The sequence below is a fragment of the Amborella trichopoda genome, chromosome 10, assembly GCF_054954075.1.
Source record: "Amborella trichopoda isolate Santa Cruz 75 chromosome 10, AtrichopodaSantaCruz75HAP2 v2.0, whole genome shotgun sequence".
Classification (NCBI taxonomy): Eukaryota; Viridiplantae; Streptophyta; class Magnoliopsida; order Amborellales; family Amborellaceae; genus Amborella; species Amborella trichopoda.
The window spans coordinates 2,305,230-2,362,242 of NC_142345.1; the positions used below are offsets into that span (position 1 = coordinate 2,305,230).

Below are 57,013 nucleotides of genomic sequence, written 5' to 3' on the forward strand. Positions count from 1 at the left end.
TCTTGGGCATAATTTCAATCTTCACTTTTCCCTGTCATATATTTCGCCGAATTCTAGCGAATTGCAGCTTTCTTAATCCCATTGCCACCGTTATGTCGCCCGAAATTTCGCTTGTATCGGCCGAAATGACTATTGTTTCAGCTCTGAAAAACGTTAGGCTGGCTCAGTCATTTTTACTTAAGATGAGGGTATTATCGTCATTTTACGTCGTTTAAAGCCCTAGTTTCAATTGGAGGCTTCACTCGGGTGTGAAAATGCAGGCCTTATTTCCCGCCTCAATTTCCCTCTTTTTTTTTATATAATGAGCACCCAATTATAGGAATCATTGTGTTATATATGAACCCTAATGCAAGAATTCCAGTAATTTAGAGGTATTTGTGTAAATTTCATCATTCTGTTTTCGTAAAATGGTTTTATTTTTATAGAAACCCCTTTTTATTTTGGTAAAATCTCAGACTCATGCTTAAATGCACGGATTTAAGCAATAAGTAAATGCATCATTTATTTTTAATTTTTTCTTAAAAAAACCCAATTACTTTTTCTGTATAATTTATCACAATCTATCCCTGACGTGATAAGATTCAACAAGACCAGCATTTTAGCTTAAGACCCGATCAATTTATTGGAAAAACCCAGTTTTTTAAATGAATATACAGTTGGTTGTATCCTCTGAAGTTCTCAATTCATATATATTTAATTATTTAATGTCCTTTTTTTTTTTTTTTACTGATTTTTGGGTTTATGGAAAATTTTCCAGAGACTAGATCATTGATCACCTGGTAATGGCAAATGATGGAGCAGATGGGGATGATCAGGGTTCTGGCTGGTTTGAAGTCAAGAAGGTTTTTTTTTCCATTCATTTGCTTGTAGTTTATTAATAAATTATTTAACGGATGCTTCTTCCCTCTACAATTTTTTGTTAATTTCATTTGCATTTGCATAATGAGTATCTATACATTCATCTTGAGTGTTGGGTGGTGGATCATGATATTGGGTTTTAGTTTTTGAACAATGGGGTTTAGTGTTTTTTATTACTTTTATTGATTTTCTTCTGCTGGGTATCCATTATAGTATCATTTATTCATAATGTTGTGAGAGCATTATGGTATCGATTTGAGGTTATTTTTTACTTTTTTGTTTAGTTAGAAAAGATTTGCAATGTGCTCACCGTTGTGTTTCATTTGCTTTTTCCCTTAGTATTTTAGAGGTATTTTTGTTTCAGAAACACTAAGAAGTGTGAAATTATGTGGTTGCTGTTGTTTTACTTGGCATAATTTTCTTTAGTTGTCTTTAATTGTTTTTTCTCAATGCTTTTTAGCTTGCCTCAGGCCCAGGACTTGGCCCTGGCTCCAGGCAAGTAACTCAGCCAAGTCGGCTGAGGACATGGCACGAACGGCCCTTTAAAAAAAAGTATAAAACTAAAATAAAAATTGTAAGAGCGAACAAAACACAAGTCAACAGAGAAAGTCCAAAAAATCTGAAAAAGTTATAAAACCCAGATTTAGAAGGAAAATGATTTATGGTTGGAGACATTTTGGAAAAATTCCAAAGAAAGAGGAAAATACAAAAATAGGCCATATGACAAGGAAAGCTCACAAATCATTGTAAAAAACATCCAATTAGATATATAAATTTTATATATGGATTCCACAATTTTATGTGTTTTTAACTTTTTTTTAAATTTTTTTTTAAAGTGACCCAATTGTACTTGGCTCAGCAAGGTGCGGAGTCTGAGTAACTTAGTCGGCTCAGCTCACCGTTGTGTTTCATTTACTTGTGGTAGTTTTCCCTTAATATTTTAGAGTTATTTTTGTTTCAGAAACACTAAAAAGCTCAAAATTTTGTGGTTGCTGTTGTTTTCTTGCCATGATTTTCTTTAGTCGTCTTTAATTATTATTTCTCAATGCTTTTTAGCTTGCCTCGGGCCCAGGACTTGGCCTTGGCTCGAGGCAAGTAACCCGGTCATGTTGGCCGAGAACATGGCACAAAAGGCCCTTAAAAAAAATAAAAAATAAAATGTACAAAACTAAAATAAAAATTGTAAGAGTGAAACAAAACTCAAGGCAACAGAAAATGTCCAAAAATGTTGAAAAACTAATAAAACATAGATTTAGAAGAAAAATGATTTATGGTTGGAGACATTTTTGGAAAAATTCCAAAGAGGAAAATACAAAAATAGGCCATATGACAAGAAAAAATCTCTCAAATCGTTGTAGATAACATCCAAATTACATATATACATTTTATACATGGATTCCATAATTTTATATATTTTTAACTTTTTTTTTAATTGTTTAAAGTGGCCCAAGTGTACTCCGTTCAGCAAGGTGCTGAGTCTGAGTAACTCTGCTGAATCTGAGTACTTGGACTCTGCCAAGTTTTCAATCATTGGTTTTTATTTTCTTATCTCTTCATATGTACCTGTCTAGTGTTGTTTGCAGTTACTTGATTTACATTCACTTCTTTTAGGATCCCATAGTATAATGAATTTTTATCACTATTTTTTTTCATAGGTATTTAGCAGCATAGACCAGTTAGTATCCTTCATTTATTACCTTCAATGCAATTAGACATGAGATAGTGTTAAACCTTTAATATTTTTTCATAATTTAGACTTTATTGCATCACATCTGCTATATATATATATATATATATATATATATATATATATATATATATATATCCTATTACTCCTTTACTGATTTTTGTGATATATTTGTTTTGTTGTCTCTGGACTGTTGTTTAGAGACATCGAACTAGCTCGAAGTTTCTGGTGCATAATGGAGCTGGAGCACCTACAGAGAAAACCCGCAATCAGAATGCAAATGCACGCAATATGCATCGGCAACAACCCTCAAAAGACCACCGGCGCATGGCAAACCCAAATATATCCCGTAAAGAATCAGGAAAAGACTTGGCTTGCCTTGAAAAGGCAGTGTTGAATCACAAAAATGAGCAATTTGGGCCTGTTTCTGGCCAAACTGAGGTCCTTAACGGCCAGCCTGACACGGCAAGTGCATTCTGTAAAGAACCAGGAAAGAAGGATTTGGCTTGTGTTGAAAAGACAGTGGTGAACCACAATAATGAGCAATTTGGGCCTGAACCCGGTATTGGCTCATGTAGCAAACTATCTAGCACTTCAATAGTCGCAGTTAATCGGGATCAAATTAAGACAGTGGAAGAAGCTCCTCATAAGGATAACTTAAACACTTTGGAATCTAAGGTTAATGATGTTTATAGAATTAAGTGGGGGAATCTCGATAGTGATGTTATTCCTCCATGTAAGAATCTGGGGAATTCCATTGAAACAGTTGCAAAGACTATTGATGTATCTGGGGATTCCATAAGGTGTTTTAATGTTTCAAATTCTTCTTTGGAGGGTAATACCTCACATTCCATTGAAAATTCTTCTGAAAAGATGATCATAACCAATGCAAATGGCCCAAAGAAGATTGATGATGCTGCTCCTTTAAGTGCTTCTAGGAAGTGTTGCATTTCTGATTTTGAGCATGTTGAATCCATCAGTAGCAAAGTTCCAGATGGTTTTGACATTCTACCAGTTGAAAGTTCTTATTCATTTGCCATTGGTAAATCGGTAGTCATGTCTGAAGCTATTACTTGTATTGCTGGAAAGACCCAAGAAGCAAGACCCAAAGAAGAAGCTATTATTAGTATTTCTGGAGAGATTCAAGAAGAAACACCCAAAGAAGCCATTATTGTTATTTCTGAAGAGACCCAAGGAGGAAAACATAAAGAAAAAGCCATTACTACTACATTTGGAGAGACCCAAGAAGAAAAACTCAAAGAAGAAGCTATTACTTGTAGGTTCGGCGAGACCCAAGACAAAAAACCGAAAGAAGAAGCCTCGACTAGCATTTATGGAGAAACCCAAAAAGAAAAACCCAAAGCATCTATTAGTAGTATATCTGGAAAGAGCCAAGAAGAAAAACCTAAAGAGGAAGCTCTTACTAGCATTTCTGCAAGGACCCATAAAGAAGAAAATAATAATATTCATGAGGATATTGCTGTGGATGTTACTGAGAAATTAGAAGTTTCTGAGGATGGTGTTGTAGATGTCAAGAAATTAGAAACGATGAATCCCGAATCTGTTAGTAATGTTTTTAAGCTTACCCAAAAGGATAATAATTGTAGCATTCGAGAAGATGCTTCCATGGAAATTCCTGATGTAGAAGTGAGTAAGGACTCCAAACAACTTGCTAGTGATGTCAATGAAGTAGAAGATGCTTCAGTTTGTGTTGAAAATCAAAGACCTAAGGAATTGTTGGACACACAAATGATGGATGGTCTTGGTGATGGTGAAGCTGGTGAAAGCAAAGAAAGGTTTAGGCAACGGCTTTGGTGCTTTCTCTTCGAGAATCTGAACAGAGCGGTTGATGAACTTTATCTTTTATGTGAGCTAGAATGTGATAAGGAGCAAATGGCAGAGGCTATACTTGTTCTAGAAGAAGCTTCATCTGATTTTAGAGAATTGAAGTCTCGGGTGGAAGTGTTTGAGAGCTCAAAGAAGATCCCTTCTCAGTCTTCATCTCGCGGGCCTCCTGCAAATGTGAAGGCTGATCACCGAAGACCTCATGCCCTTTCTTGGGAGGTTAGCATCTTTAGTCATAAATGCATGTGCACAACACACAGACTGAAGTGCGGAGACGTACTGAAGCGGCGGGGGGGTGGGTGTGTGTGTGTGTGTGTGTGTGTGTGTGTGAGAGAGAGAGAGAGAGAGAGAGAGAGAGAGAGAGTTGCATGCGCACACACAAACCTCTCTATTGTCCATCATATTTCTCAAACTCTTATGCTGCTTAAATATGAAATTGTGATACATGGCAAATGTTGGAATAATTTTGGTACTTAAGACACTTGGTAGACAAGAAAGTGATGGAATCTATGAGAACACCAAGTGCCTTTGATGCTTGTCTTGTGTTTTGGTTTCTATATTAATATTGTTCCCATATGATTTTATATTAACTGTCATGAAGTACAGGTGCGCAGAATGTCTAACTCACCTCAAAGGGCAGAAATACTGTCTTCATCTCTTGAGGCCTTCAAAAAGATTCAAGAGGAAAGAGCCAGAAGGCCACCAACACATGATGGAAAAGGGATTCAGTCTAAGGATCCAAACCTTTTGCAAGTCAATAAGGATCCTCAGAGGAATTATCCTGAAAAAAGCGACACAATGCCAAGTGCGAGAGAAGTAAGGTTGAGAAAACAGTCCTCTGTTCCTTCAGATTATGTGCAAGGAAGTTCAGTGGGAGAGAAACGGCTCTCTAAATCATCCCATATTCGAAATGCTGGATTGCCACCCCCAAACGCGTCCTCCTCTTATTCTGAAATTTCGCTGTTACCTGTGAAGGATGGCCCCTTAGCTCTTGATGCTAGCAAAAGCAAGCAGGAATCTACTGGGTCGGTTCCTGAAATGGAGAAGTTGGTTCCTAAGAGGGATAAAGCATCGATTGACAATCGAGTTGACAAAGGCTCCAAACCTGTTGATTCACTGAAGAGGCAGGTAACTGACAAAGAAAAGGAGAAGGAAAAGAAGTCCCCAACACCATGGAAATCAATGGATGCATGGAAGGAACAAAGGAACTGGCAAGATATTTTGTCTTCTCCTATGAGTAGCACTGCTAGGGTTTCATATTCCCCTGGCCTCGGAAGAAGAAGTGCTGATGCTCGTGCTAAGGTTTTGCACAATAAATTGATGTCTCCCGAGAGGAAGAAGAGGAGTGCTTTGGACATGAAGAGAGAAGCAGAGGAAAAGCATACCCGTGCAATGAGAATTAGAGCAGAGTTAGAGAATGAGAGAGTCCAAAGACTTCAACGAACGTCTGAGAAATTGAATCGAGTCAATGAGTGGCAGGCGGTGCGAAGCACCAAACTAAGAGAAGGAATGCATGCTAGACATCAACGTAGCGAATCTCGACATGAAGCCTATCTCGCCCAAGTTGTGAGAAGAGCCGGCGATGAAAGCAGTAAGGTTAATGAGGTTCGATTCATTACTTCACTTAATGAGGAGAACAAAAAACTTATGCTTCGCCAAAAGCTTCAAGACTCGGAAATGAGGAGAGCCGAGAAGCTTCAGATTATTAAGACCAAGCAAAAAGAAGACATGGCAAGAGAGGAGGCTGTGTTGGAAAGGAGAAAACTTCTTGAGGCTGAGAAGCTGCAGCGTATTGCCGAAACCCAACGTAAAAAAGAGGAGGCGCAAGTGAGGAGGGAGGAGGAACGAAGGGCCACAAGTGCGGCTCGTGAAGCAAGGACAGTGGAGCAACTTAGGAGGAAGGAAGTTAGGGCAAAAGCCCAACAAGAGGAAGCGGAACTTTTAGCTCAAAAATTGGAGGAAAGACTTAGAGAGAGTGAGCTGCGTCGAAAATTTTACTTCGAGCAGATTAGAGAGAGAGCCTCTATGGATTATAGAGACCAATCTCCTTCACTTAGGCGTTCTTCCATTAAGGAGGGACAAAGCAGATCGAATGGAGCTGGGGAAGATTATCCAGTGAACTGTGTTGGTTCTACACTTGGGTTTGGTAATGCATCACAGCAGCAGCCTTTGAGGAGAAGGATTAAAAAGATTAGGCAAAGGCTTATGGCTCTGAAGTCTGAATTTGTTGAACCCCCAGTAGGTGTTGAGAGTGGAGGAATTGGCTCTAGAGCTCAAGCAGGATCTGCAAGAGCAAAGATTGGGAGATGGCTTCAGGACCTTCAAAGGCTTCGACAAGCAAGAAAAGAAGGGACAGCAAGCATCGGATTGATTGTGGGAGATATGATTAAGGTATTGACATGTTATTTCCACAGATATAATAACCTGATAGCCTTAGTGCTGATGAACTGTAATCTGAGGCTTCATTTTCATTGAATAAATGGACTATGATGTACTCAGCCCATTTGAGTCATCGCGTAAAAAAAAGGCTAGGTTAGCTTGTTTGAGCTTTTTGCGACAAAGTTCAAGGGTTCTAACCCTTGACCTCCCTCATCCAAATCAATATCTTTTCTACTACGTTGAAGCCTAAGGAACAGCACATTGGAGTCATGACCTTGCAATGAATGATGCATGGTGATGGAAAGAGAGTGGACCAACCCCCATAAGGGGACATGACCCCATTGCTAGGTCCCAATCTCTCCGTTACTACCCATCATTTTATCAGACAATGATGACGACCTTGGTTTAATATGGTCGTTTGAATTGTAATAATTTTTACTTGTCATAACTTCATATTAAATTCAGATTTGATCCTTTTTACTGTGGAACAGTTCTTGGAGAACAAAGAACCGGAGCTTCATGCGTGTCGCCAATCTGGATTGCTGGATTTTATAGCTGCTGCGTTGCCTGCTTCGCACACTTCAAAGCCTGAAGCAGGCCAGGTGACTTTATATCTTTTGCAACTTCTAAAAGTGGTTTTATCTTTGTCAGCAAATCGAGGTTATTTTCTCTCTCAAAATCTTTTGCCCCCAATTATTCCTATGCTTTCTACCGCTCTTGAAAACTACATCAAGATCACAGCATCTTCTAATTCTAATGGGAGCATGGCAAACTCACTTGGAAGCAAAACTTCAGCTGAGAATTTGGATTCTGTTGCTGTTGTATTGGATGGGTTCTTATGGTCGGTTACAATCATTATGGAGCATGCATTTTCTGATGAAAACCATCTTCAGATGCGGGATGGTTTGATGGAACTGATAATTTCCTACCAAGTCGTTCATCGTCTCCGTGATCTGTTCTCCCTTTTTGATAGGCCCCAAGTTGAAGGATCCCCATTTCCTTATCCCATACTTTCGAGCTTGAACTTGTTGGCAATTTTGACAACCAGGTCAAGAACCATTTCTTCTATCAATTGGGAAGCTTATTCGTTGAAAATAATAACAGCAGATCAGGTACATGAAACTAATGTTGCACAAAGCTCAGAGCCAAATTCGGGGTCTTCCTCCTCTGAAATGAAAAGTTATGTTGAAGACTTACCAGGCTATTTGCCTCCCACAATTGTAAAAGAACAGCCAAATGAATGTGAAAATTTGTCACCCAAAAATGTCACTTCACTTGTTGAGCCCGCCGTTAAAGAAGATAGATTTGGGGAAATTCCAACTGATATTCAGAGTAACTTGCAAGCTGATGTGGAAGTGTTGCCTATGGCTTCAACGGTTGCAGACGTCGGGGATACGACCCATAATTTAGTAAAGGAAGAATATTCAGGGCCCAACATTCCTCAGAAGAATGAGAAGAATACTGTATGTTTTGCTGGAGAGCCTGATGACCATTCTCAACAAACTAACAATAATGGACAAGAAGCAAGCTTGAAGCAGCCAACTGAATATCTTGTCTCTGTGTTCGCTGAAACAGGCCTTGTCAGCCTTCTTTCACTGTTAACTGGTGTTCTATTGCAGGCTAACAATAAGCAATCATCTGAACAGGTAAATATGAGTCTCTTACAGTACACATGATGATACATTCTGCATACCGTTTTTCTTCTTAATGATTATACATCTTACCACCTTTCGGAGAAAGCATTCATCTTACTACTTCTTTAATTATTACATGGCTGTCACAAGGAATGAGAGCATGTTCGACCATGTTATGCTTTTGATGAGTTATTATTTAAACTATACGTTAACAAAAAATGAAATGCTCTCTACAAAGAATGAAAATTCTATTTATTCTTTAAGTGGATCAATGTATTTTTGTATGGAAAATTGTTTCATGCAGGCTGGACTGCATGACTACATATGCGGTCCAAAAAATGTAATGCATCCAAACACAATGGAAACTAACGTTCCAAATGTTTTCTTACTAGAATTATTATTTCTAGTTTTTAAAATTTACATATTTTTTCATATTCATGATCTCCTTGTTAGAGATTAGATATCCTTAAAAATTAAGTCCCAAAATCCATCTCAAAAATATATTTATTAATGGGCTCGCATTTCTACATATGCGGGCTTGGCCTCATAGAAACCGATCCTTTTTGTATTGTCATGTGCATATGTACCAGGTTATCCCCATTTTTTGTATAGGACCACCACTCTGTTTTTGGACTAGAACCCCTGTCTAGTGGGTGGTCTCTACCCTCCCCCTTTTTTATGTAAACTTCTCTTATTTAATATAGTACAGATAACAGCTTCAAAAAATAAAATAAAATCTTGTATACCAGTCCCATTCTGAGATAGACCTTCTAAACTAGTTTGGTTTGTGATTGAGCAAACACCTCATTTACCTGATTTAATTAATATTCCTTTCTTCAATTTGATTTTCATGTGGTACCGTGACTAAGGCTAATGCAGTACAGATTTCATTTCATTTAAATTTTCTTTATTGGTTTTCTCCAGCTTTGTGTATCATGATTATTAGTCAATGCTGTATTCTGTTGCAATTTTTTTATGAGAAGGCCTGATCACAATTAACATAGAATTTAACTAGCACTTGATTTCCAGGCAGCATACACCCTTCCATTGAATTTTGAAGAGACAGCAATTGGGGTATTGAGGGTGTTGAATAACTTGGCTCTCTTGGATTTGCCTCTTCTGCAGAAGATGCTTGTAAGCTTTGATTTTCTAATAATTTTATGTGTAGCTGGAGTGTTTGATAGTCTTCCTAAATTTGATATTTGGGCAAATGATATTTAATGTAACTACTCTTATGGCTTCTCGCTAACTTGTTTGTTATCATGTTTTTATTGGTTACAGGCTCGGCCAGATTTGCAGATGGAGTTCTTCCACCTGATGAGTTTCCTTCTTTCTCACTGTGCAAGCAAGTGGAAAGGATCCACTGATGAGGTGAGTTTCTGTGATTTTTCTGTCGGAGAGCAGAAAGTTTATACGGAGTGAAATTGTGAAATTTTATTTATGGTGGCCTGTATGAAAAAGTTATGCATTATGTGCTCTGTGACTGGTTTAGTCTGGCTCAATGTTAAAAAACTCTGCTCCGGCTCAGGACTCGGCCCCTGCCCGAGCTGATAACTTGGACAAGTCTGATTTGACTCACTGGAGACCTGCACAACCCCAAAATGGCTCAAAAATTACCAAGAAATTATACAAAAAATTGTTAAAAATAATAAAAATTCAATAAAAAGCAAAGAAGTTATAAACATCATTAAAAGTCTATGAGAGATGGAAAAAGTATACAGAATATGGATCACTAAAAATTGATTTTTATATTGAAGAGACAATTTAAAAAAATCCATATAAAGGAAAGAAAAGGAAATTTGGAGCATATAAATGATTAGACAGAAACATATTTACATATCATTAATTATTTAGTTAATGATTTAGTAACATTTTTTTTTTTTTTTAAAATTTTATTTAACAAACCCAATAGTCCTAAAAATGCACCTCAGCAGGCTGCCAAGGCCTAGTCTGAATCGATTCGGTCGTGTTTTGAAACCATGATCTGGCTTGAATATACTTAAATTGGTATATGAACGCATGTATGTCTATTAATTTTCATATATGGTTATAGCTGCATGGGCATGGAGACAAGTTTTGTTCTTGGTTTTTTGAGAGAAGCCAAAATAGCAAGAGAATTATGAGGATTGAAAAATAAACAAAAAAATAAAAAATTACATATCTTAAGGGAAAATCTCAGATGTTTGGAGAATATCTTGGCAAATTATTATAAGGAACTAAGTTTCAGATAAGCCAAAAGATTTCCTACTCCTGCGGGAGTATACTATCCATCTATTCCCTTGGGCAAAACTTACACTAGAGATATCTTTTAGATCCCAAATTTTGGAGATGGGATCTCTAGGACCTGACAACCAACCTCAAAGACAATAATAATAATAATAATAATAATAATAATAAAATCTATATACTAAGGAAAAGACATCGAGATTGCACTGAAAACCATCAAATTTTGGGGTTAATGATCTAGATGTTGAAGATCTCAAAATCAAAATTTTTTCTTTGAAAATAATCATCTAGCTATAATTAGATGGATACCCAGAATTTCAAATCAAAAAAGTTCTCACAAGCATGTGTTTTGGCCGAGGAAGTAAATGTAAAGTATGCTCCTAAGGGAGCATAGTATAAGTTCTCTTCAGATAAACCTCCTGTGATTTTGAAAATATCATGATAATGTTCTCATAAAGAATTGCGAAAGTTGAAAGATTCTTGAAAAAAAAAGCAGATATTTGTGACTATAGAACTTGTCTTTATGTGTGTGCGTGTGTGTACGTGCACATGTGGGGTGCATGCATTATGGTTGAAAATTTTCACCATGGGCAATTGACATATCTTAGGTTGGTTTGCTTCTTCTTCAAACCTTGTCACTCTTGGGTTACTTTGCGATATTTCACCCTGGCAATCAAGCAGTTCTCCGCTGGGGCAAGAGACCAACTATCCTTCACAAGGTTAGATAAATTATTTGTTTTCTTTGCTTTCAAGATATTTCTCAACCAATTAATAAACATGTATGTGACTGCATGTGAACTTCATTAGCCTACTCCAAGGTTGGATGCTTGATGCCCTTTCTACGTAACGTATGAAATGTCTGATAAGGGGGCACTTTATGGCATTTGTCAGTGGTGGAATGGATATTATTGGAAGCATTAGATGTCTTATCTGGGTAATAGTAGATTTCCTGATAGTTTTCAAATACCAGGACCTCTTGACCTTCACCAGCTTCCAATCTATCACTGTCAAATGATGTACTGCACAGCAAAAATGTTTTGCACCAAGAGGAAAGGGTGTCAAGTGTCCAAAAATGTCAAGTAGGTTAAAGAAGCTCTCCATGTAGTAAATGAATAAATTCTGACAATTTTTAATGGTGGGAACCTAGGTGTGTGATCTGCCATTCGTGTTCTTCAGTGACCCCGGCCTGATTCCCATATTGGGTGGCACACTAGTGGCTGCTTGCTATGGTTGTGAGCAAAACAGGGGTTTGATACAACTGGAACTCAGTACAGATATGTTGCTTTCCTTGCTCAAATCTTGTAAAAGTTATTTATCTTCTTTAGAGAATGCAACAACTGATGAGCCTTTGGTTGATAATAGTAATATTGCTCCAGCTATAGAACCCAAGAAAATTTCTAGTGATCTTCCTGTTAAATCAAGCCGACATAATCCTATGAATTCACGGGCGATGGTGGGTAAGAGTAGTGTTTTAGGACGGACAGGCAAATATGGAAAGGTGAAAAGTTGCACCAGTCATAGAGATGCAAAGGGTATGAAAGTTTGTGAAGAATGGCCCCCTAAGCGTAGTCTTCCTGTATCAGAGGTTTCCTCTTCTCTTATGCTGCATAGTAGGTTTCCAAGCAGCTTTCTGGATAGAGCAGAAGAGTTCTTTGCATCCTGTGAGTATTGAGTAAGAAAGTCAAACGAGTGAGAGGAAGGAAAATTTTTGCATATGGGACTGACATGGGAAGAAAACTTTGCAGATGGATTCTTTGATATGTGAATATATACCAGAATGTCCTTTGATGTGAGCTATATGGGTTGCCTGGTGTTTCTGCACATATTTTGGGTATGTAAATACAGATCTGATGTGTTGCCACTGATTTTGTGAGAGTTCTGATGGGTTGCGGGTTGTCACTGATTTAGAGAGAGAGAGAGAGAGAGAGAGAGAGAGAGAGAGAGAGAGACCTTTGCCTAATTATTATTTTTCAAACTTCTGAGGATGTGCAAGCAGTTTCGGAAGGGAGTGAAATGCTCAAAGAAATTTCGTGTTAGTTGTTTACCAAGAAAGAAGAGTTGTAATTTTTTTCATCATGAACAACAGGAGAAGTGAGAGAATACTGTACAGAGGATAGAAGCACAAGAGCTTTATACAGTGGTATTCAATTAGTGAGAGAATATGACTTCATATGATGTGGGGGATACAAGCAAGTTATGAATTGCCATTCTGCAGCTATCATGTTCTCATGCTTATTAGCAGCTGTCTGATGTTGGGTATGTGAAATTAATACTGGCAAAATAATTCACTAATTCATGTATCAGAAAGAAGCCTGCATATTCTTGGAATCTGCTGCATGTGTTTGCATTCTACATAGCATAAATTATTGTGAAGGAATGTGAACAGGTGGTGGTCCTTATGTTTTTATTATTTGGATTTTTGAAGGTTTCTTTTATTTTTCTTTGTTTTATTGATATATGGTCTATCATGATGGCTATGCCATGGCATGGATGACTCGTAAACTTGTGTCAACTCCCTCTCTCTCTCTCTCTCTCTCTCTCTCTCTCTCTCTCTCCTCAGAGACTTAGATAAGTTGGTGCAAATTTTCCTCGAGTATCATGCTTTTGTCTTAGTTATCCTAGCTTTCTCTTTTACACTTCGATGTTTATTCTTTAGCCTTATATTAAGTTCTTTTGTTGCTTTGCATTTCTTCTAATTTGTAAATTGCAAGTGCCCTGGACTTCCTTTTGTTTAATCTCTTTGACCCATGGGAAAGGTCGCTTATTGTTTTGCTTTGCTGTGCTGGTTAGTCCCCTCTAGGATCATCACTCCATGAAATGTTTTTTTGTTCTTTTCTAATTTGCCTCAAGGTTTTAAGAGAAGAACTGGGTATGCCATAAATGTGACGAGTGCACAAGGGCCTGGTAACTTATCCTACTGAATTTTACAATGCTTGTAGTATTGGAGTGGAAGTCTTTTGCACATTACTGATCCTTGACAATGAGATGGGATAATTGTGGTTGAGTAGTTGTAATGTTCTTGACAGAATTGCCCAATGACCATCTCAGTAATGTAGAGAGAGAGAGAGAGAGAGAGAGAGAGAGCCACTTGTGCAAGTGGTCCATTTGAGGTCAGGAGTTCAATTCTTGGCCTATTTTACCCAAGTTTCGAGAGAGAGAGAGAGAGAGAGAGAGAGAGAGAGAGAGAGAGCCACTTGTGCAAGTGGTCCATTTGAGGTCAGGAGTTCAATATTTTTACCCAAGTTTCGAGAGAGATAGAGAGAGCGAGAGCCACTTGTACAAGTGGTCTATTTGAGGTCAGGAGGTTCAATTCTTGGCCTATTTTTGCCCAAGTTTCATGCCTGCCTTTTATCGCACCTACCACATAAAAAAAATAGTAAAGAACAAGGGAAAAAGGGCAAAGGGAACCACATGATTTTAATTGTATAATTGTATTCTTTTGACAATGTTATGAGTACTCATAAGCAAGCTCTCAAAGAAGTGGCCAAAATCACTGAATATTCCCATGATCGTGAATACCAACAAACTTGGAAGACACCCACTTGTAAATGGGGCCCATTTTCCGGGGACAATGTCAACCATTTTACCAGCTGCGTTTACTTTTGTTGAATGGGGTTGTCTCCAATTTTGTCATATGTGGGGTGGATTTCCTAATTATTGGGTATTTTTGCTGTTTTAAAGAGAAAAGCAGAAAATAGGTAAATCAGCTTTGACTTTGTAACCACCGCACTCCGTGGATACAGACCCTCAAACTCTTAGTCAAGTTGAGCTCACCAGATCCTTATTTTTATCTTTTATTTTTACAGCAATAGTCAACTGTTGTCAGAGCAGGTTCCTGTGAAAAGAACTACTGATCTCACATATGACCAAGTGAAAAATAACAAGAAATAATGTTTGGGTTTTCTTTTATATTTCAAGAAAATCTTTAAGGAGTGGAAGCCCCTGGAAGAGAACTTGAAGCTAGGGTCATTTCCAAATAGACAGTGGGCATTTGGGTCATACAAGAAACATCAGTATGCAAAGTCAAAAAAGGTGGAGACATGGGGTCATTCACAAATAAGAAATTATGGGTCTTGTGACATTTCCCCACTTCATTTTAGTAGTGGGTTGGTGGTTTATCTACTTATTATGCGGCCACATTTTTCTGTTTTGAGTCTGGCTATAAATCCTCTGCATTTGGGTAATGTGGAGGCAATGAAAGATGGTAAAGTTTTCACAAACACGGGGAGATTTATAGGAGGTAACAAAAGGGACCTCATGGGAATCTACAAAGATAGGTCAGCTGACAAGGTTCAGCTGAATATAGAGGAAGAAATAGAGGAGGAAATACAGGGGCTTATGAGAGTTCACAAAGGTGGGTTAGTTGAGAGACTCTCACCCTTATTCATAGAAGTTCCCCCTGATCTAGATGACCCCCTAGTGGTCTCCAAAGATGTCGGCATAAACCAAGAGAAGGGCACTTGGGCTCGAGTTTATCTCCCAAAGCACCACGCAAGGAGAGAAAAGCTCCCAATTCTAGTCTACTTTCATGGAGGTGGGTTTTGCTTGGGAAGTGCAGCTTGGTCGATTTATCACTCCTTTATCTCTCACCTGGCCCGTGAGATAGGTTGCCTAGTGGTCTCTGTTAGCTACCGACTGGCACCGGAGTGCAAAATTCCTTCTCAATATGAAGACGGAATTGAAGCCTTGGAGTGGGTTTCCCACCAGAAAGATGCTTGGCTAGTGAACCACGGAAATTTGCGGCGAATTTTTATTGGTGGTGATAGTGCTGGTGCAAACATAGCCCATCATGTGAGTTTAAGCGCTCGTGTTGCTCTCAGTGGGTGCCTTCTCATGCAACCATTCTTTGGTGGTGAGGATGTATTAAGATGGGAAGAAGAGATTGAAGACCCTGCTCTGCCCCACAAATGGGTTGATACCTTTTGGAAGTGGGCCTTGCCCGAGGGTGCCACGAAAGACCATCCGGCTTGTAACCCTTTGCTAGAATCACCAAAGTCTTGGCCTGAGGGACTTCCTATTCTTGTTCTGGTGGCTGAGAGGGACTTAATGAGAGAGAGAGGAGTGATATATGCAAATGCCATGACTCGTGCAGGAAAGCCAGTTCGATTGGTGGTCTCTGAGGGAGTTGGGCATGGGTTTCAAGTCTTTCAGCCTAATTCAGATGCTATACCCAAATTGTTGAGACATCTTGGTGAGTTTGTGAAGGAGAACTCGAAGGGGGGTCGAGGGCATGGGCCTGTTTCCTCGTTGCACTTTGGTGCTCGGCCTGCTAATGGTATACATGTTCTTAGAATATAATATGTAGCAAGCATTAGTTGCCGTTAGCTGCCGAGCAGCTGAAGCCGTGGTTGCCTGAGTTGGGTATCTGTAAAGAGCCATTGTTGGCTTTGCCTTTTCTCAGTGGCTACCAGTAAGGAGCGTGGCACCATGGTTGTGCGTTCTACACTTAGGTTAGGTGTACCCTCCCCCCCTCCCCCTTCAAAAAAAAAAAAAAAAAATTTAGAATTATAAACTTGGTCTCTGAATTTTTAGGATCTCTATTAGTTATTAGAGATTTGGTCGAGTTGTACTGAATTTGGATATGTAAATCAGTATAAATATAAGTAATGATCTTACAAGCATGCGATGATAAAATATCAGACTTGACTAGAAAGGATCCAGGAACACAATTTCTCATTGATGCCTTTTCCTTTAAAATTTCTGGAGTTTCAAAGAAAAGCTTTTAGACGAAGCATTTTGGAAGTCTTATGATCAATAATCTTCTTATCTGGGGAGAGCTGAGGTTTGCTTCAATTTGGGTGTCACGCACATTTATTTGGTTGCTGTTTTAAGGGTATTTTGGTTATTATGAAAAAGATGTGGGCCGATTGTGGGTGATCAAATTGTTCAAGAAATCTATACTTAAGCATGTTTATGCAAGATGGGTGACCTAGGTAACCATAGTTGCACTTACCAATAATAATAATAATAATAATAAGACAGTAAAGGAAAAAATACGTTATGTACCATGGGATTTTTTTTTTCCAAGAAAAAAGATGACATGGGAATGACTATAAGATACAATTAGGGTCATATTTGTTTAATCAGCTAACTTTTTTGTTGTTTCAAAATCTCTTGGGGCACATTGGGATCTTGAGGGTGTAGGATCCATCACAAATAAAAAGTATGAGAGGAAGAAACTTCAACACCCCTAACATTTTCTTAATGACACCAGTTATTTTCCAGAGCTGCCCCAAGTTTTCTGAAACTGGTTTTCTCTGCTTTATATCAAGTCATCTTCATTCTTGAGCAACATGATCAGACCAACCTTTGTTTTGATGAATGCTGGTGACGGCTCAATTTGCATTGTTTGTTTGGTGTGAGACTGATATGGATGCTGATGATGAGGAAGAGGTAGAAATTGGAACATGAATATCATTGATTCGTCGATCCTTACAAAAAGAAATAAGCAAGACTCCATTGTTGAGTGACAAATAGAAATTTCATGAAAAATTGGAATCCCACCACGTAATAGTGCACCTATACATCTTCATCGACGTTGTTTTTCGACCGGAAGATCTAGAGCTAACTATGGAGACTTTGAGCTATCCGGACATGTACTCCGCGAGATGGTTCATACATGCTTGTTGCCGAGGGCAACAAGATTGAGCTGGTAAAGAAAAAAAAAAAAAAATCTTTCAAATTTCTATGAATCTCTATGATCATAGAAGGGCCGAGTCTTTTTACCATTATGTATAAAAGAGCTATACTATTTATATAGATATGGGAGGAGGCACATCCAATCCCTGTTCGTACATTAGTAGTACCCAGTTTTTTTGCCCTGGATAGAGCAGTTTGGTAGCTCGCAAGGCTCATAACCTTTGAATCGTGAGTTCAAATCCTATCTCCGCAAGAATTTTTTTTTTTTTTTTTTTTTTTGTAAAAAATTCCTTTTTGGATATTACTTTGTCACCTAAAATTTGACACCTAGTAATTAATCGGAAGATGTGAAAAACACAATATGTGCCCCAGCCATATTGTTCCTCTTTTAAATTCCCTCCATTATTGCCTTCGCTATTGATGGATGGTCTCTCTCTCTCGCTCTCCATTTTCTGTTCTAATTCATTGTTACAATCAGGGCATGTTTGATTTTTGGAAGTCTTAAAAAGTGGGAGTTGAACGTCACAAAAATCCTACTTCCATGTTTGATCTCACCGTGTGGATTCTGCTGCATGGAAGTGTGGCCTTCTACATGGCAGTTTTTTTAATGTCAAATTGAGGCCCGTTTTGGAAGAACGCCCTTCCATCAAACATGATGGAAGTGCCGTCTTCCATAATTTGTAGGAGATTTCATCCTACTTCCAGAATATTTGTGCAACAAACGTGCTCTTAGTGTTTATTCGTCATAGTTCTGATTCTTGTTTCTTTCATCTCTCACATGCAGACACATTCTCTCTCACCTGCGGTCACATACAGACATGCATACACATTTTGTTATTATTCATTATTATTACATGCGTTTATAGTAGGAGGTTTGTATACTCATTATAATTATATGTGTTTATAGTAGGAGGTTTGTATACTATGAGACCATTTTCTTTCTTTTTTAGAAAGAGGTCCCACTTACTCCTAGTTATTAGATATCAAGTTGAATGATTTGGGGTGTATCATGAAGTTCGAGAAAAATATGTTTGAATTTTGAGCCTAATCAATGACAAGATTATCATCCAATTTGAAATTTAAAGGACAAGAATAATTGTGACCTCTTTATGCTAAAAGTAAATAGGCTCTTTGAATATTTTCGACATTGTCCACTTTCTTGCTATTTTCATCTCTCTCTACAGGGGGGGACCCTTGTTCAGCTTCTTAATGGAAATTCAGTTAGTGCTGGGTTGGAACCCATCATGTTGACTTGCATGAGGACTTTGAGTGGTTAAATTGGTGGGTGCCTTTTGATGATGCAATGTTCTTTTTCTTTATGCTTGCTTCAAGCACACAATGGAAGAATTTTAGTGGCCCTTTTCTACACCTACAATTAAACCTTTTATTCCTCTCTCTCTCTCTCTCTCTCTCTCTCTCTCTAAACCAGCATGCTGAATATGTATAGCTTGTTATCAAACTACCTCAAAATAAGCACGACCTTTAAATTCAAAATCCAAATCATGAATATTGATTCAATTGAAGAAAATAAATCCATTATTCACAGTGAGATATTATGTTTGAGTATCTGTTGGTAGGGGCCTGAAATTTTATCTTTTGTTTTTTGGAGGATAAGAATGGCATCACAATATCAACATAAACATGTATAGAGGCTAGGGGACAGCAGAGCTACCTGTGAAGTTGAAATGGGGATCAATAATATTTCCTATGTCTCTTTGAAGCATAGGGATATGCCTCCTAGTCCTTGACACTTGTTGCTGATATGTGAGCAATGGGTCCCAGTTTAGTGCAGGGTTGTTTTCTCTAGAGAAACAGAGGTGTTGGTGGTGGAAAAAGGTCTTCAATTAACAAAAGAGAACTTTACTGGGGATAAAAGTAGATAATGAAATTGTATGGAGGTCCCCCAGTTGAGAGAGAGAGAGAGAGAGAGAGAGAGAGATTTCTATTTAAGTGCTCTTATGTTATTTTCAATTGATTTAGGTGTATATTGAGGTTATGGGAGAGAGAGACCACCTCACCGAGCTATGTTGAATGAGAGAGTATCCTATTTACGTGCCCCGTCTCTCTCTAGTTGGCCTTCCCCCCTCACCTATCTATATAAAGTCTTTGTTTGATAGTATTTTCAGATATTGAACTTAGGATCTGGTATGGTCCAGTTAAAATTGGTCCAACGGTTGATTGAACTTATTGGATTGAATTTTATTTTATTTTTTAAAAAAGTAATTTAAAATATAAAATATATTAAAAAATTTGCATAACTTAATTTAATTAATCCAACCAGTCAAAACAATATAGTTTGACTAACAAAAAATGGTTAAATATTAGTATTGACCGGTTTTCTAGCATATCCGATTTTTGCTTTCAATCAAACCAGTTTAGTCATTACTCCAACCGATCAAACCGGCAGGTTGGATCCAGTCTTGGTAACTATGATATAAACTCCAAGGAGCAGGGTACATTAGAAACCAAGGTATTAATACTTGGCTTGGTCTTCGGACGTGGGCCCTGCCCCAGTTAAGTAACTCTGATGAATCTCGCCTGAGTAGTTACAGGCCCTGAAAAAGGGCTACAACTTTGAAAAAATGAAAAACATTTGTGAAAATAAAAAACAAAAAACTATACTATAAAAAAAAATTTCAAATAACCCTAGTTTGTATCAAATGGGGGCTCGGCAAGGGGCTGAGTCGAGTTATTCTGCCAAGTCCACTCAGACTCGGGCGAGTTTTCGAATGCTGTTGGAAGCCAAACATAATCTCTCTCTCTCTCTCTTTCTCTCTCTCTCTCTGCGTGGCACCCCTTAGGAGGATTTATCTGATGCAAAATATCCATGATTCGGTAGATGTGAGGTCATTTAGATCACTTAAAGATGTAAAATGTTGAAGGGAAGATTGATTAAAGATGAGAATCACAGCTCCAAGACCATTGCAAGCCATTTGATATGGATTTCAAAAGTAAATGTATCATAACCACGCCAAAAAAAAAAAGAAGTAAATATTTCCTTCTACAGTATATACATATGGAATTGAAATAATATACAAAGGTATTATATCTCTCTTATGACTTTGTATATCTTCCTTTCATATTTTTCATGACTCATTTAGTGGAGTTTAAATCACATAATTGGCATGGCTTTCAAAATCTGAAAGCCCAGTTGAAGTTTGAGTTTTACATCATCATCATCAACATCATCGTAGCTTTTTTTCAATTAATTGGGGTCGACTACACAAATCTTGGTTCACCATTATGCTCTATTTAAGGCCATACCCTCAGCGAGGCCATAAGTCCCCATATCTTTCGAACTACTTCCAACCTCATCCTTTTGGACCTACTTCTTGCCCTTTTTAATTCTTCCACTTGAACTAACTCGCACGTCCTACCAGGTATTGTACTGGGTTGACTCCACACATGGTCAACCCACCGAAGTCTACTATCTCTCATCTTATCTCCCATTGGTACCACACCTAAACTTTCCCAAGTGGATTCATTTCGGATTCTATCCCTTTTGGTCTTGCCACTCATCCATCTCAACATCCTCATCTCCGCTACACTCACTTTATGGGTATATTGTTATTTGTCTGCCCAACATTCTACGCCGTAAAGCAAAGCTGGTCTCGCAGCTGCCCTATAGAACTTACTCTTCAGCTTCATTGGTATGCGGCGATCACATAAAATTCCAGTTGCACATCTTCACTTCACCCACCCAGCTCTAATTCTCTGTGCAACATCTTACTCAATCTCTCAATTTTCCTAAATTACCGACCCAAAAGGTATCGAAAGTGCGGTCTTTTTTATTTCCTGGCCATCAATTTTAACTACTTCCTCATCTCTACTCCTATTACTACTAAATTAGCGTTCCATATACTCTTAGTCTGGCTAATTTTAAAACTTTCGGATTCTAGAGCATCCCTCCAAGGTTCTAACTTTGTGTTAACGTTGTTTCTAGTCTTATCAATCAAAACTATGTCATCTGCGAATAACATGCACTACGGTACCTCATCCTACAGGTGCCTAGTTAAGTTGTTTATAACTAAGACAAAGAAGTATGAGCTCAATGCTGACCCTTGATGTAGACCTATCGCCACTGAAAACTCACTCGTCTTTCGCACACTAGTTAGCGCTCCATCGTACATATCTTTCACTAAGTCGATGTAGTGTTTAGAGACTCCTTTCTTTTCCATCACCCTCCTAATCAAATCTCGAGGTACTCTATCAAAGCTTTCTCTAGGTCAATAAAGACCAAATACCATGTGGAGGTCTTTTTCCTCCGCCCTAAACTTTTCAATCAGTTGCCTGAGTAGGAAAATAGCCTCGGTTGTTGGCCTTCTTGATATAAAACGAAATTGGTTTTTTGATACACTCGTGCCTTAATCGTTGCTCAATCACTCTCTCCCAGAGCATCATCGTATGGCTCACAAGCTTGATCCCTCGATAGTTCACACAATTCTGCATGTCTCCTTTATTCATGTAAATAGGTACCATAATATTTTTCCTCCATTCGTCTGCCGTTTTCTTTGTTCTTAGCACTTTGTCGAATAGTTTTGTCAACCAGTCAATGTCAATCTCCCCCATGTACTTTCGAACCTCTATCCAGATACTATATGGTCTTAAAGCCTTTCCTATCTTCATCATTTTCAAAGTTTCTTTCACTTCTAACATCCTAATCCTATGAATGTATCTATGACCTCCGCCCTCACTTATACCAACAGTTCCTTCTATCGCTATGTTCCCATTGATTTTTACAAATATGAACATGTAAATCTATATGGTACACTAGCTCAATTTTTATAGTTAGTTGCCCTTTCAAAAAACATTATACTTTTCAGTTAGAAGTTGATATACAACATATCAACCTAACATAAATTTGTGAATACAAAATCACCCGATTTATATGCAAATGCACATCAAAACCCTGTGTAGTACCAAAGTTATTCTTTCCTTTTTGGCATTTTCAATCTACAATTTTATGGCACTGATATACACTAGTAGATGAGGATTATCATTGAACATGATGAGAATGATACCTGATGTACTCCTTAACGGAATCTGATGGTAAGTGTTGAAGCATCAAGGCTCTTGTTCGACCATCAGGGTTGAGCCCATACGCACGCATCCTTGAGTACATCATTTTTGCTGATGTGATCTTTCCTTGTGAGCACAAATCATAAATGAGTGCATTATAGAGTGACGCATTTGGTTGGATACGCTGTCAAATAGAGAGGAAAACCATTTTTAAATAACATAAACCATCAGCTTTGAACACAAATATGCATATTAAAGAGCCATAGCAAACTCTATTTTCCTTGTTTGGAAAGCATGTTTGGAAAGCATGAGGGTTTTTGGGCATATGCAACAATCCAGAGACAGAGCAAAGCCTAGAAGATCAAATAATATACATATCAAGGATAAATCACTAAGAAGAGTACTCATCTACAGAGAGCACTTGTGTAAAACTAATTGGAGGACCTCTAGTACAAGGTCGGCACTCATGTAGATGTCTGCATGTCATATTTAACAATCAACAACAGGAAAATAATTAGGGAAATGAAATTCAAGTGAGTATCTTCCCATAAAATGACAAGAAAATACATGTCAAAGGCAACTTATAGATTTATTTTAACAAGTCGAGTGAACTGATATGTAGTGTGATAGGAAACTTCAGTACCATGTTATTTTACTACAAGAATTCCTTTGATAGTAAATATATTGTCACAGTCATTTAACAAAAAGGAAAAAAATGTCCTAAAAGTCCATTGGTTACAATGAAATGATGTTCGGCGATCAAAAGGGACCCTCCCAAACAAGACATGATTGCAATGGTGATTCCACTCTCTTCCATCACTGTCCATCATTTCAGCAGATGGTAATGACCCTATGGACTATAGTTTTGCATGGTTCATTGTAGAAATCAGTGTTTAAGGACATGGGCTCAGGCTGGGACTCACTAGGGTCCCCCAAGTCACCCAGTCTGAATTGGGTGAATCCCACATCTGACATTTGATTTTAGACAAAAAAGAAAATTGCTAATTTCTTTAAAAAAAATCGCTCACTTAGAGCAAGTTCTAAGGGCTTATCTTTGGACCTGCAGGTCCCCCAATGCTAGCCGACTTAAGCGAGTCCTGAGCAGACTCAATGATTTTCTAAATAGTGATAAAAATTTACTTTAAAAATACTTAGCAAAGTAAGCAATGAACATGGTGAAATTTTGAAACTTACATTTAAGATTTCCATCACTTCATCCCAAAGAGCTCCGACCACACATGCTCTAATAAGCAATACATAAGTAAATGTGTCCGGTGTACACTTCGTCATAAGCATATGTTCATAGACTTGCAGAGCAACTTTTGGCTTCCTTGCAACTTCACAAGCACCAATAACATGATTGTAAGATAGAGTTGAAGGCATAGTCTCATTAGCCTCCATCTTCCACAGCAACTGCAAGGATTGTTTCCAAAGGCCTAGCCGTTTACATGACATCAAAGCCAAGTTATATATATGAATGTTCAACTGTGAACTGTCAATTCTTTCGAACAGCAAAAGAGCATCATCATATTGACCTGCAATATATAGTGCACTGAGTAATGCATTCCATGTATATGTGTCGGGTTTATTTTCCGATGCCTTCATATGGTTGTAGATTTTAATAGCGAGTTTAACCTCTCCAACTTTTCCCAAGCAATTGATCAGTGTATTATATGCAATAGCATTTGGGTGCAATCCATCTTTCAACATTTGCCTAAATATGCTTAGAGCCAAAGCCCACTGCCCCTCCTGTGCACAGGCTGAAACCATAGCTTTCAAGACATCTTCTCTGGGTTTACACCCATTTTCTATCATTTCATGATATGCATCAATGGCTAGTTCAGGCCTCCCATTTCTTACAAAAATACTCACTAACAATGAGTAAGTAACCATAGTTCCTTTGTGACCATCTTGCTTAAGACCTCTCCAAAGAAGCTGTACTTGGTCCCATTGATTCTCTTTTCCACATATAGAGATCAAAGTATTATAGACTACTATATCAAAATCATTTGTCTTCAGTTCATTGAACATTTTCAAAGCTCTCTCCCAACCTTGACAAAAGGAAATTGCCTTAAATATCAAGCTGTATGTATGGCCTGAAACCACTCTCTTCTTCTTCATTGTATCAAACATCTTTAGAGCATCATCAAGCCTATTATTTCTCAAAAGACAAGATATAAGAGAGTTACAAGAATGCAAGTTTGGTTGAAGAGATGACATCTCCATTGACATATACAATTCTAAAGCACTGTTGATCTTGTTTGATCTGCTTAGTACCAAGATCCTTTTCGACAAACTTTCTTCATTTGTTTCCTCTAAGAAATGCATCTTTAACTCATTCTGTTGCACTTTTGAATCAGAACTTGAAGTGGGTTTGCTCATGTCAGGATGAGGCCTCTTTGAATCATGATTAGACCCAAAAACTGAAGTAGAATCAACATTTTTGTCTTCAGTGATGAATTTAACACCCCAAGGTGGTATTTTTGCTTTTGATTCTATTGAGTTTAGCTCGGATGATTCGATATAAATAGCCCTTATTGAATAATTCACAGGAGCAAAACTACACTGAGAAACCCACCCATTGAATTCCTTAAAACTGGTGAATTTTGTGACTCTAACTTCATCCACAAAAATTATTCTTTTTTGGGATCCGCCCATACCTCTGTTTCCAAGAAAACCCACTTTACATCCGCGAAAATATGGAGGAATTCTCAATTTATGGCTTGTAGAGAGAGAATAGAGATGGGAAAATGATGAATTTACACCATTTCTGAAGCCGCTATTCAATATCTCAGCCATTCTGAACAAAATTACATTGCCTGGAAATGAAACCTTTATCCGAAGCGATCAAAATAAGTCTAATATTGCATACAAATCTTCCATTTTTCTTATAGTCCGAAGTCCGAGCTCTCTCTATGTTATATACATATGAGAAGAGAAATTTGTGACGTGGAGAAAGTTGGGCTTTTGTTATCATGGAAGAAAACCCACATTGGTGTGGAATTTTTGTAAAAGAGGCCCAAATCTCTCTCTAGACTTCTTCACTATCTGCAACTCTTCTTCTCTCTCTACCACCTCCCTGTCTTTGTTGGATTAGTATTTAGATGAGTAATCACAAATTCTCTCTCTCTCTCTCTCTTTCTCTCTCTCTCTCTCTCTTTCTCTCTCTCTCTCTCTCTCTCTCTCTCTCTCTCTCTCTCTCTCTGTTGCTGAAGTAATCACAATCTCTCTCAGTCGCTCTCTCTCTCCCCCCACCCCCCTCTTCTCGGTTAAGGCATTATAAAATCTCTCTCTAAACTTCTGCTCAGGGGACCATCTTTCTCTATCCTCGCCATTTTCGGGTTGTTTATCCTCCTTTCTCTCTATAATCTTTACTGTTCAATTCTTCAATGAACGGTTTGTTTACGACCTGTGTTAGAAGACAGTATAGTCTTTTCTTGCTTCTGTTTTGTACAGTCCATTTTATAAACGAAAGGTGGATATCCTGTCAGTGCATGTTTTAGAATACATACAAAATTCACAATAAATAGCAGTACCAAAAGTAAATGGTCTCGTTGTATGCCTTTCCTTTCCATATTTGGGGTTCTTCACAGAGCGCCAGAGATGGGATGGGACTAGAGAGAGAGAGAGAGAGAGAGAGAGAGAGAGATCGCAAAGGAGATGGAAGGAATCGCATCGATAGCCCTCCTGCCCTCTGGTTCAATCTCTGGCCATTTTATCACTTCTCACTCTGTTTGCTATGGGCTCCATGGCGTTGGTACTCTCTCTCTATTAGAGCTGGTTTTCTTGAAGTAAATCTTTTCGAGTTGGGTTTCTGAAAATACTTGCGTACATTGTTCTATGCTGTTCTATCTCATTCTACGAGTTGGGTTTCTTAAATAAATGTTATCGAGTTGGGTGTCTTAAAGTAATTGAATGCATTGTTCTATGTTCTATCTCATTCTAGAGAGAGAGAGACTTTCACAACTTTGAATCTAATGCTGCTTTACCATTTTTGCTGTGTAATATATGGTTGTCCTTAAGATATCTTTGTTATTACAGGGAATTGATACTGCAAAATGCTAATTTTTTCATGTGGGTTTCTTTTCTCGTCATTTCTATATGGAAATTAGGACTATTGATGGTGATCTCTTGACTAAACCAGTGCATTTGTTTAATTTACTTTTGTTACCTTGGATGAATAGATATGGAATTGGTTGATAGCAACACAAAAATGACATGTCGCATTAGGTTTTATGAGCAAGCCCAACGCAAGGAAACTGAGTGCGTATTGGAAAATTGAATGTTTATAGCTGAAATTCATAGTGGTTTCATTTACTGAAATATGTGACTTGTTACACCATGTTTGCTTTTAGAGGAAAATGCTTGATCCATACTGTTTTTTGAGATTCTTCACCCATGTAACATACATCCTGAAAATGAAGACCCACTTTTGGACCCTTTTTTTTCAGAAAAAAAAACAAAAAAAGAACAACCAATGTTGGAGATGGTTTCTTGTTAGAAGCTTGCTCAAACATCGCTAACATCTTTGTAGAACATATAGTTAGAATCCTATCAACCGCAAACATGGTTAGATTTCTATTAGTGTTTGGAATAGAGATTTAGGGAATTACAATACTAGAGAACATGGACTTCATTTGTCAACTTAGTTACCTAACAACACACATGCAATGTGCATCTGGGAGAGTCTGACACACAAAAACACTAGACAAGCACCATGACACACGTACAAATACAGGAACTCCAAGTCTTAGTTTCTTTTTCTTTTTGGATTTGCAAATGCCGTGTCTGGCTGTGTGGACGTGCCAGTCCGCGGTGGATTAGGCAAACAATACATGCTTGTCCATTCTCTAAGAAAAGCATATCCACATTGTAAGATGTGTGTATGTTCACACAATTGGGCGCACGTCCATGATTTGGACATGTCTTTGATTTGGACCCCCATGTTTATTGTTTACATATAAATATACTGGGCACACGTGTCATACCGGACTTGGCAAAATATTAGTAGGTGAGATCTGAGTTGGACAAAGATTCTCATAGCCTCATCCTTGTAACATAGTCATTCAATAATACATAGAAGCTGCGGCACTAGCCTTATCTCCACCCTTTCTATGCCCAGGACCTGAATTCTTTCCTTAGGCTTCTTGTTAGAAGGGACTCCTTAGATACTTTGAGAGAAGCTCAAATCCAACTCCCTCAATTGTCCATTTTTAGTTCCAATCCATATCATTGAGTTCACACTTTTGGGAGTGGCCCCAAATCATGTTACAGTTAACTCCTGGTTTTGAACCCAATCACAATAGTGTATCGTTTTTGTACTGAAGATGTCATTAACTTATCTCCTTAACTTATGATAAAAGAGAAAATGAAAACGTTATTAAAATAGTCAAACTACCTCAAAAAATAACTAAGGTGTTCAAATCAACCATTTATCAACCAAGTGATTATGTTAATGTCATTTTACTCCATAATTTCCTCAAATGTGTTGTTAGAAATGCCCGAAGTGCCCTTGTTCAGGATTTGGAATCCGACACAAGAAGGGGTATTTTGTTGAATTGACCCATAACACAAGTGGGGCCAAATTACCTAATGGCCCCATTTGCTCTGGAATCTCATACTGAATAAGAGATTTTAATGAGAAAAGTAAATACTAACTCGCAACAAGCAGGGCAATTTATTTCATTTGGCTTGGGCAACTTAAGTTGACACCAAAATACCTCGCTCATTCAAGATCCCGGATGGGATTTTTTACTTTTTTTTTTAGTTTGAAGTTTTGTTTTTTAGTTCAAGTCTTGAAGAGTTGTTGAGTGAGAGGATCGTTTTAAAACAACGACTTTGTTGATAAGCATGGTAATTTGACCAGCTCAATGTTTTTTGAGGTGGTTTATTTTTAAAGAAATTTACAAAGTTTTTCTCTTAATGACGGGAGTGTTTCAATTTCTTGAATAAATCAAAGCAAGCTTTGAAGCGAAATTTGACTCATTTTTGGTAGATGACTCATAAGGAGCATTGTTATTTAATATTTTACTCAATGAAAACAAAAATCCCACATGGAGCATCTGGTTTATGTTAATGTTTCAGTAAGTTGTGTCGTCCCTATTCTTCTTGTTCTTGTTCTTCTTCTTGTTAAACATCCTGTTCTTGATCTTCTTATTTTGACTTTTATAGAATTGGCATGCGAAAGGGAGTGCAGCAGAGGCGAGGATTATCGCTTAATCAAGCTTACATTCTCTGATTACCTTGTAAGCTTTGTAAAGCTTCTTCTAAAGAAAAATCACGAAATTTCCAACAATATTAAAATAAATTACTGGATTTCTGATGATCTCAATGCTAGCTTTTTTATTGTCCATCCACTTTTTCATGACTCCATATTGGTATGGTTTCCCAATTCCATGTTGTGGCAGTCCGTCTTCTTAGTTTACTTAGATTATTGGATTAAGGTTAATTATAAAACAAAAACAGTGGACTATTGGTTTTTTTTTTTCAGACCAAGAAAGAGAAAGAGGTTATAGTAGAGTGCCGAGGGCATGATGCTGCTCGTTTCCGTAATGTTGATCACGCGCACGGGTGATTCTTCTTCCTGTAACCATGAATTTTTGCAATATCTGACCTTTTTGACTTTGTAAACTTGTCTCGATACTTTTAAAGGTAAAAGTCAGAGGTTTTCCTAGTCAAGCAAATGCTATACTAGAGATTTGATTGGCTTTCTGACTTATTTGTTGAGATAGAGCGTGAGAGAGAGAGAGTAGTAATCATTTTCTTGCTGTAGTTGGGAAGAGAATGTGATTGGTATGGTAGAGGAGAAACAAGAGAAAAAAGATGAGATTTTTGTTGACTTTTTTGTTGAGAGAGGGAGAGAGAGTAGAAAAATTATTTTTCTTGTTTGTGGTTGGGAAGAGTATGTGATTGGTATAGGAGTAGATGAGATTTTGGTTCACTCCTTTGTTGTTGGGGAGAGACAGAGTGACAAATCCTTTTCTTGTTTGTAGTTGGGAAGAGGATGTGATTGGTATAGTTGAGAAGAAAGAAGAGAAAGATGAGATTTCAGTATATTTCGACTGTGAAACATTGAAGTCTGATGAGGCAGCGGAGGATCATATCAAAAAGTTTATGCCCAAGTTGGTTGGACTTGATGCTGTTGGTAAGGTCTCAATTCCCTTGATGCGTGTGTGAGAGAGTATTTCTGTTTGTATATGTGTGAGACAGAGAGGGAGATATTGAGTGTGTGTGTGTGAGAGAGAGAGAGTCATGTACAAATATTGGAGGTCTTTTTCTTCTTGTGGCTAATCCTTGACTCTAACATGTCATAATTTCAGTGAACATTGGCACAATGAGAATTGAAGGCCTAGATTTCAAGTTGGTAGAAGAAGAATCCTCTGACAAGAGTAATGCACAATCCTGAAGACTGCGATAGGGCTTGAAAATGGAGTGAAAGTTGTTTTGCCTTGAATTAGAGGAGCCTTATTGGGAATATAGAAAAACTAGTATATAGGCAATATGTTTATCCAATGTTTAAATTGAGCATAGCTTTACATGAAGGATGCACCTGTATATAGAAGGGCATTGTATTCTATGAGATCATGGGACAATTAAGGGTGTATTCGGATTACAGTTATTCTTCTCAGAAGTAGACCATTTTATTTGAAATTAATGTACATCGTATAAAGTTATTTCGTTCACTCTTTGGTACATGCGTTGTATTGTATATAGTGTTATTTATTTATCTTTTTGCAGATCTTCGGCTATGTTTAATTCTCTAGCTAAAACATGTTATTTTTAACAAATTATTTTAAATACAGTAAAACATGCCTTTCATAAAGATGAACTTAAGATGCAAAACTGCTCATAAATTTATATCACATGATTTTGTGAGGGACACTACCAAGAAACATATTTATGAGTGTATAGTTCGCCTGTGGGAGTATACTATGCATTTGAACATTCTTTTGTTATTTGAAATGTTGAGATCCATTGAAATATAAATTTTCAAAGAAAAAAATTGGATGGTTTTAATGCAATCTTGGGATTCCATTTTTTAGGCACTTAAATTTTTTTTAGGTTAAATCCTCAAAAATTTTCCCCAGGAAAATATAGTATAATCCTGTAGGAGTAGAAAATCTTTCAGCAAAATATATTATCAGGACTAATTTTATTGAAATAGTGAATTACTGTGATAACAAGTACGTGCAAACGAAGCCCTAAGGTCAGTTTCTAATATGAAAACTTTTTGTGTAAGGCCTCTTTTTGTTATTAGTGGAGTGGAATAGGTGTTGATAAAAGAATGAAATTGTATTTTTACTATTTGTTGAAAATCATTGTGGTAAATAATCTTTTCTCCAATAAAGATTTTTACTTTAGCCTTGATTAATAACCCGAGATACTATTAACCATTTCCATATTAAAGTTAATATCAATAGACAATAAACATCTTAATATGCATATATTTTTGTATAATACAAAAAGTCCATAATGTACAAATTCCATTTTGTTGAAAACTCAAAAAAAAATGCTTACAATATTTTTATATCTTTTTTAAAAAAACAAGGCCAAATCCAGCCGTTTCATCAATCCAAAATGTCAATTTGCAGATCGGAACTGATTTTCAAGATGGGCGATCTGGATCACCAATTCGCTTTTTAAACGTTGCTATTAACTTACTACGGGTCCAAAACTATTGGATAGAATGCAATAAGCCGCTGAACAAAACCCATCTAAAATTAGAAATTTATATGCACATGTATATTTTCTTCATGCGCACATCTACATAAGTTTCAGAGGTTCAAATAACCCAATACCACGCACACCATGCGATTAAACCTCAAGGGAGGTGAATTCCCACGCTGTAACATGAAAATGTATATTTTCCAAAAAGAATTTCTTGGCCTTTGTTAATGTTTATGAAAGCCATAATAACCCACTTGTTACACATACATTAAGGACCTCCTGTCAAAAAATAATAACAATAATACACTTGAATCAAGAGGCTGCATTCAAAATTGAGAAGAAGCACTTAAATCAAGAGGCTGCATTTAAAATTACACTACCCTATAACCCCCTACTTCTTACCCCCACCCCCCTCCCCTACTCGGAATAGGGGACCAAAAAAAAAGAAAAGAGGAAAATAAGAGGGGAGCAGGGAGCTTTACCCCTCTTATATTGGCCTCCATTATAGCCGAGAAAAGATTTTCCATATCAAAAAATATATTTTAGGCGGGGTATTTTCATGTGACATCTGTATCATGCTTTGTTGTTATGGAATATGAGCTCCCAGGAACATCAACCAACAGCTCATCATCTTCACAATTTTGCTCCTCCAATAGCACTCTTTCCTGCATAACAAATACTCATGATCACTACCTAAACTATCGGCCACATATACCACACTCCCATGGGAGCACAATGTACACTTACTCCGTTGGGCACAAGAGCTACTTTGGAGGATTTTCCAACCCGAAACTTTGAGATCACTTTAGAATCACCAAATGAGTATTTTCAATAATAAAAACAATATTGAGTTCGTAAAACAGTTAGATATGATTGTCCAAAAGAGTATCTTGAGACGTATTATTTTATAGGCACATAGTGTGCATAGAATTTCTTTTTTTAAGTGTGCATAGGTTGAGGAGGTTACATACCCAAAATTTAGGATCCCAAAATCACTCTTGGATAGGGCTTTAGCCAAGAGAGTCATTGGACGATATGCCCCCGCAGGAGCATATATCTTTTGACAAATGTTTCATGTTTTCCAAGAGAGAGAACAAAGAATTTCTTTGTATTATTTTTTTCTTCCTTGTCCTAATTAAATTTCACTATGTTTTTTAAGGGAAACAGACGAGCATTCGTTCCACGAAATTGGTGGTTCCAGTTAAAGTTTATATAGCAGGCAAATGGAGAACACAGTAACCTTTTTCGTGCAGTACGAGTATGATTTAACTTGGTGCAAGAACTAAAATTACCATTAACTTGAGTGGCTCCTCGTTGGCTCCATCTTTAAGCTCCAGTATTAAGACCCTGAGTTGCTCTTTAGCCTTGGTTCTCAACATGCATCTTTCATCTCTTTGAGCAGCTGTAACTTCAGAATGGCAAGCAACACATAATGTCCTCATGTTCTCTAAGGTGCATTCCCCTGAATGATAGTCAGGTAAGAGTTAACAATTAAGTAGAATTAGAGCTAGGTCTTCAAGTTGTTTCTTATTGACAAGTAACATGGATCTCGTAAAGATTTTTTTCTTTTCATTTTATTATTCTGATGCACCACAATTTTATTAAACAGTAATACAGACATCAAACCCCAAAGGGGGCGACATGTACATAAAAGGAGAGATAGAAAGAGAGAGACAGAGCTAAAATAAAGAAATAGGGAGGGAGGCATGTCCCAAAAAACGAACATTAGTTCCATCTAATGTAACTTAGGTTTCGAATAAGTTCTCATAAAAATAACTCAGATTGTGAACTAGTCAAGATCCATACGGGATGTGCTCACAAACTCACCACCCCCTTTGTAGACTGGAACAATATGGTCTGCATGCCATGCATTGCCTTCTACGGGTTCATGGATGAGCTTGTCCAACCTGCATAAAAACATAGGACCGTCGTGAAAAGCCTCTGTTGGTGAGGTCTATACAAAACAGCACAACAAACATATAATAGCAGAAACAAACTATCATTTTACAGTCTCTCTCTCTCTCTCTCTCTCTCTCTCTCTCTCTCTCTCTCAATATACACACCCCATACATAATTTATGTCTTTAGAAGGCCCAAAACTGTCCTATCTTCATCATATATCATACAGTTGGGAGTAAGCCAACAATAATAACGTATTAATTGCACCCTTTAATGGAAAGTTGTAGCAGCCACCAACCATTCTCCTCATCTCCCTCGCTCGCTTCTCAAACCTGGTCTCTTCTATTCCTTCAAAGATTTAATTATTCAGCTGGATTGCCACGTTCGAAAGAGCCCCCGCTGCTGACCTGCTACAAAAGAGGGGTATGCCGATCCCAAACAGGTGTGATGCAAATCAGAGGAAAATCAAGCAAACACCTACTCCTACATAGCTATCCAGTTTGGGGCTTGTGGAGGTTCTTGCTACAGTAATTCAACTGGACATAGCTGACTCCCTACTCTGTCCACATCTCATCCTTTTCATTAAATGTCCACCATGTTTGAGGTTGGGCATCTCCCTTTGGCATGCAAGAGTGGATGCCACCCTTTGGGATCTCGACCAAGAGGAACAACAGGATCTTCAATGGGAAGCACTGGCCATTTTTTGGCCGAGGAACAACAAAATGTTCAGTCATCACACCAACTAGGCTTTTTTCCAAGATTGACATGTCCTGAAAGACCTTAGACCACTACAAATCCCTCGCTCCTCTCTTTGGAGACCATTGAAACAGGGCCAAACCAAGGTAAATTTCGTCGGCTGCTCCCTTGGCAACTGGGTCCCATGGGCAATGGGAGCACTTTCAGAGACAATTATGGTAATATCCTACTGTCCTTTTTCATTCTAAAAAAAATGGGAAATTTACATACGGATGTATTTCTACCGTTATAGGGATGGCCCAAAAATAGGCTGTTATTACCTGGAAAGACAGATTCCTGAATTTTTTAATTTTTTCAAGTTTGCCCTCAATCCGATGTTTGCAACATTGGACTGCTCGGTAACCTCGATATTTTTACCAAATTTACAAAATATGAGGGAGGGGAGGCGTTAGATACAATAAGGGAGAGAGGGTAGAAGCCGCGACGGATGGGATGGGATAAGAAAATGTTGGAAGGATTTCTGTGTCCATTCCTCCTCGATGACCTCTCCTCTCGGGTTTTGTGTGGAATCTTTTCTTCCCCGCCTCCTAAAATCACCCTTGCCATCACCAACAGTCAAGAAAGTTTTGCACCAAAAAAAAGGAAAAGGGGGAGAAGATCCCTCAAGACATAGTCCATGCCTTGCTCCACTACTCCACCTCCAACTTGACAGGGGCATGACAGTGCGCAAGATGAGGGCCATAGCCGACATCTTCGTACGTAGATGCCCCTGCAATCTTTTGGTGTTCGATCTCGGCCACGAGAGCTTGGTCTGAAGGGCCCTAAACCATGGAGGCCAAACAGGGTTCTCGGATGAGTGAGTACTGGATTGCCCATATTGAGAAGAGGCACCCTGGGATCAAGGCCTACGACATCCAATACACCACCAAGGTCAAAAGGAGGATATGGTGAGGGTTGCAAAGGAGTAGGTGGGTGGAGACTATAGACCTGTTTAGAACTTGCTTTTTCTCAGAATGCCCCTCGCCCTAAATGACCTCTTCCTCCCTCATATTTGCAAACTTGGGGTTACCAAGCAGTCCAATGTTGCAAACATCGGACCGAGGGCAAACTTTAAAAAAAATAATAATAATTCGGGATTCCATCCTTCTAGGTAATAAGGGCCTATTTTTGGGTCATTCCATTATAACGGTAGAAAAACCCAGTCCGTACGTAAATATTTCAAAAAAAATATCCTACTGCCCTTTTGCAAGATTTAATGGCCATGTCGACTCCTCGATGGCTGAGGTTCTCGCCCTTCTTGAGGGCCTCAGAAGGTTTAACCAAGATTGGAACCCTATTTTGATAGTCAAGGGAGACCAAAAATGTCATTTAGTGGGCCTCAAGTGTCTCCCCATGTCCATGGAAATTAAAACACATTCTGACAAAATCTTCGATATATGCAGGCCTATGCAAATCTTTTGGCGAGATACGCAGCACAAGGCAAACTAGGAAGGAGCTTGTTCAGGAAGTACAACTGGGACCTTTTTCCACCCTTTGAGTGCCTGGACCTCCTTGACCTCTCTCCTCCCGCACTCAATAAAGACTGTACCGGTGTATTTCGCATGTACAAAAATTTTCAGAAGAATACCGTATGGTTTTGCTTTGTATAGAGAACCCAATTTGGCTGCCACACTCCTTTTTGTAGCAAATACGAATAGTAAACTCCCTCACAAAAGAAAACAAAGGCATTCATTTGTGACTTTTTGCGGCTTGCTGAGAGCAGTTTGATCAAGAATGGATGGCTAATGGTTCCTAGACACATAGAATATGTGTTGGGAACCATAAAAAGGCTTCACACACACACAATCAAATTTGTATAAGTTGCAACCTTAAACAATCAAATTTTATCATAAATATAGTTTTGGTGTAAAAATACTTAGTATGGCTTGAGAATCTATTTTCATCTCTAATTATAAAATCTTAAACTCTAAAGATGTTCAAATCAAGTAGTAGATCTATAAACACTTGAAAATCTTGAAAATGGACGGTCCAGATAATGTGTTGCAAGAAACACTATTTTTAGGACTCGAAATCTTTTTTTCTTTTCATATACATACATCTTGATGTCGCGATGACCAATTAGAGGGTTTTCCAATATGATGGATTTTTGAGGTGCACCGTATTTCTACATTTTAAGGATGCAACCATTTATAAACTTTCTATATATATATGTATGCATATATATATAGGGTGCGGTTTATATAGAGCCTAGGCTCTAAACAATCAAATTAGAGCCTACCTTCAAATAGTGTTGAGAAATGTGGTTTCAATATTGTAAATCTTTGTGATAGACTTAAAATATATTTTTATATTTATTTATAAATTTTAAAGCTTCAAAAATAGTGGAGATCGATCAATCTATGAAAACTTGAAAATCTTGAAAATTGACAGTCCAAAAATGCATTACAAAATACACTATTTCCAAAACTTGAAATCCATTGTTTTTCATGTGCCAACATCTTGATGTCGAGATGATCAATTTGACGATATTTGGGCGTCAAAACAACCTCTTCTAGTGAAATGTTTGTGGTAGGCTCAAATTTGATTGTTTAGAGCCTTAACTCTATATAAACGTTTCCCATATATATATATATATATATATATATATATATATATATATATATATATATATATATAGCCTTAGCTCTATATAAACTTTTCCCATATATATATATATATATATATATATATATATATATATGGAAAAGGCTTCAATACAAGTTTGGAGCCATAGTGCCATAGTAACTTTGGTCTAGCTCCCAACTGTCCAATCTCCATCAAAGCAATAGTGCTATAGTACACGAATTTTATCTTTTTCTTGCATAGATCGGATTTGAGCTTAAATTTTGAGGTGTGCACCATCACAAACCTAAGAAAAATAGCAAAAATAATTCTTAAAAATAAAATAACCAAAATGTCCTGAAAAATACACGGACGCTTTGGTGATTTTATTTTTCGAGAATTACTTCTTTTTTTTTAGGTTTGTGAAGTTGAAGTGCACACACCCTTAAAATTTCAGCTCAGTCCGTTTTTTTGAAATAAATAAAATTCATATAGTTTTGGACAACCGCAACAATCAAAATTCATTTGGACAGTTGGGAGCCAGACCAAAGCTACTGTAGCGCTTCTGTCCAGACTACATACACACTTGTGCATGCGCACGGACACGGACGGAAATCCTGACACATTCAAGGGTGCGTGCTATGAATGACATGAACCTCCCATTAAGAGACAAAAGATTAAATTTCTTATTTAAGCAACTGAAAAAAAAGAAAGCCAAAGTACCAGAGTAAAGGACAGAAACTTACAAGCTCTTATGCTTGGCAACATTGGGAGCAGCCTTTTGAACATAGTCTCTTCGAGTATTAACAGATAAGGGCTTTATACATTTAACAAGCTTATGGCAATCTAACTTGCAGTTAGTACAAACACCCTGCTCAATCTGGAAAAGTGCCTGAATTACAAGCAAAAGTCCGTGAAAACCAGTATATAGCATCAAAGGGAAAGGCATAAATGAAAATTAAGTATGGTCTATCAAATTTCCCATGGAATCTTAGCAAAACAACTGCATAAAACAACTGCATCCCCCCACTCTCCTTTGCCCTTTACCCCATCTTTTTGTCTGCAAGAATGAAGAGCACTAAAACAAATGTTCTCATGTTGTTTCATTTCAAGCACATATAAGTGATATTATGTAATGAGCCAGCAAATAGTGGAATAGCAGGTCAAGTTTAATGATCCTCACCTCTCTTAGTGCTTGTTGGCTAGTTCTTATCCTGTATTCCTCATAGCAGCATAAATTACAAAAGAGATCCTCAAAAAACTCTGGTTCCTTTGAGAGGTGGCCACTGCACCAAAAACATATTCAGTGATCAGTAAAGTTCAGATACAACTGCTTAATTCCAATAAAAACAAAGATACAACCATAGATGCAAGCAGCCCAGTGGGGCTGGAGATTCCCCCTTGGGATCTCGCTCCGATGATCCTGGAGCCGTCGACAGACTGGAGCTCGCTCCTCTCATCAAGGGAGCCCAAGCCCATCTCATAAAGTTCTCAATCACAAATTAGAAGGAATCTTGATTCCCTTGGAAGGGGATCATGACCCCACTAAAAATAGGCCATGATCATGATTTGGAGGGATCTCAATTCTAGAGGAAGTTTCAAATATTTTGAAAATTGAACCTGATAGCTTTGATTTTGCACTTTCTTTTTTTTTTGGCTTTTTGTCAATTTTCTAGCTAACAACCACCTATATACAATTTTGCTTTCCGTTTTCGATGTATGTGGTTACCTAAGTGGCAAACAGACTTCGAGTCACCTGAGTCGGGTTAGACCTAGGGGGGTCCCCAGTCCCGGATAGCCCTGAAGAGGAAGAAATGCCAAGGTTTTCTAGAACAAATGGTTCTCACCGAAAGAAGTAACTATGGAATTCGAAGGAGTCAAATAAATTATTTTCTCCTTTTCTTTTATTAATGGATCTAAATTCCACTTACAAGTGCCACAATACATTGTTATAATAAGAAATAAAACCCTAAATACAATCTAGGATCTTTGTTATTACTACCAAATAAAATAGACACAATCCAGGAATGAAAAACAAGCTTCTATTAACAATTTTAATACAAATATTTTTCCTGGAAATGAAAATAAATAAGTGAATAATGGCTGAAAACAAAACCAAACAGCTGAGTTACTCAAATTTGCCTAGGTTCACCACCATACGACTTAATACACCCTACACTCGATTTCCTAACTGATGGAGCACTTTGATCCTATTGGCCTCGCTGAATTTTCTGTGCCAGAAAGCTTCCTTAGGCAATACCTCACAAATCTAGGTGAGCATAGGTTAGATTTATGTAACCCTCTAGAACTCTTAGGGAATATGCCACAAGGCACCTCCCTTTTTCTTAGGACTGGGCATTCCTCCCTTTTCAAGCACTAGGTGGTGTGCAGTGTGCATCACCCCCTTCGGGTTTCTAGGGTGGTGCATGTGACCCACTCTAGAGAGAGAGAGAGAGAAAAGAGAGGAGTCAGAGTATGTGTGGCATGGAGGAGAGAATGAAGATATAAAGATGCTAAGGAAAATTGTGTAGAGAATGAGGGAAGGTTCCCTCCTTATTTAGGACTCAAAGACCTTAAGTATGCTTATTAAAATTGCGACTCATCATGACTAATAGGACTTTAGAAAATCAGTTAGGTGAGATAGACTTAACTTTGAGCCATCTATCCAATGAATCAGCCAACATTATTTAGGGAGGAACTGTAGGATCCTTATCCCATGAATCTTTGACCTATATCCACTTCTAGTCAAACTATGATAAAACTAAGCTATAGCTAATCTTCTAGAACTCTCAAGATTGTAGGAAATCAAAAAGATAAAAGATATTGTTATTTTATATATAAAGATGGTATACAATGAAGACCAATTCACCCTTGATACAATTACGTATGAAATTGGTTTGCTACATTTAATGGTCAATATTAATTGTCACCACCTTGTATCAAAGGTCAATGTTCTCATTGTATACTTTTCCACATACACACACACACAATACATATATATATATATATATATATATGCACGAGGGGGGCGTCCCACCTTGTGTACGGTGTGGGCCCCCATGGGCTCTACACCCCACCTATGTGGAGTGGCACACATGTGGAGCTGGATCCAATTGTAAAAATTCTGAAAAAATTGTAAAATTCACAGAAAAATTATTAAACTGAAACAAAAAATATCTAGAAGTGGACTACTACCAATGGATCAAGATAAGTGACTATCAAGGCAGTCCACCTGATCCAATAACCATGACCCTCAACTATCTTTTCAAAACAACCCAACGTGACCCATGACCCACAATCTCATGCAGGGGCTCATGATTAGCTCTTCAAAATTCGCCAAGAAATTATTGAACCATAGTCTTGGAATGTGGATTACAATCCTTCCCCCCCCCCCCCCCCCCCCTCCCTCTGAAGAGCAAGTCAGATGCACATATCACTATAGTACAAGGGGGGCTCCCTCTAAGCACATGTACACCTATTCCTTTTTAGGGTTGCTTTCTACAATATTGTTGTCATGTGTACATGTCGTGTGAAAGTTTGTTGAGGATTTAGATCTCGTTCTCACAAGCCTACATCCGCACACCAAAGACCACTAAGTTACTAACCATCCCTAGGTATCTCTCTAAACCTCAATAAGGAATGACCTACTGAAAAACATTTTTGGTAGCGCCACATGCCAAGGGTTAAGGATTTTGGAAATGATCATAGCCATAAACTGCCCAAACCTTAGGTCAGTCAACTAACGCACACACTCCCATTAAAGTGTATAATTCACTATAATTTATATTTGCATGCTCAACTTTCCTTGTCTCATCTGTTTAGGGACTCTAGGCTATTCCTAAATTCAACCATTATCATGGCCCTCCAATCTCATTTTTCTCTATTTTTGATGCGACTTTTAGGTTGTAGAATTCTCATTATGCATGTGCAGATAATGCTAAAAAGTAGATTATACATTTCTCAATTAATTAAATAACTTTAACACACACACACACACATTCTCTCCCAGAAGCTCCTATGGGATGGAGCCTCAACTTTATGTCAATCCTAGACATCCACTCCCACTCCAGCCCCCACTCGCGCTCCCGCTCCCAACAACTGTGGATACAACTGTTTTATTTCCTAACCTTTGGCTCAATTGCCAGGTTACTAATTTTGTCCGAGGAGAACCCAGGATCCCTCATTCTGAACTTTCAATCACCCAAATTAAATAGAGAATTGTGTTATGCATGCGTACTTACGTGCAAAGTTTTTGACAGAGTTTACAAAGTGGCTCATCCGCTATGGTCCAGGCCTGCATGTATTCTTTCTCCTTATTGGGATGGCCGCTACTAAGGGTGATCTTTTTCCACATTGCATTCTCAGGCAGAGCACAACTTAGCTCATTTAGAGGAGTAAAACGCCTTCTACTTTTGCCTTTCAACAGTCCCTGTTACAATAAATGTTTATTAGCCATGACACCAACAAACATTACTCGAATTCAGAGGGTACAACATGAGCTAAAACAAAACTATAGAAGTAGATATTGTAGAATATTAAACGCAGAGTTTAAAGATATCCATTTGCACTTTTTTCTCTTGGTAAGTTAAATGAATGAGTGGGAATCAAACTCGTTACAAGAGCTTGAGGAAGTCCTTTCCATCTGGAGCTAGCCTGAACCAAGACGATATTTTCATTTATTTCATATCATTATCCCGCTGGGAAATAAAAGCCACTTAAGAAGGAATTTCTTTTTATCTGAAATTTTGGAATCAATTTAATAATCTCTAGACCATTAGTTTTAAAGAAAAAAACAAAAAGAAAAAAAAGATGGATTTCGAGATTCTTAAACACTTACATCAGAATGTCCAAAGTCGGAGTCCCTATTCAATCTCAGAATGTTATTTGTCCAAGAACAAGGCAGTTTCAATTTTGGTTTTTTTTTTTTTGGGAGGTTGACTGCTAGTTCAAGAGGTTACATTACCCAAATTTCAGGTCCTAACATTACTCCTACACTGGGCTATTACCCGAGGAAGCAAATGGAGGAAATGTTCCATCGGGATGTCAAATATTTTGGCTTAATTAATGGTATACATGCCCCACAATTGTCCATTTAAAAAAGTAAAATAAATAAATAAATATTAATTTCAAAGTATCACTGATATATCACAAACCATTCCCCATCTCTACTTCTCAATCGGTGCTCTTCTCAACAGCTCTGCAACCCTAACTTGTGTTCTCATCGCTTGGCTTAGATGTGAATTTATCTGATTAATGATACAAGTCTTCATCAAGAAAGAATGACGAAAACTTACTCCAGATCCATGGTTGCGCTCTTCCTTCAAATAGTAGAGCTCAAGATCCAAAGGCAGCTGCAGGGGTTTTCCCAGCAATTTACTCCGCTCAACAGGTCTTAGATTGTTCCATTCCTTTAGGAAAGCAAGCAAAACATCCCTATATATCGGATTCTCCTGTATTGGCATGGCTTCCTTGTTCATAGTACTAGTACATAAACTGTGTGACTCCAGATCCTCTGGCCTAAAGTTTTCAGAAAGAAGCCTTGGTCGTGAATCCTCACCTGGAATGCATATGTGTAAGTGCACCCTTCCGGTATGTCGACTTACCTATCAGAAAACAGATATGAAGGAGAACAGATGATGGAGAACAAAATCCTACTCAAAAGAAGACAATGACAACAAAATAAGCAGCATTTAAGCAGTTCATAACATAATTACTACAGAACGAGAGTAGATTAATATTGTTTCTATAAACGAGAGTAGATTAATATTGTTAAGTATAAAAACCCCTTAAGTACAAAGAAATAAGTAAAACATTTTCTGTTCCATAAGAACCGTCATTCTCTTTAACAAATTATTTCATTGAACTACAATAAATGTTTGGTTATTAGATTCAAACTAAAGTACATTGATGAACAAAAACAAGGTTCCTAACCACTGAAATAGAAATTTAGATTGAAATTCAGTAGCATTCATATACAAGGATAATCATATACAAGGATAACCACTGTCCTTTTTGAAAAAGACGATATGTAAGGATTCATCCTTAAGTAAATCATTAAGTAGCATTACAACACTGGTAACTGTAAGACCCTTGCTCCATCCATCTAATATGGAAATAGAGAAAATGAGAAGACATAGAGCCTTGCCCTAAAGTGCCACCCCAAAATAAGAAATATGGAGTTTAACAAGTTCAAATATCATTAAAATTAATTGAAATATGAAGTTCAACTCTACCTCAAACCGAAGTGAGTTTGGAGAAATGGAGCCAAATCCATCAGCTTCAATCTGTTGTCCAACTCCACTTTTACCGATTATAGATGCTTCACTGGGTGCTTCCTCAGTCTGCATTTTCTCATTTGCTGGAGATAATTGAGAATTTGTTGGCTCGAATTTGGAGAAAGAAGTAGCATCACCCTTGGCCTTGGGCATGCTTTCATCTTCGGCACTGCACTTAACGAACCTACTGACCGAATCCTGATTTAAATAATTTACTTTCATGTTTTCTTTGGTAAAGGCATTCTCATTGGAGGCCCCAAAATCATCCAGAAAATCTAGACTTTGGACTGTGTCAACCTGCCAGTAAGTAGGCAAAAAGATAATAAGCATATGAAGCATAGCATCAGCAATGAATTAGACCTTAATATCAGATACCATTCACGAAACAAGTCATCGACGAGCATATCTACTGTTTTTTACCAGAAAATATCAGCTTCGGAGAGCAAAAGACACTTTAAAACAAGATTTAACAACTTCGAATAAAAATTAGAAAAGTAATGATCATGAATCTATAACATTAGCCACAACTCATCTATTTAGGTTTTACCCCCAAAAATTAAATCTCTCTGGGCTACTGAAACTTAAGGGCGGGACAAGTCACCCCAACACTCCATATAATGAGGACTGCCAGACAACTCACAGTTAATGTTTTCAGAGTTCCACTATATGTAATATCAAATTGCTAACTCTAAAGAAACTTTTCAGCCAACATATCATTTGAATTAAGAAAATAGTATCTGTGAAAAGGAAAATATCATAGAAAACAGGGAGACCCATATGCACCTTTATCTCCTGTATAGCATCATCTCTTCCATTCATCATAGTTGAAACACGGTATAAACTTTTGTTTAAACGTTGCAATTGTGCTTCATCCGAGGTACCCTGAGAGAAGAATGCTCTCTGTTTTAGACAAAAACTCCACGAGTTCCATAGGAGAAGCTCCATGAACAATTGATGCAAATCTTTTATTAAGAAAACATGTAGTAAAGATATCTAACCTTTGCACAAAAGATATAAATATTGACAGCATTTGATTGTCCTCTCCTATGAGCCCTATCCTCAGCCTTAAATGATATACAAACAAATTATATGGCTACAAAAATCATATGGAAAATTTGTATGGAGATTAAAAGCCAAAACTGTTGAAATAATGGCCATTATAAAATATTCGCCTAATTAATCAAATTAAAATTCTTATATAAAAACACCTGAAGCAATTCTGAAACAGATTTTGGAAGCTCCACAAAGACCACATTTTGAGCAGAGGAAAAGTCCAGTCCAACTCCACCAGCCGTGATACCAATTATTGCGATCTTCACCTATAGTAAAAGGCAATGCACTAAATGGTCTCTCAAAGTAACATGACCAGACTACCCACATTGCATCATAATAGCCAAATATTTGCCATTACTATAGCACAAAAGAAGTTATGCTAATTAAAAAGCACAAGAGACCTCAGCCCTTGAACGAAAAGCTTCCACTGCCATCTGCCTAGCTCTAGGAAGTGTGCTCCCATCAATACGGACAAAATCAACTCCCCTCCGACAAGTGACATCCTAAAGAAGGAAAAAATTTGTAAATCAATTACTTCCTAGAAAATTCTTCAAAAATTACTTCTCTAACAAAACACATAATGGTCAGCCTTCAGCTATCTATAACCTTGAAACCCATTATGAAATATTTTACATCACATAATCCCATTAACTCAGCGGGAAGTCATCACTAATTATTCCCAGGATAAAACTACAATAACTAATTAGGCTACAAAAACTGGCCTTTCCCCATACAAATAAAATTACAGCTGAGATCACCCTAACGGATTTATGACATTTGATTAACTTCAGAGCATCTAGTTATTATTCCACTACCATTGACATGTATCGAATAGAACAAGACCTGTATTCCATCAAGAACCTTCAAATGATGCCCAAAAATGATCATTTTCTGGAAGCATGGTCCCTTGTCAGAAATTTGTACATCCTCAGCTTCCATGAAAACTGGATGGTTCGAAAGCCACTCACAAAATCCAGATAGCTTTGCAATGCCTATCTCTTGATATGACATCTCTCTCGAAGTACTGTGCTGAGTCCTAATATCTGGAATCCAATGGAATGAAGAAAGCAGAAATATATAACGATTACCAAATCAAAATATACTAAAAACATATTAAAAAAGAAAAGAAATTTAAGTACACAGAAAGGACTTCCCTGGCCAGATGCAACATATCTCTACAGGCATAAATTTCATAACTTGATTGAGACATTGTCAAATTAACACATAAAAAGATCTGAATGCCAAGTTTCCTTACTGCTGCTTCATGTCACATAAATGCTTAAGGATTCAAACACTCAACCCAGAAGTTTTGGCACAAAGAGTTCCATCCCTTAGGGTCATCAGGTGAAATCTCACTATGCGCAAGGCATTTGAGATTAAAAACTCATCACAGGATGCTCATGAAATTTGCATGAACAGTTCTTGGAAGATGAACATGAAATGCAATCTAATTTGTATATGATTGGCAGTAAAAAAGATAAAAATGTATACTATAATCTAACAACAGAAACAAGTTATGCTACAAACCAATGGACTATGTAATACATCGGTTCACCATTATCAATTGAAATGGAGTGATGGGGAAAGAGTGGGACCCACCATTTAGAGTCAAGTCTTATTCTGGTGGATCCCACTCTCACCTATGCCTCCATCAGTTCGAGGGATGGTGATGACAAAATGAATGATGGTTTCTCCATAGTCCATTAGAGTGTACTCAGTGGGGTACAATTTCCCAAAAAAGATTACCTTTTGATTCAAAGCAATTATCTGAAGGAGCACCATTAGGACCATTATGGCAAGGGGAAGAGTGCAACATAGATCTACAATTGCATTCATTATCCATGCACAACCCTGTGCCGCCCCTTACAGCTTCCATTGCAGCATTAATATCCGATTGTTTCAACTTTAATCTAATGATCTGGCGGCGTTTAGGTGGTAGTTGTACCATCACTTGCTCCTTCATCCGCCTTATCTGCCATTTAAAGAGGCAGTCGAAGAACATGTGTAACTCATATCCAAATGCAATGCGCCAAATACAATCAAAGTTCATTCCCTTTGTCTTTGTTAAGTATTGTGATGCATCGAATACTATCCCAAGGAAAAACCAATACGCAAACAAATCCATACAATTTTCCAATTTTAATCACTGTGTCATAAGGTGTTTGTTCTCATCACATTGAAAAAGTTATAGAAAGAGTAGTTACATACAGTTTACATTTTGCTTCAGACATTTTGCTTCAGATCTTTGATATTATTCCCCATGTATCCCATGCTTTGCATCATTCTCAATGCAGATATTTTCTCAAAAATCTTATTTTAGTTCCCATTTAAGCAAATGGACATCTTTTCCACACCATAACACTGCGATATTTGGCAGTGTACACTTATACATATTAGCAGCTATGCCCAGTCGATTTGTTGTGTTCTGGAAGACTACAATAAAATTTAGGTAACAGTCACTTTTGGAAGTACTACTAGCACAGAGATTTGTGGACCCAATTGATAGGCATAAACCAATGAATAAATCTTACAAGACTAAGAAGATATCACCACGCTATATGGTGAAACAAGAATATAGGATGTGTACTCTAAATATCTAGAAAAGAAAAATAGCATATGAAATATTAATAGCAAGCAAAAGCAGAACAGACCATAACTGTTTCCTTGAGTAGCACATTAAGCTCCTGCAAGCGAACACCCTTTGAAAAATCCTGAAAATGAGCAGCAATACACATTAAAACTTAAAACTTTTTCTAATCAGAAGACGGCAAACTTATGTGGCAATTTCAGTACTTTCATAAGAAAGCCAATTAAAGGCCCTTAATTCTCCCAACAATAGCATTAGAATGGTATCAGTAAAAGGCCCATAAGAACTAGGAAGAACTTAATCATTCTACAGATTACCACCAAGATAAATATCAAACATAACGTAGCATCTGAGAACAAACAAAAACACGCACATGCAACCATAAATATATTTATGTGCATAGATACATGCATTCAATATGCTGCATCCAGTGATGTGTATATAAGGCACGCATCTATACAAGCATTGTTCCCACGAATATATGCCTCAAAATTATTCGTCCACATAAATAGTGCAAATGGAATAAACACAATATAACTGGAATCTCTAGCCAATCCACTAGACCTAAAATGACATACCATTCATAAAAAATGCACAATTATAACCACATATCATACAATATAGTAAAGCACATCGACTAAGTCTCATGGTGATTTATAACTCACGCAATAAGCAGGTAAAGTTCGATTGAAATAGTTCCTTGCCAAGACGAGTAAGAACATTTCAGGCAAAAAATAACAATATGATTTCAAAAAGTTGCTTGTAACCAATTCGTACATTTACTCATTAGTTACAAACATTGATAAACTGTGTAAATCAATCGTGCATATTTCACTGTTGAATGAGCCTGAGGGGAGCACCTTATAAGAATTCCCTTGGATCCCTTGGATTATCTTCATGGAGCAATAGATTTTCGCAAACTCATATTTGTCTTTGCCTAGCAACCCTGGCCTATGGTCGACAAGCAGATAATCAATATTGAGAAAGAAATTCAGAGAGGAACAAGTATAGAAAATAAATGTCAGAAGTGAAGCATACTAACCATAGGATATTTATCTGATGAAAGATATCATAAGGCCTGAAATCACAAAGGAACAACTATCACAACAGGAGATAATGAGATGATGTCAAGGTTATCTTTTTCACTAATATTTCAATATATAATGTTTGCCTCAGAAAATGAAATATTCCATTAATATAGTTTATTATGTAATGAAAATTACAAGGGAGACGTAATAAAACCTATTGCAGCTTCAATAATCAAAATAACCTTGACAATGAAGGAGTTCCCGAAAGCAAGATTATGCGATTCACATTGGTTGCCATGTCAAGAACAGCTTTTGTCTGTAATAAACAAACAGAAAAGCATATTACGAGTTGAATAAGATGTTATAAAATTGCCAAATGCAGTACATCATCTGTTAGAAGATTAAAAAACGGGATTGTATACTATGAGACCATTTATCTTTCTTACAAGTTCACAATTACTCCCAGCAAAAAGATGCCAAATTGGATGGCTTGGGGTGTGTCACAAAGTTTGAGATTTTTTTTTTTTTTAGCTTTGAGTCTAGTCATTGAGCTTTGAGTCTAGTCAATGACACACTCAACCATCCAATTTGAAATCTGAAGGACAAGAGTGATTGTGCCTCCTTGTGCAAAAAGTCAATGGTCTCTTAGTACATTTTTCCTTAATAAAAAGAAGAAATTTTGCAAAATTAAATTCAGGGCTCCTTACAATAATCGTGAGGAAAGATTTTCAGATAATTCCCCTGCAAGGCTTATTAACTTACATAAACCTACTAAACAACCATATAGACTAAGACCATATTTGGATCACCACTCAAACTAGAATGAGTGGCAAATTTTAATTGGGGAGGACAGAATACCACAAAGTCATCAGTTTCTGGATGTTCAACCACTTCATGATTTGTGTGCTTCTTGCAGCCTTATTATGCAGTGTGCGCCATATTAGAATCCAGTGAAGAACAGATCTGACCTATTTTCACAAATTGTTATGTGGACTTAGCATTCCATCAATCACTACCCAGAATGGCATTTCCTTGAATGGACCATCATATAACCTAGGAAACTAATAATAAAACCACAAATAGATGAATGTAGCAATGTAGCACCCTTTAAAATATCAGGATGCTTCTATTAGAAAGGCTTGATGCAATAACACTCCAAAGTAGCTGCAAAAAAAATATCAAATATTCTTAGGTAGCTTGTTGAAAGTGAGGATGCGGCTTCCAGATCAAGTGAACCGACTGGAAAATTTGAAATAGAAGGATTCCTTATAACTGCTTCAATTAGAGTCTACCTTGATATGATTTTTTCTTAATTCATGAATCAGACAATTGGTGTTGACATTTATGACATCAACATGCTCGAAAACAAATCCTGAATGTTAAGTCCAAACTCCTTCAGGAGACTATTAACAGTAACCAACATGCAGGTTGCAAAGGCCATCGCTCTATGGTCTACTTAAGGCTTGATCAAGAAATCACATGGCGTATCTCTTTAAAGACATCAAATTCTAGCTAACAAAGTCATAAAAGCTAGTAATCAATTCTAATTAGAGCAAGATCTTAAAAAACGGTCCTCCCGATGCCTAGGCGCCAAAGACACCTCTAACCGCACGCCTAGACCTGGGTGCCCCATTTTGGGCAGGTGCCCAGGCGGGCACCCATCGCCCAGTTCTGGGTGGGTGGATGTGGGCCTTTTTCGATTTTTAAAGATGCCCGAAAGGGAAAAGGGGGTAATTTTAACCCCCAAAATTGATTAAATAGGTTATGAGAGTTATTTTCAACCTCCAAAGTTAAAAGAACATTTGCATAAGCCCTCAATCTCTTAGCTATACCTATTTTTGAGAATCAAAAGTATTTTTTGTGGTTCGAAGAAGCTTTCTAAACTTTTCTTTTATTATAGAATATGGAGAGTTGGAGACTATCACTAATACATAGCGTATTAGACTTTTAAATTTTAAAAAAATTTGTATGATTTGAATTTTGAAATTCCGAACAAGTTTATTCTCAACATGCGATCTGTCATATGTTTGTATATAGAAAAGTATATGTCATATGTTTATATATAGAAAAGTATATGTCATATGTTTGTATATAGAAAAGTATGTTATAATATTTTCAAATGCAATAAATTACAAATTTGACACAAATTTATGAATAAATGTGCATTTGAATAGCATATATATATATATATATATATATATAAACAATTTGTACTACAGGACGCCTGAGGTTTTGGGCGCCGTGCAAGGCCGACTGCCTAGTGTTTTTTTAAACCTTGAATTAGAGGGAAACTAAATGAAACATGTGTCTATCCTTAAAACTTAAATGAGCTAAATCTATATTAATATCCTAAAAGAAGTATGAAGACATCATTTCTTGACAATCTACAGGAATTTCCTTTTCTAACTACATTTGTATTGTTTGCTCACCAATAAAAAGTAATAATAATTTAATGCTCCACGTACAAAAAGTGTCCAAACAAATAATACATTGACCCATATATCTCAACCAATAAAATCATAATGACAGTTTTACCCCTGTGAACAGTTAATATAAATACTACTTATGAAGTAAGGGTGAGGTTTCTATAAGGTTGCAACCTTAAACAATCCAATTAAGGCACATCTCTAAATTTTATCATAACATATAATTTTGTTGTAAAACATTTCTAGGATTATCTTAAAGCCTATTTTCATATCTAATTAGAAAATTTTAAACTCCAAAAATGGTTAAAATCAAGTAGATCTATAAACATATGAAAATCATGAAAATGGACGGTCTAGATAATGTGTTTCAAGATGCACTATTTTTTGGACTCAAAAACTTTTTTAAAAAATATTCATACATCTTGATATCGAGATGATCAATTAGAGCGTTTTTCAACATTAAAACAACCTTTCCGGTATATTTTTGAGGTGCATATGTGATTCTACATTTGAAGGTTGCAACCTTATATAAACTTTTCCCATGAAATAAACAAAAAAATAAAAACCCTAGAATCCCTAAAAAAAACTAAGAACTCTAGAAATAAACCCTAAAACAAAAATTATAATATGTATCCTTTAAAACTAAATAAAATAAAAAATAAGAATAATTCTTTTTGAGAGCAAAAATAAAAATAAGTTTGCCCTCCATCATTCTCTCCTGGTTGGAGAAAACTCATTCTCAAGTTTTAAAGTGTGCTAAGATGAAATTGGGTTTTAATTCGGCAACATTCTTCAACTCGAATATTGTAAACATGATCCTGGGACTTATGGATTACTGCATCAATCAAAACACAACGATTGTGCATTAGAACTAAGAAACCTTTGAGAAAAGGGTCATTGTATGTTGATAATATTTTTAATCACATAAATTTGTTGAAGTTGCATCACTTTAGCCATGTAACCCTGCTGAATTTCCCCAAGCTCAACTCTAGAACACACCACGAGTGCATCTTTGAAATTAGCGACTAAACCAATAACTTCACTTATCAATTCTCCTTTGAGTCCATCTTTTTTCTCGCCAGATACCAATTCAACCAAGAAATATTGATCATCATCGTAGATTGGATCTCCTACAAGATCTTGTTCTTCATCTAAGTATGTGTCTAAGATTGGAGGTGAATCCCAATCTGCAACTTGCGGATTTTCGAGGCAATCTTTGTCAAAGACAAGAATCTCATCCTCCAAACCAAAAATTGTAGAGTTATGTTCCCAACATCTAGGTCTTCTATCACCATCCTCAACACTTGAATCCACACGTAGAGCGCGAAAGTGAAAAGGCTTATACTTGAAATCCTCTTGGGCTGAAAGATCACCGTATTGCCTATTATTGAGGCAAGCGAATTGTTGTGTCAGCTGCTGAACTTGACTTTCAAGTTCTTCAATTCTCTCATATCTGAGATCATGGAGCAGATCTATGAAAACCCCCTTGCACGACACCTACTTGCCTTGATTGGATCGCTCAAATCACAAACCCTAGACAGATAATGAACAAAAACTCGTTTAAATGCACAAGATCTAGGTTTTGTTGTTGATCTAAGGTACAAAATCGACACTAAAGTACCTTGTTATAGAAACTTGCTACAATAACTTTCATACAATGCTATAGTACGTTCCGTGTAGATCGCAGGCTCTGATACCAATGTGAGAAGAACATAAAAATCAACAAGAAACAAAGCTAAACACAAGCACAAATCGAAAAAACCCATGGTTTCTTCTCCATACTCCAAGCTAGGGTTCCAAAACCTTAAGCTTTTCTCTCTTTCAATTTCTAAAAATCATGTGGAATGACCCCTCAAGGCCGTACACACCACGTATATATTATAATTTAATGTTTCAAGTACAAAAAATGTCCAAACAAATAATACATTGACCCGTATATCCTAACTCAACTTAAAATTCATTATGATAGTTTTACCCCTATGAACAGTAATTGTGAATAGTACTCATCAAGTAAACAAAAAAAATAAAAACCCTAGAATCCCTTAAAAACTAAAAGATCCTAGAAATAAACACTAAAACCAAGACAATAATATACATCTTTTAAAATTGAATAAAAATAAAAAATAAGAATAATTTTGCCCTTCAACATCAATAATCCTTAATATGAAGGATCGAGTTTCCAAATTTTAAGAATGGCGGAGGAGCGAGATCCCCTTTCCCCGGAACGCAAGATTGGGATCCTAGAGCAGAATCGCCCACTTAATTGTTGATTGGTAACCCGGGGCCAGCGGGAATAGGAGGCCTTTTCCGCAACCACGAAGGGGACACCGTAGCCTCTTTTTCCAAGCACGCTAGCCATCAAGACGTTCAACCAGCAGAGGCTCTAGCTGTACTAGAAGGTCTCAAACTTTTCGATAATAACTGGGGCCAAACTTTGATTGTCTAAGGCGACTCCCGTAATGTTACCTCCTGGGCATCAGGCATAGCTGAATGCCCCTGGTGCTTGCTCCAAATTTTCAACGAGATCTCAAACTTATCCAGAGCCCTTCAAATCTCATGGAACCACGTGTGGAGAGAGAGGAACTAAGAGGCCAACTCTCTAGCCAAAGAAGGGGCACTCAATGACACTGTTTGAGTGTATTCTTTTAATTCCCCCTCGACCTCGCTAGGACACCTCTTCTTGCTTTGATTCTGTTTCATAGCCATCTGTAATTACAAGGCCTTTGGTGTTCTAAGCTTCCTCCCCAGGAAGCAATCTTTATGTAATTTATTATAGCAATACAATCAAGTTAACTTTCTCAAAAAAATTGTTGGATCCCAAAAATATTGGATCTAGTAATGAAGAGGGAATCAAAACCATCGTTACAAAGTGATTATGGAGCTTAATGTATCACTTTCGCACAACATTAGAGGAACCCCTCTATTTTTCAAGAATACTTGAAGTTTTCTAAAGCATTGGAAGAAACAGACTTAAGATTACAAGCCCTTACGGTCCCCCCCAGTTGCACCACCAAAAACAAAAAAAGAACAAAAACAAAAAAAAAAAAAAAGGGAAGGAAAACTTTGAAAGCTAATATTTATCATATGAAATTTATGGCAATTGACTTTTTTAAGCACATCATAGACCACCAAGCCTTCTAAACGAGGAGTTTGTGCAAAATCCATACTATCAAACCATAGGCATGGCATGTACCTCTTGGGACTCTATCATTTTCTTAGTACATCGGACATTGTGAGACTCATCCACAATCATAACTGCCCATTGTTGCTCTAGCATACTCTTTCGCAAACGATGAAGCATTGTGTAGGAGATAACAACTACTTTGGGGCATCTTGTCAAGTTCCCAAGATTATTTTGATGGCCAAAAACTGCAAAAAAATAAGTTGAAATATGATGAATAAGGAAAAGAATAGACAAATATAGTTGGTGATCATACACAAAAGAGAAGACAATCATGTTTATACCTATAGGATCCAGGACATGGATCTCATTAAGAGTATAATTTGGAATTCAACGGCATCAAAACGATTAAGGACATCATGATTAGTCGCTTCCAACAAAAATTAAAAGGTTTAGAAATCCACGAAGTGCAGAAGAACCAAAAACTCAAAATACAGTTTCCTAATAAATGGTCAAGCAATCACCGCATTTTGTTTCAGTAGATAAATTCATCACAACGTCAATATAATAGGATACCATTTACACAATTTTGTATATTTGTGTGTGTACATGTGTACAAGAACTCATGCACACGAAATAGCTGCTTAACATTGTGCGCAAATGATACTTTTTCATTTATTCCCATACACTCTTAGGTTTCAAGCTACAACTATAATACACATTCTACCAGTAATGGTTTGTGAATACATTTGGTTGACTTGGCAGCTGGTATTCTAAAATCTTTATGTTAATCCTCGGAAATATAAAAAGCCAATAGAAAAATTTGAAAGGATAACTGAATAGAAGCACGTTACAGCCAACTGTACTCATAAAATTGCATGAGTACTTCCTTATATCAATAACGTGAATTTCAACATCCAACCTAATGGCTAAATCTTGAATCCTTCATGTTTTATATATAAGCATGCATTTGCTTCATGGAAAGTAAAAACGCATGCTGTGAATGATTACCATCCACAGCTGGGCCACCATACATCCACAAGGACAGACAGTGCAGTCAAAGTGTCATATCGTAGAACGTCCGGTGTTTTCCATCATAACAACTATGGTTCAACTCCACCATTAGATAGTGGATGCTCAAGCTGATGATTACTTGTGCATATACCATATGCAGGTGTCTATGGTATACTTCCCCTTAACATCATTCCGCAAAGAGTGAAGTTCTCCTCATAACTAAATTGCATGCATCTCAGTACAAGCAAGCTAAAATTGCCCCGAGTACCATTTTGTCAAATGATTTAACTTCACCTCGGAGATGATTAGTCCCCATTCTTTGCAAAAGACAGACTAGCTCATCTGAGGTTGGATTCTACTATTCTAGTGCTGGAATTTTCTTGCCACTCAAAGAAAGTTCTCATATAGTGAAACTCAAGAATCTTCCATCATAACTTCTACAAACTGTAGAAGATCTTTGAGTCTTCATACATGAAGACCTTGGAAAAATTTAAATAAAATAGATACGCTCGATCACTTTCCTAATATTTTCCTGTACCAAATTCTTGGACCCTGATAGAAGGAGAACTTTAGACCCATTGAGTCTAGTTCCACCTAGACAAGCACATGAGACACAACAAAGCACAAAATATGTTGTCTTCAGTATCAGATTCAAACAAACACTTTAGAGTAGAGGAGTTTGCTAGAGGGATATAATACAATAAACCGGTATCAGTACTAAAACTAACAGCACATGTTTTATAGTATGTCTAACTTGATATTGACAAATACTTACCGAGATGAATATCTGCTGGTAAACAAAATGGAAGCCAGCGCTCCAGTTCTTCTGCCCAAGAATACCGCAAAATGGCTGGGCATACAACAAGAACAGGACCTTCACTCATAAAACAACATGCAATGGCTATTGCCTGCAAAGAGAAAACATTGAAATGAAATTGTAAAAGTGAACAACTCAATTTTCGAAAAGGCCACCAATGTTGATACTAACTCACTGCAAGAAGAAAAATAAAAGGTTGCATGCCTAAAGAAAAAGAAAGAGTGAGGGGGAGAGACAAATGAAAAGAAAGTGAGAGATCAAAAGAGGACAAAAACAAGCAAGAAAAAGAGCTGGCAAAAAAAAGAAATGGGTAGTATGAAGAAAGATATATCAAAACAATGCCCTTGTACTTCCAGAAATAATCAGTATTAAGTTTGAGATATCACAAATAAACATGCTAAAGAAAGAGAAGAGCTGCATACACTACCAAATGCATGACAAAAAAAAATTGAACAAGGAATGCCATAATAAAAAGAACAAGCATATACCTGAATGGTTTTCCCAAGCCCCATTTCATCAGCAATGAGACAGCGCCCACCTCTTCGTAAACCAAATTTAACACCATCTAATTGAAATGGTAGAAGCAAATCTCGTAACTTTCTCGGCAACTTTCCTAGCAATGCATCTACTTCATCGTCTGACACATGATTTGGCATGCATGGAATCCACTTGCCTCCAATAGAGGAATAAGATAATTTTTGAACTACTGCAAGTGTTCTCCAAGGTATCTCTTGCAATTGAATTCTTGGGATTTTCTTTAGGCATCTCACCACCAAATCATAGTCCTTGAGCTTATAAACAGGTACCTTTCCACGACCCCCGACTTCAACATAGCGAAGAGGAACAACCTAGCAAAAAATGAAGACCACAAATGGAGAACTTCTACAACTCATCAAAGAGATGAAACTAGAGAAAGAAAATTCAAGTCCATAAAAAATTGAAAGCAGAAACTAACCTCCTACTCAGAAGTTAATAAATGACACTTATATAGATTATACATTTGCTCAGATTGCAAACAACAGCCATGTAAAATAATAACAAGCCAAACCAAAATAAAAAAAAATCGTGATAAATAATATCAAATCAAAGAGTTACATGTAACGTAGACTATAATAGGAGGGCCCAACAAAAAATAATATCAGCACCCAGAAGTCCAATTAACTGGCAACTTTCCATTTCTCTTATTAAAATTTGAATTTTACAGGTTCGAAAGCCATATTTATGGGGGACCCAAAATTTTGAAACCTGGTTCACAACTCCAAGAATTTAAATTACCCACAGAGGGACGAAAAGATACTCCAAAAATAAGAAAAAAAATTAATGAAAAAAACCCCAGATACCCCAGAAAGAGTAAATAAATAAGGAAATGTACAGAGAGAGAATCACCAAACAAAACAAAATTCAAGGAGAGAAACTCACCGAAGAAAGACAAGGCTCAACCCTCTGCTGAAACTCCGTTTCTCTGTAGTAAAAGAACCCGGGAACTCGCTCAATAGCCATGGAGAACCCATCAGATGAACAAATCTCAATATTAACCCTAAAACCTTCGCATGCTTTCTCTGTTATCTTATTTTCATTCTCTGCAGCTTTCTCACTCTCGGATGAGCTTCTTGAAACCTTTCGGCACTTGAAAAGCTGCCATGAATTGGGGTTTTCTCTCTGCCTTTTCTTGGCGAGAGCAGCAAGCCTATTGGCCTCAGCCCTCTTTCTCTGCTCATCTGTGAGCTCCATGGCTTAAACGCAAGCATTACAGAGCACAGAGTGGGAAATCAAAAGAAAACTTGCAGAGATTCATGATCTTAGACAGAGAAAAATGGAAGTCTCTGAATTTGAAGTTGCACGAGAGGGACAGAGATGTGCAGTTGATTTGAAGAGAAAGAAAGGGAGAGAGGTGCAGAAAGGTTTTAATTTGTAGAGAGAGAGAGAGAGAATGTAGGGTTTAGGAGAGAGAAAGTGGGAGAGATACTGTAGGGATTAGGAGAGAGAAAGTGGAGGAGACGCAGTGCTTGCAAAGAGCGGCAAAGGAATGCATAATTTGAAGAGGGAGAGAGCGCAGCGCGGTAGGTTTGTAGAGAGAAAGAGACCAGATTGCTTGTAGAGAGAGAGGGGCAAATGCATACAAGTTTCAAGAGATTTTAGAGAGAGAATTATAAACGAAGGCACGAAGGCACCTATGAGTCACATAGAGAGGCGAATGCGGAGAAGTTTCAATGCACGTTAGAGAGAATTATAAATGGCAGTGCTACTTTTTAATGTAGAATTATTTCGTGCCGTTTGGTTACTTGGACACTAAAGATTTGACATTTTTTTTTAATAGGAAAAAGTTTATATAAGGTGTAAGGTGAATCCAAAATCTCACCGGGGATGGTCGGTCTTATATTGGAAAACCCTCAAATCGGTCATCTCGACCTCAAGATTCATAGACATGAAAGAAAGTGATTCTAATACTAAAAATAGCTCATCTTCTAGCATATTATCTAGACAATCGATTTTTAAGATTTTCAATGGTTATAGATTAGCTTGACCGTCACTATTTTTTGAAC

General features: G+C 37.3%; 5 protein-coding genes across 14 annotated transcripts; 3 read left to right on the forward strand and 2 right to left on the reverse strand.

Moving 5' to 3' along the window:
* The first annotated feature begins 223 nt into the window (after positions 1-223).
* LOC18427934 (uncharacterized) lies at positions 224-13,131 on the forward strand. Its single transcript, XM_088850040.1, has 9 exons — positions 224-371; positions 758-842; positions 2,747-4,609; positions 4,997-6,781; positions 7,261-8,415; positions 9,433-9,537; positions 9,685-9,774; positions 11,238-11,348; positions 11,777-13,131. The coding sequence occupies exons 2-9, from the start codon at positions 783-785 to the stop codon at positions 12,299-12,301; spliced, it is 5,694 nt and encodes a 1,897-aa protein (XP_088706166.1). The 5' UTR covers positions 224-371; positions 758-782; the 3' UTR covers positions 12,302-13,131.
* EMB2076 (Pentatricopeptide repeat (PPR) superfamily protein) lies at positions 9,833-25,605 on the reverse strand. 3 transcript variants are annotated; one of them, XM_088850046.1, is made up of 3 exons: positions 23,482-25,605; positions 22,290-22,471; positions 9,833-9,989 (listed from the first exon to the last, which is right to left on the reverse strand). In XM_088850046.1, exons 1-3 carry the CDS (start codon positions 25,084-25,086, stop codon positions 9,908-9,910), a joined length of 1,869 nt encoding a protein of 622 aa, XP_088706172.1. In that variant the 5' UTR covers positions 25,087-25,605; the 3' UTR covers positions 9,833-9,907. The 3 variants fall into 3 exon arrangements, with proteins under 3 accessions (XP_088706172.1, XP_011621074.2, XP_088706173.1); XM_011622772.3 differs by lacking the exon at positions 9,833-9,989 and adding an exon at positions 17,027-17,278; XM_088850047.1 differs by lacking the exon at positions 9,833-9,989 and adding an exon at positions 19,550-20,079.
* Positions 13,140-16,263, forward strand: LOC18427931 (putative carboxylesterase 17). The gene has a single exon (XM_006836975.4). The coding sequence runs from the start codon at positions 14,758-14,760 to the stop codon at positions 15,925-15,927; it is 1,170 nt and encodes a 389-aa protein (XP_006837038.3). The 5' UTR covers positions 13,140-14,757; the 3' UTR covers positions 15,928-16,263.
* Positions 25,606-25,840: 235 nt separating the features above from the next.
* On the forward strand, positions 25,841-29,969 carry LOC18427929 (uncharacterized). 2 transcript variants are annotated; one of them, XM_006836973.4, is made up of 5 exons: positions 25,841-26,044; positions 28,459-28,532; positions 28,778-28,857; positions 29,280-29,431; positions 29,607-29,969. In XM_006836973.4, the coding sequence occupies exons 1-5, from the start codon at positions 25,948-25,950 to the stop codon at positions 29,690-29,692; spliced, it is 489 nt and encodes a 162-aa protein (XP_006837036.3). In that variant the 5' UTR covers positions 25,841-25,947; the 3' UTR covers positions 29,693-29,969. The 2 variants fall into 2 exon arrangements, with proteins under 2 accessions (XP_006837036.3, XP_088706174.1); XM_088850048.1 differs by lacking the exon at positions 28,459-28,532.
* A 1,181-nt stretch (positions 29,970-31,150) lies between these two features.
* Positions 31,151-56,696, reverse strand: LOC18427928 (SNF2 domain-containing protein / helicase domain-containing protein / HNH endonuclease domain-containing protein). 7 transcript variants are annotated; one of them, XR_016043102.1, is made up of 22 exons: positions 55,890-56,696; positions 54,959-55,318; positions 54,429-54,561; positions 52,712-52,887; positions 47,335-47,408; positions 47,107-47,142; positions 46,925-47,015; positions 46,129-46,188; positions 45,224-45,449; positions 44,321-44,520; positions 43,879-43,980; positions 43,633-43,743; positions 43,423-43,488; positions 43,208-43,306; positions 42,383-42,721; positions 41,444-41,706; positions 40,391-40,578; positions 37,333-37,435; positions 36,896-37,041; positions 32,782-32,861; positions 32,247-32,416; positions 31,151-31,619 (listed from the first exon to the last, which is right to left on the reverse strand). XR_016043102.1 is itself a non-coding variant. In XM_020663478.2 (22 exons), the coding sequence occupies exons 1-22, from the start codon at positions 56,199-56,201 to the stop codon at positions 31,512-31,514; spliced, it is 3,489 nt and encodes a 1,162-aa protein (XP_020519137.1). In that variant the 5' UTR covers positions 56,202-56,696; the 3' UTR covers positions 31,151-31,511. The 7 variants fall into 7 exon arrangements, 5 of the variants coding, with proteins under 5 accessions (XP_020519137.1, XP_088706167.1, XP_088706169.1 ...); XR_016043101.1 differs by having other exon boundaries at positions 36,896-37,209; positions 41,444-41,752; XM_020663478.2 differs by having other exon boundaries at positions 41,444-41,752.
* Positions 56,697-57,013: the final 317 nt, after the last annotated feature.

Bases quoted from the DNA above. Each gene is read 5' to 3' on its own strand.
- LOC18427934 (XM_088850040.1), top strand. From the start codon at position 783: ATGGCAAATGATGGAGCAGATGGGGATGATCAGGGTTCTGGCTGGTTT. The intron at 843-2,746 runs GTTTTTTTTTCC...ACTGTTGTTTAG, and splicing joins GCTGGTTTGAAGTCAAGAAG to AGACATCGAACTAGCTCGAA. The intron at 9,775-11,237 runs GTGAGTTTCTGT...GACATATCTTAG, and splicing joins GGAAAGGATCCACTGATGAG to GTTGGTTTGCTTCTTCTTCA.
- LOC18427931 (XM_006836975.4), top strand. From the start codon at position 14,758: ATGCGGCCACATTTTTCTGTTTTGAGTCTGGCTATAAATCCTCTGCAT.
- EMB2076 (XM_011622772.3), bottom strand. From the start codon at position 25,086: ATGGCTGAGATATTGAATAGCGGCTTCAGAAATGGTGTAAATTCATCA. The intron at 22,472-23,481 runs GTAAGTTTCAAA...TCTATTTGACAG, and splicing joins AAGTGATGGAAATCTTAAAT to CGTATCCAACCAAATGCGTC. The intron at 17,279-22,289 runs GTATCATTCTCA...TTTCTTTACCAG, and splicing joins TCCGTTAAGGAGTACATCAG to CTCAATCTTGTTGCCCTCGG.
- LOC18427929 (XM_006836973.4), top strand. From the start codon at position 25,948: ATGGAAGGAATCGCATCGATAGCCCTCCTGCCCTCTGGTTCAATCTCT. The intron at 26,045-28,458 runs GTACTCTCTCTC...TGACTTTTATAG, and splicing joins CTATGGGCTCCATGGCGTTG to AATTGGCATGCGAAAGGGAG. The intron at 28,533-28,777 runs GTAAGCTTTGTA...TTTTTTTTTCAG, and splicing joins TTACATTCTCTGATTACCTT to ACCAAGAAAGAGAAAGAGGT.
- LOC18427928 (XM_020663478.2), bottom strand. From the start codon at position 56,201: ATGGAGCTCACAGATGAGCAGAGAAAGAGGGCTGAGGCCAATAGGCTT. The intron at 55,319-55,889 runs GTGAGTTTCTCT...ATTTTTTGCTAG, and splicing joins TTGAGCCTTGTCTTTCTTCG to GTTGTTCCTCTTCGCTATGT. The intron at 45,450-46,128 runs GTCTGTTCTGCT...TTTAAATGGCAG, and splicing joins TACTCAAGGAAACAGTTATG to ATAAGGCGGATGAAGGAGCA.